General features: G+C 30.6%; 1 protein-coding gene across 1 annotated transcript; it reads left to right on the forward strand.

Moving 5' to 3' along the window:
- Positions 1 to 19,925: 19,925 nt before the first annotated feature.
- On the forward strand, positions 19,926 to 44,242 carry LOC129907735 (protein Wnt-1). The gene is made up of 5 exons (XM_055984080.1): positions 19,926 to 20,071; positions 27,383 to 27,645; positions 37,584 to 37,885; positions 41,760 to 42,226; positions 43,716 to 44,242. Exons 1-5 carry the CDS (start codon positions 19,962 to 19,964, stop codon positions 44,020 to 44,022), a joined length of 1,449 nt encoding a protein of 482 aa, XP_055840055.1. The 5' UTR covers positions 19,926 to 19,961; the 3' UTR covers positions 44,023 to 44,242.
- The last annotated feature ends 27,847 nt before the right edge of the window (positions 44,243 to 72,089 follow it).

A 72,089-nucleotide genomic window follows, 5' to 3' on the forward strand; every position in this document is an offset into this window, starting at 1 on the left:
AATCAAGCTCTCAAAAACCATCACGTGATGTTTCTTAAATGTATAATAGTATTTTGTACTAGATTAGTCAATTTTTTGACACAACTATCGATTAGTTAATCATCTGTGAAAATTCGATTATAACTACAAATTTAAGCAACGTTGCTTAAAGGCGAATTAAATATTTAAGCAAGCTTAACTAAACAACCTTTGAGAACCAATTTAAGCAAATCTAATAAATACGGCTGTTATTGTTTTTAGCATTTAGGGCCATTTGCTGCATCGAAACTTAAATATTTATGTAGAACATAAACTGTTATTTCAACTTTTTCCTCTGCGTAAACTGCCGCAAAAGGTTTTATGTAGAACATAATTCCTTAAGTTTCGTTTGAGCCAACGGCTCTTATTTATTTAAATTTAATTACAAATCATAACAAACTGCATTTAAGGTTAGTGTACTCAAAAATTTGGGGGGCAAGTGTGATTTTACTGAAAATATATTTACACTCTGTATTTGCATAAAATACATCAAAACTGCAGAGTGTGCAGAATAGATAACAAAAATGAGATAATCGAAATTGTAGCTTTGAGAAACAAAATTTGTTGTACAAAAATTAATTTAGTAGCTCCCCTCAGTCATTTTCTTTTACAATTCGTAGTTTAAAATGCTGAAAAATTTAAAAAATTCTTCTTTTTTTGCCAGTTATTTTGAAAACAAAATTTTTGATTCAAGACTCCATGCAAAGTAAAAAATTTAAAATTGTAACTTTTTGAAAATGTTGACCCTTACGTACAACAGTCGGAAAAAGTATTTTGACAAAGTGAACATTTTTCTAACTGATGAGAATAATCTGTAACGGTTAAACATAAAATAAGGAAGTTGACGGTTATTTATTGAGTATGTTATGGTGAATCTCATGATGGTCAATGTCAGTCATATAGTTGGTATTGGTATTATGCTTCGAGGCTGCATTTTTTGTATAAAAAGTACTAAATTTTGAGGGAAAAAAGTATTTTGACAAACGTTCTTTTTCAACGTTGGTAATGTAAGGTAATGCATTTTACGTGTTTCAAGCACGTATACAACTGACAGACTTGTTAAGGCCCCATTTGTAAAAAATTGGGCAAAACGGCGGAAATTAACATTGAAATTGGTGCATCTTCTGTTGCAAATCATAGTTTCTGTGTGTCTGTTAAAAAATCTGTAGAGAACTGAATTTATCGCGGGAAACTTAAAATTACCAAATATACAAACACAAAAATATAATTATGCTACTAAAAATTTACCAAAAATGGACAAAAAACGAAAAAAATGCACTTAAAAAATTGAAGCATTTTGAAGAATTCACTTTATCGCGGATTGACTCCAAAAAGTCTGAATTTGGAAATGCCATTCTTTCATCAAAAACCTTGTTAGCAAAAGTACCTTTTGCATTGAGCTCAAAGAAGACAATTTTACCATGTTTATGGGAAGATAATACAGTATTTATCTCATAAAACAAAAATTGAAAAAAACTGAATTCTCAAAGGAACATATTGGTATGCTTCTTTCATTCAAAAACAAACTTTTATGGACCACATTCTCACAAATTTCTATCTCAATGATCCGGGAAACGAAAAGGAACTGTTGAAGCTCCGTAAAAATTTGGTCAAGTTTGTTCCAGAAGCGAAAAGCACAACAAAATGTCCCTTTGAGAATTAAATTTTTTTCGATTTTTGTTTTATGAGATAAATACTGTATTATCTTCCCATAAACATGGTAAAATTGTCTTCTTCGAGCTCAATGCAAAGGGTACTTTTGCTAACAAGGTTTTTGATGAAAGAATGGCATTTCCAAATTCAGACTTTTTGGAGTCAATCCGCGATAAAGTGAATTCTTCAAAATGCTTCAATTTTTTTAAGTGCATTTTTTTCGTTTTTTGTCCATTTGTGGTAAATTTTTAGTAGCATAATTATATTTTTGTGTTTGTATATTTGGTAATTTTTAGTTTCCCGCGATAAATTCAGTTCTCTACAGATTTTTTAACAGACACACAGAAATTATGACTTGCAACAGAAGATGCACCAATTTCAATGTTAATTTCCGCCGTTTTGCCCAATTTTTTACAAATGGGGCCTTAACAAGTCTGTCAGTTGTATACGTGCTTGAAAAACGTAAAATGCATTACCTTACATTACCAACGTTGAAAAAGAACGTTTGTCAAAATACTTTTTTCCCTCAAAATTTAGTACTTTTTATACAAAAAATGCAGCCTCGAAGCATAATACCAACTATATGACTGACATTGACCATCATGAGATTCACCATAACATACTTAATAAATAACCGTCAACTTCCTTATTTTATGTTTAACCGTTACAGATTATTCTCATCAGTTAGAAAAATGTTCATTTTGTCAAAATACTTTTTCCGACCATTGTAGGTGTATGAGGTTTTTCGTCTTATTTTAGTGGAATCTTGAGTAACAAGAAAACTGATCGAGCTCCATGATCGAGGTTTTCGTGTTTCATCTGAGTCTAGATTACTTAATTTCTGAAAAAAATAAATAAATTGAATTTCGCATTTTTAAAAATTTGTTTTGAGCTAGCTTTTTAAACAAAATTGAATATTTTCAAAAGGGTTGGGGTCAAAATTCTGCCGGGGTCAAAATTCTTTTGTCAAAATTCTGCTTTCAAAATTCTGCTTTACAAAATTCTGCTTTCAAAATTCTGCTTTTCAAAATTCTGTTTTTCAAAATTCTGTTTTTCAAAATTCTGCTTTTCATAATTCTGTTTTTCAAAATTCTGCAAAAAATTAAAAAAGGGTTTGGAAAATGTTAAAAAGCGCGCGCTTTTTAACATTTTCCAAACCCTTTTTTAATTTTTTGCAAAATTCTGTAAAATCATCTCCTTGAAAAATTATCTGCTTATTTGATTACTTACCTACATAATTTGCATTCTTTGAATGCATACTAATTTTTGTTTTATAAATGAATAAATTTGAAAATATTAAGAAAAGGTTTTTAATACTAAACATTTCCGAAAATAATTCAAAATTTTTTAATTTGTCAAATAAAGATGAATATTCAAAAATTTGAAAAGAAAAGGAATATCTTGTATTAAACAACATCGGTTCCAATAAGTTATAGATTTTATTTGAAAGAAAGTCAGTGTATGCATTTTAAAAAATGTTTGCGACACTTAAACAAAAAAAAATTAGGAAAGTACCAATGTTGAATTACATTAATGAGGTGTATTTTTCTTTAGTCAGCGCATATGCTATAAAAAAAAAAACAGAATTGGCAGAATTTTTTTGTTCAATTATAATGCTGGCAGAATTTTGAAAAGCAGAATTTTAAAAAGCAGAATTTTGAAAAGCAGAATAGAAAAAAAGCAGAATTTTGAAAAACAGAATTTTCGTTAAAAAAGCAGAATTTTGAAATGCAGAATTTTGAAGCCAGAATTTTGACCCGATCCCTTTTCAAAAGTGTTGGAGCAACAAAACTGAAGTTTGCATAAAAAAAAATTGTTTTGAAAAACTACAATACCTCGTAAAAGAAAAACAGTAGGTAATTCTTTAAAAATGTCTACACTTTCCTGATTAAATCGGAAGTGAAGCTACAAAATTGATTTTTGCTCATACAATTATAGGTAATTTAATCAGCTCCAATTTTTGACCTCAAAAAAATTATAATTTTTCTTTTTCTGTCTTATTTTAGCGGAAATTTGAAAAACAAAATGAATTGATAAGCATTTAAAAAGCTACAAATTTGGAGGCCAGCCAAACCTATTGTTTTTAATCATTTCAGATTTTGTCCGCTACAATTAGGTACTGAGCTATAAAATTTTTTTTTCTGTCAGATATTTTCAATAATCTAAAATAGACATAAAAAAACTTAAAGAAAAAGAAGATGTTTTTGAGGAAGATGCGAACAAATTTTCTTTTCCAAAAATCAAAGCGCTTGAACCTGCAGTCCTTTGCAAGTTGTATGCTTATGCATTGAAGAACTTACCCAAAAAGATCTTTAATTTTAAAATTTAATCCAATTTAATAATAAAGAAATATTTTTCCACGTTATAGTAGAGTAACTAAAGCAAATTATTAGGGAACCCGGCCGAACAGCTCTGATTTTGACGATTTTTTTTTTTCAAACGTAGGTAATTAAAAATACTTTAAAGTCTATAGATTAAAAATTGCCGATGTTGCCGTATTGTTTTTTTTTAAATTAAAATTAATTTTTTTTAACTAAACCATTTTTTTTGCTTAAATTTCATAAAACAAATGATAGCAAAAGATTCTCTAGGTAATTTAAGGAAAATATATAAAAGGCAGTAAGGGACAATCTTCCATCGTTTAAGCGATAAATGCAATTTTCTAACATTCTGACCTCAAACACAAAAAAAATATTTTGAAAACAACGGCAACACCTACAATATTTTAAAATACATTTTTAAAAAACCAGAAGCTCATTCATATCTCTTAAATTTAAATCCACTAAATTTAATCAAGACTTTTTGAAAAATGGTCCTCAAACTCAGAATTAAAAAAAAAAAATGTTATTAGAAAAATTTAAAATGACTTTTTTCCAAACTTTTTCTAATAAAATATGAATTTGGGTTGGGGTCAAAATTCTGCCGGGGTCAAAATTCTTTTGTCAAAATTCTGCTTTCAAAATTCTGCTTTACAAAATTCTGCTTTCAAAATTCTGCTTTTCAAAATTCTGTTTTTCAAAATTCTGTTTTTCAAAATTCTGCTTTTCATAATTCTGTTTTTCAAAATTCTGCAAAAAATTAAAAAAGGGTTTGGAAAATGTTAAAAAGCGCGCGCTTTTTAACATTTTCCAAACCCTTTTTTAATTTTTTGCAAAATTCTGTAAAATCATCTCCTTGAAAAATTATCTGCTTATTTGATTACTTACCTACATAATTTGCATTCTTTGAATGCATACTAATTTTTGTTTTATAAATGAATAAATTTGAAAATATTAAGAAAAGGTTTTTAATACTAAACATTTCCGAAAATAATTCAAAATTTTTTAATTTGTCAAATAAAGATGAATATTCAAAAATTTGAAAAGAAAAGGAATATCTTGTATTAAACAACATCGGTTCCAATAAGTTATAGATTTTATTTGAAAGAAAGTCAGTGTATGCATTTTAAAAAATGTTTGCGACACTTAAACAAAAAAAAATTAGGAAAGTACCAATGTTGAATTACATTAATGAGGTGTATTTTTCTTTAGTCAGCGCATATGCTATAAAAAAAAAAACAGAATTGGCAGAATTTTTTTGTTCAATTATAATGCTGGCAGAATTTTGAAAAGCAGAATTTTAAAAAGCAGAATTTTGAAAAGCAGAATAGAAAAAAAGCAGAATTTTGAAAAACAGAATTTTCGTTAAAAAAGCAGAATTTTGAAATGCAGAATTTTGAAGCCAGAATTTTGACCCGATCCCTATGAATTTATTTAAAAAAAATTTTTGGCCATAAATATTATCAGTTGAATTTCGAAGCAAAAAAGGTAAAATATATCACACTTTTGAAAAAAAAAAAATGAAAAGTTACTTCAATTTCAATGGTTTTTTTTTTTTATTAAAACTGAATGTTTTCATTGAAATAATTAATTTTCTCAAAGACTGTTTTAAATAGGAACTTTAAAATTTTGCTATTTAACTTTCAACAGTAAGGGTTATTAAATGAATAAAAAATAATTTTATGTTTAGATGTTGAACTTTAAAAAAAAAATAAGTTACATTTTTTTTCAAAACTTTTATTAAAAAAAATTCTTCGAAAATGAAATACTTTTTAATTTTTTTCATAAACCGTAATACATATTGACATTTTCCTTTTATAATTTGAAATCATAATAAATCATAATAAAGCCGTTCATTCAATTAACTTAATTTTAATTTTACATATATGGCTAAGCTTCTAGCTTTTAAAAAATGTTTATTTGAATATTGTAGGTGTTGCCGTTGTGTTCAAATATTTTTTTTTGTGTTTGAAGTCAATTAATAAGAAAATTGCATCTATCGCTTGAACTATGGAAAATTGTCCCTCACTCCCATATATTTTTTTTCCTTGAATTTCCTAGACAATCTTTTGGCATCAATTAATTTATGAAATTTAGGAAAAATTTTTGAAAAAAAATTGTTTTTGTTCACAAAAATCTTCAATTAAATTTAAAAAATCAAAACGGCAACACCAGCAATTTTAAATATATAGACTTTAAAGTATTTTTAATTACCGACGTTTGAAAAAAAAGATCATCAAAATCTAAGCTGTTCGGCCGGGTTCCCTAATATTGCCAATTTTTGAGCTTTAGTTACTCCACTATTATGCGTTGCGAAAAATTACTATATACGAGTATTTGATTTTTTTTTAAATATTTTCTATTATGTGTATTTTCTATGTGCAGTGCATTATATTTGTTTTTAGTTTTTTTTATCAGTTCCATCCATTATACAATAATAAGTTCACAGCAAAAAAAAAGTAAAACAGCAGCTATTGCTTTTTAATACATTTCCACGGTTGAAGAAGAAAAATTTATTAATAGCAGTTCATTATCAGCAGAACATTGCAATAAAAATCGAAACAGGTCTCTCTATAAAAGCATTTCGTGCATATAAAATCCCATTCAATATATCTGCGCTGAATGCATTTTATAAGAAAGATTGGAAGCTTTAACTCTTTTGGTCCATTCGATATTGGATATTTATATATGAAATATCCACATCTGTCTGCGGTTTAATTTGTTTTTATATTTTATGTGTCTGAATGTTGGGTTGGCGTGTTGTGGGGGCGATATAGGTACCAGCCTATTTAGAATTGGAGCCATCTGGTTAATTAATAATCAGGCTAATTACTTGTGGGTATACGAGATAATAGGAAATAAAAATGTTTTCTAGCTTCCAAGGATGAAATGTATATTTTTTTCTGTTCTTCTTTTAGGGAAAATATTTATAAAAAAAGTGTATTTGAAATGTGTATACTAATGAGAGTCTTCTTTCATAATTTTATAGTCTTCGGGAATAAAAAGGGAAGTTCAAACCATTAAATATGCAAAACTGTGAATTTAAAATCGAGGGCAGATTATTTGAAATCAACACTCCTCGTGTCATTATCATAATAGAACTCTATTATGGCATATTCAATGAACTTTTGAGCTTGTTGGAAGAAATCAGATAAAAAATAGGTACACCGGTACAAATTTATCCAACAAAATTTTCAAAAGTTGGAAGAAATTCGATACGATTGCACACGAAGTATCAATTTCAAAGATACAGATCTTTATCCTTAAGGGTGTTGGCTCATTATGAACGATTAGAAGCAGCATCTCAACAGGATACAACTTTTGCCAGCATTTTCAATAATGAAAGAAATATGTTTTACATTTTGTCAGATGATTTACCAGAAGGTAGCCAGTACCAGAATTCAGTACCTTCTCATCAAAAAAAAAAACTATTGAATACGCAAAAAAATACAACAAAAATATTGTCCTCCTGGTACCAATTTCAAATAAAACAGGAAGCATGGACTGTCATGTACCTTTTCAAATCTAGGTAAATTTTTTTGTATCTATTTGTTCAATAAGTGGTAATTGATGATTTACAATCTCATACGCCAACACTGGGCGATATTGTCTTTTGTATCACTTCTTTTGTTTAATTGTTGTTTATTGGTGACAAAAGAAGTAGGACCTCCATGGCGGCATGTCATCGCTCCTTTGTTTAAATAACATTTTCATTTGACGAGACCAATTCGTCAAGGATCAACCGGAACAAAATTTTTCTCAACAAATCTGACTGAAAAAAAAAAAAAATAAAACAAGAGGACATCATTTTGTCTTTTGATTTTGATTTGTTTTAGAGAAGAGTATTGTTTGAAATATAAGTTAGAGAAAGTTAATGATTTTAATAATTGAAGACACGAGAGCCTTAGTTCTAGACTTCTAGTAATTAAAGTTACATGCAAGCAGAAAATTAGATAAATTGAAGATATCGGTGATTTTGGTATTAAGGTGGTATTTAGTTAATTGCTACACGGTTAAAAATTCTATAGTAATTTTTAATACTTTTTGGGTTACATATAGGTCTACACTAGAAATGTATTAAAATTTAATACAAGACAAATATTAAAATTTTTTAGTTAATAAAAAATGTATTAAAATGTAATATAGTTGTATTAAAAAATAATACAGTTTATATTAGAATTTAATACCAAATGTATTAACCCTCTGTAGGCACACCTCTTTTTGTGACGTGAAAGGCACACGGGTGCGAATTTGGTTTATACTTTTTCATGTCGCTATAGAACTTTTTTCGGTCACAATATTTTATAGAGAATCAAGTATGAAATTGATGTAGAATATTCCGAGGAATTCGAATATTGTATTCACAATTCCAAAAAACAATATTTTCACCCTTATAAAGAGACCTTTTTGTGACCACTTTTTTGAAAAATCGCAATTTTTTTATTTTTGTCCTGCCAAATTCGCACCCGTGTGCTGACAGAGGGTTAAATTTCAATTATTGCATATTAGATAGATTAATCAATGTTACATGAAATCTTACGTTTTTTGGGTAATTAAAGTGTAAATTTGAACAAATAGGCCAAAATTGTAAACAATGATAAACATTTTTTTTTTAATTCAAGCTTTTTTCATTTTTGAATTTTACTAGAACATTTTCTATAGTATACTAATGTAAAATTTTTTTTACACCATCAGAAAATAGACATTTTAACGAACGAAATGCCCACCGACTTTTTGAAAAAAGCTGATATTTTGACACGTGAATTTTCGATTGAAAATTAGGGTGTTTTTTTGGTATTAAGTCAAACTAAGGTGAACAAATTAATATTTTAAATCAAATAAATTACAGTGTATTTGGGACATAATAAGGTGAGTTTTCACCAAATTTCGTAGAAAAATGTTCTTTTTATTACCTACAACTTTGCCATACAACTTTTTTCTATAGGATTTGTAGTTTTGCCGGAAATCGAGATATACCATTTTTTACCATTAAAAACTCAACCCACCCACTTCCCGAACTCGGCTCTCCCGTAATTTACTTTTCCTTTTTCATTCTTATCATATTCCCCTCCTTTTCCAATGGGTTTCATCCTACTATGATTTTTTTTGTACTTTTTAATGTTTTTGAAGGCATCGGCACTGGTCTAAATGGTGATATTAGTGTCTCTATTTAATCTGTTTCACAAACTGTGGCATGTAAAATCTTATTGCCGATCAAAATTCATCTGCAATGTATGTATTTTGCTTCGAAAAAACACAAAGCGCCTTGAAATTAGTACAAATTTACAAATATTAATTATATTTTTTAAAAGGTACATACCTCAAACAATCGATTTTTTTTCATTTTTAAAATGGCTGCTGCTGACCACAGTAAACATAAAAAGGTAATATCTTCCAAACTGATATTGGTCGCCAAATTGTCAAAACATGACAATTTGGCGACCAATGTCAGCTACCGTAAATCTTATTTCTTATTTCAGAGATATAACGAGTTAAAGTAAGCACGCTTCCATTGAATCAACATGCTAGAGACCAAAAATTCAAATTTAAGCAGATTTTGGGAAAAAAAACCTGCTAAAATCAAATCGATATCAATCAGATATTAATCGATTTCAAGTCAGTGAAGCCAACTGATCAGCATAGCCCTCGCACGAGCAAGTAAAGTGACTCTTATCATCCTGCGTTATGGTGCAGGAAGACGGATGAAGACTCCTTTAATTGTTTCGAGTTAAAAATTCTTCAGGCGATTTTTGAGCTCGTCTGTTTTGAAAGGGATTGTAGAAAAAGGTACAACAAGGACCTTTACCTAAGGATTGTTGAAGGACATTAAGCTAGCCAAACGACAAAAGGTGTAATGAATACCAGATATATTTTGACGAAACTAGCAATCGAGATGAAAAATACCGAACTTTCCCGTGCAAATGTGGACTGAAAAAAGAGTACAAAACTAGGAAAAACAAAAAAACAGAACAATCTAATTAAAATTTAAATAAAAATCATATTTTTAACCCATTGTTCCTGAAGCAGCATCTTGTTTTCTTATTTTTTCACAAAAAATAAAAAAAAACCTTGAGACAAAGTTTGGCTTTTCTGTATATAGTATATTATAGTAAAATTTGAAGCAAATACCCGCTACAAAAGTTTCAATGCATTATTCATAAAAAAAATTAAAATTAAAAAATGCCATTAAAACCAATAAATCGATTTGGTAAAATGCTAAAGCTATTTTAGTAAACTACTAAGTTAAAAAAACAGTCTTCTTTTTGACTTAGCAACTTAGCACACGTAAATAAATAACAGTTTAAAATTTTGCGCCGAGGTGTTTTACAATAAGGTTTAACGAAATTAATAATAAAACCCTAAAAGTAAATCTTCTCACTTAAAAAAAATATTTACAACTTCTATAGATTGCAGAATCATTACAATCGTTTTTTTTTTTTTTTTGACGTGACAACGTCTTATAAATAAATGAACCATGGCAGCCACCACAAAAAAGTGACGCCATTTTCTCCCGTTCCACTCTCGCACTTTCGCAGTGCGGCAAAAAATTTCAATTAAAAATTAAAAATATACAAAAACCTTCTATAGCTTATTTGAAAGATAATAACCTAAAGCTTAATCCAAATGAAGGATTTTTAAAAATTCCGTCATTTAATAGGGTAAACAGGGGTAAAACGGAAAGATAAAGTTTGGGCTAAAATCTAAACGCGAAGTCGCAGAGAGTTGATTTTTTTGCTATAGATAGATGAGACTAATTTAAGAATAACTGCATTTAAGAAAAAATTCTAATTCTGATATCGTTTAGTGAGTTTTGACTGAATAACGGAAGAAACAAGTTTTTAAAAAACACGTTTTTTGACCGTTTTTAACCGATTTTCATCGTTTTTTTATTTTTATCTTTTTTCTTTAATAGATACAGGAATAAAGTATATGGAATAATGATAGACCATGACCACGGCGAAGTTTCAATCATTTTCGTAAACACAATTTTGGGATAACGGTAAAATAAAGTTTTAGAATTCAACAGGTTATAACTTTTGACAAAGAGCAGATAGCAGGAGATCTGTTGCCCCTCGAACCGCCACCAGTGTGGGAAGTACCGTAATTAAATCTCAGTCTGGAAATTCGACATGGTTGATTTTAAAAAATTCTTACTTCTCTTGTAGGCATCTTTGAAATGAGATTGATACGTCATATGAAAGGTGAAATAATAAGCTTTCACATGGTATAAATTTTTTTATAGGTTGTCAAACAAAAAAATTGATTCCATAGCATGAGAACATAAAAATAAATGTTTTTTTTGCTTTTTTTAATGAAATTTGATCAAGTTCAAAAAATTCTAGCTCTTTTTGTATTTTCAGTGTTAATTTTGTAGCTGCAAACCTAAAATTACACGATACATGAAGCATGAAAAAGAAGTATTAGATCTCTGGTCAGTTGGGAATTGATCCTTACAAAACGTTTGGTGAAATTCGAAATGTCATTCCATGGACCACAATGTTTAGCTTCCAAAACTGGATTGAACATTATCAGCATCGAGAATCTGTTCTTTAAACTCCAAAAGATTCTTTGTTCCTTTCACTATCATTTTGTGATTCAAAGTATCAATTCGTCAATTTTATAAAATGCGTCTTTTACGCTCGTATCTCCTTAAAAAAAAATAATTGGCACAGTCCCAATTACACCTGGGTAAAATCGCATTTTTTGTAAATATTTCAAATAGAAGGACATTCATTTGACTCAATAATACCTCATTTCCTTAATATTATATAAATCTTTGACCATCCGATCTCAAATATTTAATCGACCATACCAAATGATTTAAAGGAAATTGCAGCCGCTTTTTATACTCCTGTAATATGGATGAGTGCCCTTTTAAAAACATCAATAAGCCTCTTTAAATCTGTTGAAAAAAAAAAAAAGGTTTTCGTAATTTAGCTCGAGATGTCCATTCAAAACAAACAAAGCAAATGAAATCAATATTCATGCAAAAAAAAAAAAAAAAATAAAGTAAACATTTTAACAATACTTAATACCTTTTGAAATTCATCGTTTGAGCTGTCGTCTTAAGTTTTTGAGAAAAGGAATTTATTTTTAATTAAATTTCATATACATGTATGTTATACATACGAGTATTGTTCCTTAAATAAATTAGAAATATTGTAAGATTACAAGTTTTTAAGACATACAAACAAATTTTAACAAAAGAACATGATGTACTCAAAAAGAGAAGAATTATAATAGATTTAAGGATTATTCAAATAGTTTCCTGGCCTTTTTTTGTAGCTGGTCGAGTGTAAAATTATTGTTAACTAAACATGTGCTTGAGGATATAGGAGAAGATACGTTTGTTTTTCAAAAACCAATAGCATCCTAGGACCAGGGATGCTTCTTCATTGACCTCTAAGCTCTGAGGACTGAATCAATTGTATCTTTTTGAAGAAATACGAAGAAAAATGTCAGCAATAATGATGATGAACTGTGAAGAATTTTTTTTGACCCTATAGCGTACAAAATACGAGATCACTTTAATAATTATAGAAGCAATAAACAACACAAAAACTCAAGCAATCCGTTTGAAGATCGGGAATATTCCAAAAAATCCAGATGGGATGGGTACTTACCCATTTTCGCTTTCGATACTTAACCCTCTGTCGGCACACGGGTGCGGATTTGGCATGACAAAAATAAAAGGTGTTCACAAAAAAGTGTCTTTATAAAAGTGAAAATACCTTTTTTGAAATTGTGAATACAATATTCGAATTCCTCGGAAAATTCTACATCAATTTCATACATGATTCTCTATAAAATAGTGAGATAGAAAAAAGTTCTAGCGACATGAAAAAGTATACACCAAATTTGCAAAAAAGAAGTGTGCCTACAGAGGGTTAATGGCTTCAAAATCTTAGCATCGCATACATAGGTATGTAAAATTTTGACATTTATTGAATGGTAAAAGAAAGGTGAATAAGTGTAATTTTTTAGTCACCTATAAATTTGTTTTAATTATTTTGTTTGCGTCCTAACTGCGGGTCACTGTGGCGTATGTGTAACTTTTTTTAATATTTAACTATCTTTTTGTTTAATACAAATTGTAAATTATGGTAAGTAATTTTAGTATTAATTAATTATACTTTTTAAGAACCTTTTTTATTAAAAAAATACCAACAAATAACTTTGATTACCTTTTACTCACCGCACGAAATCGCCGGATCTAGTTCTTCACAAATGACACACTTCGAGGTCTAACACTTTTTGTAGGTTTTATTACAGATCATTAGAAGATTTAATTCTATAGAACCATTAGTTCAGCATTAAACTATAAATTGCTACCAATCATTTTTTTGTTAAATTCTTAGTAAAACATACAATAGCCCAAAAAATGAAGGGAAAAAAAAAATTGTGATTTTTTTTTAGTGATTTTCGATAAGATGTATCTCAGTAGAAAATCAGTAAAAAATGATCGCATCATGACAAAACAAAAAGCATGTGAAAGCTTCACTCCTCTAACCTTCTAAAATTTAAACGGTAAAATTTTGATTTTGCTCATAAAAAAGTGAATGTGGTGTTATATTTCATCTCAAAAGTTCAAATCCTTAGATACAACAGAAAAATTAATTTCAGGTCTATAAAGCTTCATTTATAAAGCCTCAGTTTAATTTTATCACCCATAGTTATAAAATTGCGGCACATTTTCTAAAAAAAAACGTAAAAAGACTATCAAGCTTTTCTAAATTGATCTCAAATACAAGAGAACATTTTTTTTAACAAATTTTCAAATGTATCCTTAATGTAAAGTGATCCAATGTTGACATATTGATAGTCAAAGTCAAAAGTGTGTATCTACAGATATTGCAGTCTAAGAAAAATCGTAGAAGTTTGAAGCAAGAAGAATCTTGAAGATTAATAAAAATAGCCTTTCTAAAAATAATAATCATTTTATCACGAAAAATTCATCCAAAAATTCAGTTTTCAGTTAAATATATATATATAAAATGATGGATAATTGCAATATCTTGATGTAATGGTTTTTTAATAAGAAAAAAATCGATTAATATTTGATTGGTTTAAATAGAAATATAAATATACTTGGGTAGTCTTATTATTTACAATTCCAAACAGCCTAAAAAAATATTATTGAATCAACATTTCATTTAGGTACATACTTAGACAAATTAAAAGAAAAAAGCAGGTGGCCATGGCACAGAGGAATAGATGGATGACTTCAGAGCCAGACATCGTGGGTTCAAACCCAGCGGTCGGCTCAGAAGTTTTTTCTAAATCGCCAGCTTAACTGAAGCCACCTGTGCGATAACATGAGACAATTTTCAACTATGTCTCCTCCTCTGTGCCACGTAGTTCAGTGTTGTATGTTCTTCTCTCGTTCTTTCTCTCTTTGTCTTTCTGTGTTGTATTAATGTCTTGTGTTGTATCAGCAAAATGGACCTAGATTCCGAAGCTGCAGTGTTTCTAGTCCGGAGATTTATCTTCAGACTAGTTTAATATGTAATGTAATGTAAAAGAAAAATTAATTTTAAATCTTTGATTAGTAATTATTCCTTATTTCGTGACCTTTTTGAAAGTAAAGTAAATTTTACTGTTTCGTGGGCTATAGGTCTTGCTTGTATTTTCTAATGATTAAAGTTCGTACCAGTCGACGTTTCGGGTATGGATATACCCTTCTTCAGGACTAATATTAAAAACTTTTAACCTCTTAAGGTTTCCCAAAAAGTGGTTTGTCAAAAACTGCTTAGCTTTTTTTATATCAGTGATATTTCAAAAAATTCAATAATAGAATATCTTGAAAAAGACATTTCACATTATTGAAATTTCAAAACAATCAAATTAAAAAATTTCTATTTGATAAGAAATTCAAAAATTTGATAAGAAAAACAAAAACAAATCCTAACAAAAAATTCAAGTTAAAAATGTAGATAAAATCTAATCTAACATATTTCTTTGGACAAACTGACTATAAATATTGCTAAGTCCCTCACAATCTGATCTCCTATTAACAGTATTATCTGTATCTTAAATATGTAACATTTCTAGCAACTGGTACGAACTTTAATCATTAGAAAATACAAGCAAGACCTATAGCCCACGAAACAGTAAAATAAAAAAAAAAAAAATCTTTGATTAGTTTCATGGTTTTGAACAAATTTCAATAAAATGAAACGCCTTTTTCAAGACTTCAATTATTGAATCTGAAAATATTACCAAATTAAAGAAAAGCAATAAATGCTTTAAGAAACCTTAATAGGCTAATACCGACAGAAAACATAAAAATTGTAAGTATAGCGTAAGGATATTTTAATTTTTATTTTTTTTTAAAGACATTTCTGATTATTTTTAAAGGAATCCTAAAGAAGGAACAACAACCAGAAATGACGGAAAGAATTCTGTTATCATTGTTTCTTGTTTGAGGATTTGTCACATGTATGTACACCGAAAAAAAAAAAAAACAATATCAATTTAACATTTTTTAAATATCAGCCAAAAATGCTCTATAAAATTGTGTTTTATGATATTTAAAATGTTAAAACAACATTTTTATTATCAGGATAATATTTAAATGTCACATTTTGGAAATTTTTTTTGATATTTTATTATCATTTTTTCATATCAATTTCTCATTCCAAATTATTGAAAAATATTAAATAAAAAATTCTTAATGTGTACTAATTTAAAGGCGCTTTGTGTTTTTTCGAAGTAAAATGTATGATTTACTGAGAAAATTTGATCGGCACTAAGATTTTACTTCACATAGTTTGGCAGAAAATAACAAAACAATTAGGTATATCACCTATAATAGAAAAAATAATATCACCATTATTTTGTAAATAATATTCCCGTTCAGTAATGTTTTGAAAAAAGAAAGAAAATTCTTAAATTATAAAAATAATACAAAAGAAAAGGAAAGAAATAGGTTTCATTATAATAAACTAAAACGTAAAATCTAGTCAACATTGATATTTTAATTGTCAAAGTGAAATTTTCACTATCCACTTAACCTTAAAAAAATGTCAAAATGATATTTTAATTGTTAAAGTGAAATTTCCACTATCCCACCTAAAATTAAAAAATGTCAAAATGATATGATAAAATATGAAAATTGATATTTTAATTGTTGGACGACTTTTGTCACTGAAAAATGTTAATTTGATAGCTGTTATTATCAAATTTTTTTTTTTCGGTGTAGGTAATTCGTTAATTTGGTAGGTATTTATTTATTCAAAATTAAAATATTATTCTCTCGTTCGTTATAAATTACATAAGGTCAGTATATAAAAAATCACTTCATATGTATGTACAATGTACATATAAATTATTCCAAAACTAAATCCTATTTGGTGTTTTATGTGGATATGAAGATATTTTCTTATATATATTTTATAGTTTTATTACTTTCTTTATTGTTTAATAGTTTTAGATATAAAATAGTAATATAGGTACTAAGGAAATATAACTAATAAAATATTGAAATATGTGCCTTCAAAAAACCTTCTTTACTTCATTTCATGCCCATCAATCAGTTTCTTCGGTATCTGAAAAAAAAAAAACTTCTTCTATTAAGGGGGGAAATCCCTCTGGACGACGAGTTTTTCAAGATATTTTTTTGGAAAACTGAAAGCATTAATTAAAGTTTGGAAAAATACATGATATCTATTATTGACATCATGAAGTGTTAACACAATTTTTTTGAAGTAATAAACAAACAAAATGGCGGCTCTACAGCCGTTTAAAATTGATGCCTCGCGTTTGCGCCGTGCAATGCCCAGGTCTAGTTAATTATTTATCATAAAAACAGAAATTTTTTTCCATTAAAATATATTTATACGCATTGCATGAACCTAAATTTAGCAAAAAAAAGTGTAAAATAAAAATTAGAGACCAACAAAACGAAAAAACACAATCTTTTTTTATAAACAAATTGTTAAAAAAAAATATTTATTGTGAAAATTATATCGAACTTTTAGGTTCATGCAATGACCAATGAGTTAACGAGTAATTTGCATTTTATTTCAAGTCGATAGCTTCATTAGTTTTTGAGTTACTTTGCACGTCGCGGAAAAAAACTTGTTTCGAGAAAAATTCGTTTAAAGTTTTCATTTTTGTACTGTGGCAGGCTCGGAACGCATGGGTTCAGGACTATCTGGGGACTTTTGAGGCTTCATTTAAGGCTAAGACCACTAAAATAGTTTTTTCGGTTGATAAATGATTTTTTTAGGCAAAAAATTAATAATGCAAAAATAAAAAAATTCCAGAGGGTTTTCCCCCCTTAAAATGTTGTCAAGATACTTAGCAAACTTATCCATTTATTTACCTTAATTATTGAAAAAAAATCTTTTTATATTGCATAAAATGAGATTAAAAACAATAAAGCATTGTTCATTATAACCATTTATTGTTCAACAATAATGTATAAGCACTCTTTGCTTATATTTCGCTAACAAAAAAAAAAACCACCTCCTCAAAAAACACATTCCAAACGCCATTTGTATTCATCCAATCACCCCTGGCAACTTATAAAAATACATAACCCTATACACAAACCGCCTACTAAAAAAAAAAAAAACACACAAAAATAAAAAAGAAAGATGATTCCATCAAAAAATAAGTAAAAAAGAAAAAAAAAAACCCACAACAACCAACACTCACATCGTCTAGAAAAGGAAAACCATATCAAAATCTCTCACACAAGAGAGATTCCAAAAAGATCGAAGGGGAGCTACATACGAAACAATTCAGTCCAATAAGATGATCGTTCCAAAAGTATGTAAAAAAAACGTAGGTATATATAAAAATACACTCTTCGATCAAAATTAAAAAAAAGAAGAATCTTACTCCGAAAAATTTACTCCGAAAAAGTGTAGGTATATAAATATTTCTCAGCGAAGAAACCCAACACATAGCAATTCTATTGGATTTTTGATAAACCACGCCCCCTTTTTTCTGGAGTGTGTTGGATCTTGCCTGAGACTTTTGAGTGTAGAAATTTTCTTTCTTTTCTTCAATAAAAGTCTTTAAAGAAGAAGAATGAAGATTACAATTTCAGCAGAAATTTCCTTCACAATCCTCCATAAAAATACCCGTGTATTGGCTTCTTTCAAGTAATGATGTGCAAATTCTGGAATAAACCTGCACGATTGTGTGCAAACATGCGATCACCTCTCTGGTTGGTTGCACGATCAATCTAAAAACGAGAGAGCATATAGAGAGCAATAGTAGGCACCTCCACTATCAGTAAAAAGGTGTGCTAGTATGAGTGAGTGCGAATAGAATGGGGGATTTTCATTAACAACTTTTTCTTCATTTTCTTCTTCTTTTTGTGTTGTTAAAACCATTTACCCTATGTTTCACCTTCTTAACACCAATACCCACTCAAAAAAAGATCAACCACTATCAAGTGTGACAGTGATAGCATATTCTTGAGGGAAAGAAAGAGACAGAAAGAATTATAGGCAAAAAGGTAGAGGTAATACTTTGGTAAGGTAAGAGCCAAAGTTATATCGGTGTTGAACTGACGGTAAATGTGAAGTACAACAAACAGATAAATGAATTTCAGTTAAGCACTAGCACTGAACCGGGTAACAATATTGCAAGTAATTATTACCATTAGAAGAGATATCCATTCACAATAATACGACGACGGGAAATCCAAGTCACAAAGAAGACTACCTTCGGTACCGAAATACCTGCCTACCAAAAAGAACTAGAGTACTCTCTCTTTATCTCGCTCTTTTTTTATCTGTCGGATCGAGAAGATTCATATACATACGTGTGTAGTAGAGGTACCTACTCTGGGTCCCGTCATCGCATCTTTTCTTCGTGTCGTTCCCATATACCTAACCTATCTACCTACCGTGCTACCGCCATATCCATGGTGAATGTGTTACAGTTTCGATTGGGATTTCGGGCTCGCAACCGTTGCTGAACTGAACCTCTACCTCAATCGGTGTCTCATTATCACCTATCCAAGATCAGTCAGTCAGTCAGTAGTAGAGTTGTCGTCGTGGTGCATCTATGAGATACAAAATAGTTATCCACGCAGCATCTAAAGAGTGTGTGTAGCTTACATTCTTCTTCAGATCCAGATACAAATACAACACTTAACCGTTGTTAATTAGTTACGTTATAACGTTTCGTCGTGTGTTCGTCATCGTCATATACGGTCAAGTCAACTAATACCTTTCACTTTCCGGATCATTTTTTGCGCAACCATTTCAAAAAAAAAAAAACTAATTCATTAATCAGAGCTATCGATTAATCCACGACTTCGAGTTTGAGTTCGAGTCCGTCCCCGTTTAATCAATATCCAATTAGTTTATAATGATATTGTCATCAAATTGTTAGCTTGTTCGATGTCGTCGTCGCGATGACAATGTTGTGAACAACTTTTTTGTGTCTATATCTCGAGAGATTACCATCATCATCAATCTCGACATCATCCCAAACAAACTTATGAATATGCTAATATCATTTCTCAGATAGATACTACCTTTAGATTGATTCTGAGTGTGTATTGTGCTTGTTTTCTTATTGCTATTATAACAGTTGATCACGTTTTTTTTTTGGTCTGGATCTTGGTGTCGTTTTTTTTTTTAAACAAAAAAGGTTGTTGTTTTGATATAATTTTCATACCTTCCTTTTTTTACCTGTGTCGTGCGAAATAATTAAAAGTGAAACACTATACAGACCAACCCACACTTTTTCAAATTGAGTGTTAATTGATCGTGAAATTGATTAATGTTGCATTGATCGTGTTTTGTTGTTTATTTTTTTTTTGACTTCGTTGTTTTTTGATTAAAAGTGAGAGATAGAAAAAAAACCTGTGTTAATTAAAATTAAATAGAAATCTGTTAAACATTATTTTTATTCTCACAACTCTTTTTTTTTTTAACGAGAGTGTGATTAAAAAATTTTATTGTGTTCGGTAGCGCGTAAAGGACTTTCTAATAAAAGAAAATCATGGATTTGTCAATATTATATTTTATATGCTTATTTGCATTATCATCAAGTTCATCATCGGACACAGAAAATAAATCAAAACCAGGAAGAGGTCGAGGATCAATGTGGTGGTATGTTAATGATTTGTGATTTTTTTTGGGGATATTTAATAGGGATTAGTAACTATTAAATGGGTTGAAAACATGTTTTGTTGAACAAACATGGTAAATAAAGGAACTTACATGAACATGTTTATTCGTTTAATCATAATTTAAGGAAAATTAAAGTAGCTTAGTAGATATTACTATTAAACACTTTTACTTTGGTAACGTTTTCTTTCTTGTAATACAAGATCAATTGAATTGGAAGCTGGTTTCCATTTTTCTTATTAGAGTCATGTAAAGTACCAGTTTGTATGGCTGATACCTAATAGGTAAATAGTTTCAATTTTTAGACTTAGCTTGATTTAAGCTTGAAAGGGACACTTTTTGTCATTTTTAAATAAAAGTTAAAATCGAGTTAACTCAAAAATAAGCTATTTCTAAACGAAATAAATATTTTTTCATAACGCATTTTTTCTAGCTTGTTAAGCTGTTTCGCATGTTAAGTGTTGGTGGAAATTACTATGTAACTCTTAGGTCCATTTTCTTCACTCGGAGTTGAACAAAACTTGAGAATTTTTATATTAAAAATTCTCAAGTTATGTTCAACTCCGAGTGAAGAAAATGGACCTTAGCTTACTTACTTGTAGCTTTTAATGTTAGGTGATTATATTGAAAAATGACAGTCTTGAATTTAGAAGTTGTTGAAAATATCAGGTTGCTTAAAACCTCTATATTTTCAAATGTTATTAATAAAATTGTATGCTTATTCAAAGTAGGCAGGTAATTTTTCTAAAACTTAGCTTTTTCGTTGATTTAGGAATATCTTCTTAGATTCCAATTAAAATTTAATTTAAAGAAGTTTCATAATATTTCAAACTTTGTTTATTCAATCGGCATAAGAAACTGAATTTTAAAAGGGGTTCACTTAATTCAATAAAATATAAATATTGTTATATTATTATAGTGCTCAAAAAGTATGTATTTTATAAGCTAAATATTATAAGTCTATAATAGCCGATAAATGCGTTAAAAATCGCTGCATTCCTCCCCTTAAACAATTCAACCGTGATACTCGTACTTCAAGGAATGCCCATCAGTGTACACTTGAGCCCAATTTCGGACGTACCGTCAAATACAGAGATTCTTTCTTTAGTCGCACTACGAGAATGTGGAATGCATTACCCTGCTCAGTTTTTCCCTCCCATTTTAATGTCCAGAACTTTAAAACTAATGTGCATCGGTTTCTCCTTATACATATTAAGGGCACCCAAAACCCCTTTAGTGCGCGCAGATTATAAAAAAAAAAAAAAAAAAACCAATCTTACAAAATTTTAATTAAAACTGAATGAACAGGCTCTTGAAACTTGTAAATTTTTGGTTGCAAACTAGGTATTTATCAGAACTATGTGAAATAAATAAAAATTAACTAAGAAATTAATACCTAGAGATTAGGGTGCTTCTTATATGGTCGAAAAAATTTTTTTTTCGATTTTTTAATGGGACACCCCTGCATTATGTTCTACCATATAAGCATAGTATATGGTATTTTTTTCCGATTTTAATATTAAAATGTAGGGGTCGCTACCATTCACTAAAGATTTAAGTAAAAAAAAAAAGATCAATTTCAACAATTTTTTTTGTTACAATACAAAGTACGCTAAAGACCCGATTTTTCAATCTTCTAATAAACAGTCACTTAACTGTCTGACGAATAAAGATATAAGCCCAAAAAGATCCGATAAAAACATTGAATTTTTCAATTAAAAAAAATCATTCAGTTAGCTATTCTACAGAATAACTAAAAAAAAATGTCAAATTCAAAAATATTCAAAATTAAACGTCATTTTTATTCGGCTGTATTTTTATCAAAATTTCTTTCAAAACAGCTAAAGATATAATATAAAGTACTTAATTCTGATTAAAAATTTTAAAATTTTCTGAGAAAAAAAATAAAATTTGGTGTATTTTTCAAAACTTTGAATTGTGGTAGCGACCCCTAGAACGTGTTTAAACTGGACTAAATTTTACCCAATTTATATTTAAGGCAGAAAGAACAAAATGAAAGGTTGTCCCATTAAAATTTCGAAAATTGATTTTTAAGAAGCACCCTACTAGAGATATATTTTTCACGAGTTTTTATTATAATGAGTATCTACAAGTAGAATTTATTGAAATTTCCTTTGAAATTAATATAAATTTAAGCAGTCCGAAACTTTTGGGTATACATATATGACTTCTAATATCTATTTTCTATAACAAAAGTTATCAATTTAAAAATTTTTGGAAAAAAAACTAAACTGACCAAAATTGTCTGCACCAACTCTATTTTTTGATTTTCAACGAAAAAGATGAAAACTCATTAAAAAGTCTCTTTTTTAGAATTTTTTGTTTGGATCGTTTTTAAGCATTAAATCGGGCATAATAAAATCAGTTTCGTATATTTTATGGCGGGACGTATTTTCAAATATCCCGTATTTATCCCATTTTTTTTTTTTTGCTAGGTTTAACATCGATCCTCCGCGGCTAGAAATTTTTCTTTTTAATTTGTGTTTTGTTTCAATGTTAAAATTCTATATTTATATTAGCTTTTTTTCTATTTGTTTTTTTTTTTCCACGAAACGCATACTGTTTTACGTCAAAAGATTATAGTTACCATAACGATTCACAAAAACAAATTAATTAAAAATCGACAAACCCCAAAAATCGACAGAGCCCCATTTTTTTACAAAGACTGCATTGTAATAACTGCGTTTCGTCAATATATAAAAATTCTGCTTATGGAGTTCAAATCGGACACATCGTTGAACACAATTTTTTATAAATATAAAATATCTAAATTTCGACGGACAAACTGGCTATTTAGATATAATTTTTGCACGAGGCGGATCTTAAAAATCTACCAACTATGGTTTCAAAAGTAGGTACTCCACATGACCTTTTTTCAATATTTTTCTCAAATTCTGAATTTTATAAAGTTTGTTTAATATTATACAAAAAATAAATTTATTTCATATATTTAATAAGCACACGGCACACCCTAATTCCTTCTAAAATTAGAACTATTTTTGCCTAATAAATTCATAAGTTAAAATAACATAATAAAGTCTTATCTTAGCCGACAAAAGTCAATTTTGACGGCATCACAAACAATACAAAAGTTCTCCTTTCATGAAATAACAATTAGAATATATAGATAAAATGTATTATTAACGAATATATTTCAGTAGAATAAATTATTGTTTATTATGACTTTAAAAAATATGTTTGTATATTCATCATCGTTATTCTTCAAATGAATAGAATGACATCACTAATATACGGTTTTTAAAATTAAAACCCACTTAAAAAATTGATAATATAGGTACCTTTCATTAATGCATTCTTGTTGTATTCCATTTAGTTTACAGATTCAAATAAATAAAAAGAAATTCAACCAAATACCTAATTAAAAATATGTACAATTTAACCCAAGACTATTTTATATCAATAGTTTTTGTTGGGTAAAATTCAACATCCTTAAAATATTGGCTATAACAAAGTTTAAATTTCTTTAAATAGAAAGAGATTCAATCTTAAAGCCAAAAACGTTTCTTCTCAGCAAAAAAAAAAAAAAAAACTCCAAAAATGCCTTGCTTTCTGCTCAAAAAAATCCAATAAAAGAAATCAGTGAATAAAAAAAATAACACCAACCCAAAAACCCTAACGAAACGAAAAATGACAAGCGTGTAAGTACGTGATACAATTCTTTATGATCATTTGGTGTGACAATTTCATTGCTCATCGCACTTTTTTACGCGAATTTTATATATGCGTGTATTTTTTTTTTTTCTCAAAAAAATTTATATCGAAAATGTTTACATTAAAAAAAAATCAAAAGTAACAAAAAAAATAACAACAACTAAAAATACCACAAACCAATTCAAAAAATTCCTTAAAACAAAACAAAAACAAACACCATGAAACAAAAAACAAAACAAAAAAAAAATGTCAAAGAAAAATACCTGTAAAACAAACTTAAACAACTTTAACGTTGTTCATACTCTTTTGTTGTTGTTGATTTTTGGTCATATAAAGAGATACCAAAAAAAGAAAAAAAAAACTAAAAGAAAAAAAATTAAGGACAAACAACAACAACAACAACAAAAACGAAAAGAAAAAAAATTGGTTCTCATCGCGTACTCGTAATGCATTTTGATGATCTCTCGCTTTTCTTGACGGAATTGAAGAAAACAAAAAAAAAAACTTAAAGGACATTTTTTATGTTTGTTTTTTTTTCTGTCTTTTATTTTTAAATGAAAAAAGAAACTCTCGCATCTGATGTGATAGGAGCATCCTTTTTTTGACAGGCTTGTATACTTTTGCGCGTGGTTGTATCTTTTGCACAAAATCAAACATCAACAAACAAAAAAAAAAAAAAACGAAGAAACGCTTGTCACATAGTTATGATTCGAATGCTCTCAACGTTTTACACTTTTAAAAAAGGACTCACGTATTCTCCAAGTCGCACAATCATAACCACTCTGAAGCTCTAAATCAAAGTCATTCACAGCATCTTGTTGTTTTTTTTTTTTTTTTTGGTATCATTTTTTGCAAACTCATAGAGAGTTCAGGTCATGTGCTCTTAGTAAACTATTAAATAAAAAGCCTGTAAGTCACAAGAAAAAAAAAGAGTACCAACAACAACACAAAACTAGCTACGTGTTGGAATTAGGTGTGTTCATATATTATGATATCTTGGATAGACAATCTCTTCTTTTGGTTTGGTTTTTGTTTTTTTTTTTTTTTTTCATTGAATAGACGACCAAGCGACAACCAACCGACCGACGTGCACAGATGCATCGTGTAGGTAATAATTTTGCATTCAATGAGTGGAACAGCAGAGAAGTTCACTATTACACACGATCGGCATAAACTTTTAAATCAAAGCAATCACGTAATACATATACGATACGATGTCGTTTGATAGAAGTTAACTGAAACTTCACGCAATATTAAAGATATGACAGGAGTTTCTTGTCATAAGAAGAAGCTAATTAAAGGGAAAATTGATTACATCGACTTGGTTTAAAACAGATCTAGGAATTCAATTGAGTCATAAATTAAAAGAAAATTCATTTAAGTGCAAAATCATGTACCTACCTAAGTTTTTTTTAGTTGTGTAATTTTTCATTCACGATTATAAAATTTTACTATTCAATGAAGCACATTTTTTTTTCTTGTTTAATTTTCATTAAACTGTGTTGACTCATTATAAAGTAGCAAACTTTGATTCAATCAAACAGAAGCTACAACTCGTGTAGACTAAGTGACGAGCTATATATAAATAATTACACTCTAATACGATACAACACTCACGCATCATAATATTTTTATTATTAGTTAGAGAGGTTCGTTTTCTTTATGGTTTATATATAAAACAGTATATTTTTACCCCCCATAGTCAATTATAATAAAATTGACATGAAATCAATGCAAAAATGTTTAATTTGCCACCATGAGGTGACACACATGTGTGACTGAATGGAATTACATTCTTTTTATTTCACTCTCTGTCATTAATTTAATTGGTAAAAAATGTTAATATATTCACATACAAACATGTTTATATAGTATATACTTCGACGCCATAGTTGTAAAAATGTTTACACAATTTAAACAGTTATAAGTAGAGGTATAAAGATAGGCACATAAATAAAAAAATAAAAAAATCAAACACGACGATCGATATGATTGCTTGTCGTTTTGATAATGAAAAGCAATTTAATATACAATATACAATGACACATGACTTGACTTGACGAGACGTATGTAATGACAAAAAGTGACAGTAGGTCAATTGATATTGTTTGTCTAATTTATTATATCTACTATTTATAGTGATGGAGATTTTTATTTGCTAAATAAAATATTGTTAGAAGGGAAATTTAATTTTAAAAAAACTGTCTGAACAATCAGTGTTTATTGGATGAGTTAACGGTACATAAAGCCGACGGGAATATTCGCAGACATTTATTTAAATTATAATTTCATATTGGCTTTCATTTAGCATTTCTTTCACATTTTTTCATGAAATTATTACAGAATTATAAAAGTATTTGTATGAAAACGAAAGAGCTGAGTTGCGAACTTTATTTTGACAATTTCATTTCTATTAGCACATGTGGCAGGTGTTGTTGTATAATTTAACTAAATATTACTATACATCAGCTTTTGAATGTTGTGAGGAGAAAAAGGGGGGAGGAGAGAGGGGGCATATAGTAACTGTTCTCTCTTTTGGTTTTTAAGAGCTCAAAGATTGAAAAGGACATTTATTATTTTTAACGTGGTAGATTAATGTAAATAAATAAAAAAAGTTAAAGTCTACTATTTCTATATAATTTTAGTAATATAATAATTGTGCATTTTCAACGGAATTTGGGAAGAATTTTCTTGTATTTGCCTTCAAAAAAAAAAAATGTCTAGCTATAATTTGAGCTTAGTGTGTATTTATGGATTTATAAAGACTTTTATGTACAAGAGACTTAAAAAGCTTGATTCTACCAAATGAACTTTAGTAATCGTTTCAGTGGAAATATCAAGTAAATTGTTTTCGATGTCACTAAACAGGACGCCACTTTTCTTTCCAAGATCTGGTCATTATGTGAGCATTTGATCATAATCAGTTTTTTTTTTTAAAGCAGTTTTCACTGCAAAATGAAAACTTTCTGAAGAAAAACTTTTTTTATGTTGTCATTAACTTAAAAAAAATAATAAAACAAAAGAGTTGAGGTACGAACTTTTTTTTTATTATTTGAGTGCTTTTTTCGAGAAATACAGAAGTAATACAGAAGATTGATGGAAATTTATATATTCTCTTTTCTTATTTTGTTCATCCAACTTTGTGTCAAAAAAAATTTCCTATATTAATTTCTTCAAAAACAAAGTGTCAAGTGTTTATTCCTGACCAGATGATAGAAATCCTAAGAAAAAAATAGAATTTCCACACACTTGCTTGCAGAAATCACTTCAAAACCAAAAAATAAAAAAAAAAAAATCCCACCATATGTGTGGTATGTGGAAATATTTTCTCGATCTTGTTTGTTTGTTTTCTTTTTTTTTTCCTACACTCTTCCCTGAGAATATTCTTGTCAACGTGTGTGCAAAAAAAAAGAAAAACCTTAACAGATTGCATAAACAATTCATCTTTTCATAACCATATAAGCGTGAAGATGCTAATCAAAAAACCCAATATTATATCCTCTCTGTCTATTATTATATCCTAGTTATATGTTTACAATTTTTATATACATACATTTTTTCAATACACATTGTATTTATGTTATTTTTTTTTTCTTATAGGGGTATTGCAAAAGTAGGAGAACCAAATAATATATCACCATTGAATTCTGGTATGTTATATGTGGATCCAGCATTTCATGCAAGATTACGTCGCAAACAACGACGTTTGGTACGTGAAAATCCTGGTGTATTTGCTGCATTAGTAAAAGGTGCAAATTTAGCAATATCCGAATGTCAACATCAGTTTAGAAATCGTCGATGGAATTGTTCGACAACGAATTTTTTAAGAGGCAAAAATTTATTTGGAAAAATTGTCGATCGAGGTAAGTTTATACTTTTTTTACAATTTTGTTTGTATTGCATTACATAATGATACGGAAATAGATTGTATCATTTTTTCTGTTGATGTCCTTTTTTTTATTAGAATGCATTTTTTTTTCTGAAATTTGAATGAAGAAATAAATTATTGTTGAAGTTTCAGGTGCAAATTTCGATCTTAAAATGAGATAAACCACAACTTTAACCTTTGTTTGAAATAGTTTGGTCCTTCTTGACACATACAAAATAAATAAGATCTGTTTTTAAACTTAAAAAAATTCAGTAAAATAATTAAAATTTAGTGTTAAGTTCTTTATATTTAAAAAAAAATATTAAAATATTTCGTAGGCAATCGAATAGAAAACCATTTATCACAAGTTAATTAATACATTTTTCGATAGTTTTTCATCTCGATCCTCTACAAAAGCATATTTGAACTTCAACATCTTTGTTTCCACATTTTAAACTATCCCAAAATCAAAGCAATCCAAAAAAACAAAAGAGACGTAGAAACTTTTTTATTTTTTTAATGTCAACATCACAACATCACTTAAGAACTAATTAAGGATTATAAAATTCCAACACAATTAAGGTAATTCCAAGCCATACCAACATTCTCTCTCTGGGAACTGCTTAAAACACTTGAATTTGTGGTCAATCTATCAATAAATGGACTCATCTTGGGAATATTGATTCCAAACAAAAGAGCTGAAGTACGAACTTTTGTTTGTTTTCTAGTTTTCTTTGAAATACGAATGAAAAATATCTTCAAAATGATGAATCAGAAATTCCAATGATTTACCAAAAACTAGAAAATTAAAAAAAAAAAAACAAATTGGAATCTTGTGGCTAAAAATTGTATAACTATTTACTGAAATTTTTTTTTAGGTGTTGACTTTCAGAATGGTCCAATTTATTTTTTCCCACATTCTTATCTAACTAAATCACTGCCCTCAAATGAATTCAATCCAATAATCGACTCATCATTAAAAAATCATAATTTCAAACAAAAGAGTTGACGTGCGAACTTTTTTTTTTCTTTTCACGTGAATTTTGTATTGTTTTTTAGATACAAAACTAAAATTTCATGAATGAATATATTTTATGCTCTGTCATGGATTTAAAAAGTCTATATACACAGTTTCTTAAGAAAATACCAACAAAAAATATCCATTTAATTCGATGAGTCAATAAAATTTGATTGACAGACAGAAAGGTTAAACACTTACCTTTTCGATAAATATAATTAATTAAGGTATTAAATCAATCACAAAAATTATATAAAATCCAACTAAGTGAATATCTTGATTTTGTATAACGAAGAAAAGAAGAAGAAAAAAAATTAAATTCTATTTGATGAAACTTAATTGACTGTTATCAGAAGTTATTGAAACCAATTTTAGATAAAAACGAAAAAAAATCTTAATCCCAAAGAAAAACCCTTTTTAATTCAGGAGCTATCTTTATATCCATAAAATACATTATAAAGACATAGAACACAATGCAAATGAGAAACGCACCGGTTCGTCGTCGTCGTCTTCGCTACCTAAAAATCCACTTCCATCACTTGTGTCTTCCTGGTAGTCTTTCCACTCAGAGATGAAAACCGAAAAAAAACAACAACAACATTGAAGTAAAAAAAAAAGAAAAAAAATATAGATAGTATATTGAACTGGAAAACGCCAGGGCACGCACATCACAACTTCAACAACAACAACAATAACAAAAAAAAAAAAAAACAATAATAACAACGGACATTGTGAAACATATCAAATTACTATCACGGCATTGATATACTCGCTCTTGTATACACAAACATAATTATATTGAAATAAAATAAATACACACTGCGATGCGATGGTCAAGTCAAGAGTCACCAGTCAAAGTCTCAACCCCGGCACAACACACAGAGACTGATCAATGACCTTCGAGGCATCAATATTGTGCCTCCAGATTGGCCGCATCGATGCGATAAGACGTTAAAGACCATTAAGGATGAAAGCAATATCACAGCAAATGGTTGGAAGTGATTAATGTTTCAACTAACTCACAGGGACATTTTTAGATCGTGTTATTGTGGTGTATATATATTTTTTTTCTGTGCCGTGATTGTGATTTAATCCTTCTCTATATTAAACCAAACCAACGCATTCTTGTGATTTTTAATTTGTTCATATTGCGCCATAAAAAAAAAATAATATTTGTATTTATATGTTGGCAAGAAGTGCGTTCAAGGATTTATTTATTACCAAGCCAACTTATACATATCTGTATCTAAAGTTGAGAGGGACATATGCAAACCAGGAATTCATTGAACCCTTTTTGTTTTTATTATTTTTTTTTTCGTTTTGGTTGTTATTGTTTTTGTTGTCTTCATTCATTCACATGCCGTATCTTCTGGAATAAAAAAAAGGTTTACCTAAAACAAAAATAACAACAAGAAAAAATTTTTTTATATGATGATGAAGATGGTACAATTTTGATTAACTCAAGAGCGTGTGCGCGCTTGTATATATCCGTATATAGTTTCATTTTGGTTTGGTTCTTTTTTTTTTTTTTATATTTTTTAGTTCCCAAGTTGTGCACCCCTATGGAGATCGACAACAGTATCTGTCGCCAGGTTTTGAAGATAAAAGGGCACCCCACGTGTGCGCACGTTTACAACTTATTTTCAACCTTATTCTTTTTTTTTTAAGGATTTCAATTTTTTTTTATTTTTTTGGTTTGTATAAGGTATAAAGAACGAAGAGCTGAAGTATTTTTTAATATATTTTCTGTGCCCTAAAGGATAAATCGTGGTATTTCTGAGTTGAAAATATGTCATGCTATTTAGTATAGTTAAATGAGGTTAATTATTTTAGAATTGCCATTGGTGACATATACAAAAGATATTATGTTTCTTGTAAGGATTAATTTTGTATAATAGGGATATTAATTATGCAAGATTAATTGGTTTGACTAGGATGGAAAGAATGTTTGGTATAGGTTTAAAGTGGGAATGAGTTAATATTTGGGAAGAAGACTGAATCATGAAAAAAGCTATTGAATTTCCGGTGGATATAATGGTTGAGTATTACATCTTTTAATAGTTTTTCAGTTTAAAACTCAAAATGATTCAAAATTTAAAAAGATTTGTCAAAATTAATCAAAATCTCATATTTCTTATATTAGTAAAATCAGAATGTTTTAGAGATTTGATATTAGAATGTGGGCTTAGGAAGTTATTACATAGTTTCTGCTGTGATTTACCAGTTTTTTCTGATATTTAACAATTTTTTTTTTATATTTACTTGTTTTGTCTGCGATTTCGTCTGCGATTTACTAGTTTCTGGTACGATTCACCAGTTTCGGTAGTGATTTACCAATTTTTTTTTCTACGACTTTTAACTTTCAAAAACAATTTACTAGAATGAACTGTGATTTCTCACTTTCCGCTGGGATGGAACAGCTGAATTAACTTATTTCGTCTGCGATTTCAGCTGCGATTTTGCAGGTTTTGAAACGATTGATCAGTTTTTGCAGTGGTTGACCATTTTTTCTGCTATTTAAATATTTTGGCAGCAATTTACAAAGTATTAGCTGATTTTTTTTACGATGAAATAGCTTTGTCTGCGATTTGCTAGATTCGCCTGCGATTTTGTTTGCGATTAACCAGTTTCGGCAGTGATTTACCATTATTTTTAGCGATTTAACACTTTCTGCTGCGATTAAACAGCTTTGGATGCGATTTATGCCTACGATTTTGGCTGGAACTATCAGTTTTTGGTAGATACGATTAACCAAAATCGCCAGAGATTTACCAGTTTTAGCCAGTTTACCAGATTCGGGCAGCGATTTACAACTTCAGCTGCGATTTACCAGTTTTGGTTGCGATTCACCAGTTTCGGTAGCAATTTTTCAGTTTCCGAAATAACTCCGAGAAATCGGAATTGGTATCGGCAGCTATTTACCAAGTTTACCAGATTCAGGCTGCGATTTACCAGTTTTGGTTGCGATTCACCAGTTTCGGTAGCTATTTTTCAGTTTCCGAAATAACTCCGAGAAATCGGAACAGATATTAGCAGCGATTTACCAAGTTTACCAGTTTAAGGCTACGGTTTATAATTTTGGCTGCGATTTACCAGTTTTGGTTGCGATTCACCCGTTTTGGCAGTAAAATGTAATTTTAGAGTTTCTGAAATACCCCCAGATGGGAATGCAGTAACCCGTTATTTATTTTATCGTAATCATTTACTTTCACCAAAAAAGAAATTATCTCCCATTCGGTAGAATCTGCTGAAAATCGAAAAGCAACTTATCACAAAGTTTTCCTACCTGAAAATCCACATTCAAACCGTCCTCAGCGACTAAAAAATCTTTGCGAAAAAAGATCGTTAAATCATTATCACATTCGGTGGCTAAAAGTCTCATCATTTATCCTCAAAACTCAAAAAGATGCAAATTCCATTTTTCCTGAAGTCTTATTATTCACTTTCAAACATTTTCCTTACAATTCTTTTCACTTCCATAATGAACTCCTAAGTATCTCGTAATTGTTTTGAAAAAAAAAAACAACAAAAATAAATTTCCAAAAACCGCAATCTCTATACTTATGTGTGTATTTTATCAATCTGTCAAAACCCATACAATATATCTTTCTCCTACATTCATCTTATTCAATTTCAAAAAAAAAAAAAAAAAATGAAACCTTTCGAACAAAAACATATTCATTAAGATCCTAAACGAATCACAAATTATTCACACCTCTAGGCGTGAAAAATTAACACTGCCCATACGATAATATCGCATAATGTAAACCACATGAAGACTTATTTATTATTGTAGGAGGTAGTAGAGAGGTAGTCAGTTTTTGGTACGTTCTATTATCAAGTCAACAAAAAAATTTTGACAGACAGGTTTATTATTATGTCGACTCGAAACGATGACAGATCAATTATTATTGTTCAATTCTTTTTTTTTTTTACCAAAAAAAAGGAATAACTCAATTAACCCGAAAATATCCAGTTAAGTAGGTACACAAATTGTACAACCTATACGAAAAGATAGATAATTTCAAACAATAAAACGAAACACCCTGCTGGGTCAAATTTACTGTATCTTCATGTACAATTGTTCTATATCCCAGGTTTGTGCTACTTATTGGCCGAAAAGTAGCAAACTCATAGGTCTACCTACTTTTTCTATTTATTTTTTGTTTTTCTTCAAATAAAGTAAAAACTAGTATCCTGCTGGCCCTGTTTTTCTGTTTTCTGCAAAAGGAATTTTCTTCTGTCTCTCTTTTCGATTTCCTATATTTCCATGGAAGACAATTTTGCACGCTTGGTTTATGATAATTTGTCTCAGTAGATTTTTTCACCTTAGCATGGTTATTTTTCTAATTGGTAATACCTTTTGCTTCTCTCTACTTGGCAAATTAGACATGGAATTAAAGATAGATTGCGCATGCACAGCTTGGGTAAGGTCTAAAGAGGTTCATCTTGGAATTTGTGTGTCTTTTCTTGTTGTAAAAGAAGAGAACAGATTTCCATTGGTGTCATCTGTAGGAGAATAGATGAGGAATTTTCATGCTTTAACTTGGGAACAAAGTGTTGTTCTTTTTCTTCGACTTAGACCCTCTCCTAGACCCACCAGACAGATTGGGCATGTCTTGAGTCTTATTTTTTTGTGTTGTGTTGTAAAAGTGCCATAATTGACATGTTTGCCTTTTTTTTTGCAGCACAGGGTTAGGTCATCAGTACTTTATCATTTCATACACAAACTGACAATGCTTTAAGATGATGTGCCAAAAAGGACACAAAAAAAAAGAAGAAATCCAAAAATTCCTTCTCTCTCATCTGTGTGACGAATATAATATATTACGCTGTAACGGATGATGGGTGAAATTCTTGTGCAGAGATTTATTTCGGACAATTACCTCTGATCCTTAACCAAAAATCTTTCGTCATTATTATCGTCATCATGATGGGTGAAGTTAAGATTTGAAGGATCCGTGTGTGTGACAAAAGAATGAAAGGGATAATCATAAGGACCCTATACGATCATGGGCCATTGAAATTGGATCGGTCTTTTGTCCTTTATTAAATGGTTGTTGGTTGTTTTTTTTCGCAAAAAAAATATACAAGAATATCCTTTGTTAATCCTTTTTGAGGGATCACAATGGACATTTTTTTATATCGTCGTCCTCCAAAAAGACTCACTCTCGTTTTATTGTGTTTCTCAATTAAATTCCCATGATATACTTAATAATGACGACGCGGGTGCTTTAAATATATAGATGATTATGACATTTTAAAGAAGAAGAAAATAAAAAGACTATAATTACAGACAATTGCACCCTGTTACGCCCAATTCACAATCTATAAGTTTATAATAAAGATGATTCACAATGGCAGGCGGATATCCGTTTAAAGTGAAATTGAACCAACCTTCTTCTTCGTTATATAATTATGTACTCTTTAAGTAATTTGATACGAATTTCAGAAGAACGCACACCCACTGTTATGGTATTTTGTATAGGGTTGCCAAACTGTAAAAATTCTGTGATATTATTTTAATCTAAATTAATAATGATTTTGGGAAAAACTTTAAAATTTAACATTAAAAGTTAAACATTTCGAAATTCCTTAAAAATTGCCCGAAAAAAATCAAACTAGAAATCCTTTCACTGTTATGGTATTTTTGAATAGGGTTTCCAACGAATACAAATTCTGTGATATATTTTCAATATTAATTAATAATGTTTTTTAGAAAATTTGTAAAATTTAATATTAAAAGTTAAACATTTCGAAATGCTTAGAAACTTCCCGAAAATAGTCAAATACATTTTCTGGAAATCCTTTTACTGTTATGTTATTTTGAATAGGATTGCCAACGAACAAAAATTCTGTTATATTTTTTCAATCTAAATTAATAATGCTTTTGAGAAAAATTGGTAAATTTAATGTTGAAAGTTAAACATTTCGAAATGCTAGAAAACTGCCCGAAAAAAATCAAATAAATTCTCTAGAAATAATTCTGATTGGGTAACCATTAGTATTTTGAATTTCTTTCATCATTAGCGCAGTTGTGAATTCCTCGTAATGATTAGAAATATCGGTAAGAATGATGTGGCGCAAGCGGAAGAAGTTTATAATAGCCTTTCCAGGGAGCTCGAATTCGTATAAAAAACCAAAACAGATGATTATAGAGAAACCCAAACCTGAAGGAATTTATATTACACACTTCTATTTGTTTTCATATGCGCGTTTTCTCCAAGAAATACCTATATGATTGTGCGCAACCAACAAGTTGTTAAATATTTGTAAATATCTTTTCATTTTTTTGAGGGCGTGTTATCAGTGAAAATCTCTCTATTTGTTTCTAGTTTTTTTTTTTGTATTTTGCGATGGAATTTTTCCCATGATATTTCTTTATACAAAATTTAAGTGGAGCAATAAAAATAAAAAATAAAAAAAAACAACAAATATTCAAACAATATTGGTTGGGGATTTCCATATAAAAATGCGCGCACATTGTACAAAGACATGGTGCACCTCTATTGTAAACATTAAAATTCATTTTAAATTAACAATTTGTTCTTTACTTTTTTTTTAATAGTCTCTGAGAATTTCCTAGATTTTTTTTCTTCATTTTTTGTGTATAATCTTGGCGTTTTAAAGGTTTGGCATTTTTTTTATAGCCCGGAATGGTGATGGTAATTGTGGTTTATATTTTTTTATGTTGTTGTTTGTAAATGATGATGACAGTTCATTTGTCAGCAAGTCTTCACATGAAATAAGGAAATTAAAAAAGTAAGAATTTTTGTTTGTCTTTTTGTGATTTGTGAGGTTATTTTTTTTTTAATGTTTTGTGTGTGTGTGTTTTTTTTATGTTTTAATGATTGATATCTGTCAAATTGACATTTGTAGTAAAAATATTTTAGAAATTAACACGTTTTAAGAGTTAAGAAAGAGTTTGGGGATAATTGTTGTTTTTATTTCTTCATGAGTCTTCATGAGGAAGGTACTTTTAGGTTTAACATTTAAAAACGAGAAATAATTGAGTCAAGACTTAATTTAGTGATTAAGACTCTTTGATACAAATTTCATACTTTTAAAACTTGGTTCTTAGAAATAAATACTTAAGTTATTTGTCACAAATATATAGAAGAGAATTTATTCTGAGAAATTTCATACTGAATTGATTTGAAAAAAAAAAAACAAAAAACGTATTTTTTGCCGTTTTCAACGTGGAATTATTTCAAAAACTTAATTTTTTAGAAAACTTTCAACTTTGAATTCAGATTCAGAACACCAAAAACCTTCGAAAAAGTGTAGTTTGACAAAGAATTGATGCCATTTCATTAAATATATCGTTAAAGTTGCCAAAAACGTCTTTTTTGCCGTTTCCAACGCACAATATTAAAAAAACGTGAATTGTTAGAAAAATGTCCACTTGGGATTCGGATTAGAAACACCAAAAACCTTTGAAAACGTGTACTTTATATGCTGTTTCAAGGAACTCGGTTATCAGTGGATTTTGTCTTTCTTGGTTATTGCCAAAAAAACGTACTTTCGACTTCGGGTTCAGAAGACCGAAAACCTCTTAACAAATGTAGTTTGGGACCTGGTGCAAAGAATTCGGTAATCAGTAATACTTCTCATAAAATGACCTTGTCAACATCGTAAGCATTCTAATTACAAAAACACAACAATTACTAGCTTCTATTTAAAAGTTGTTCAAAATTTTAATAGCCAACAATTTATCATTCAACTCAACACACAATCATCCCAAGTGATATAAAACAACGACGTTGGTGGCTTAAATATACACTCAAAAATCTACAATCAAATAAGAAGAAAATATTAAATAAGATTGAGTGAAAAAAAAAAAATGGTTACATCTTGTAAAGAGGGTGTCAAACTGTCTACTATATTTGGCGCATTAAAAAAAAAATTATTCCAAGATGTGTGTTGTGATCGGCTTAAGTTGTAATTCACTTTTTTTTTCGTTCATAATTTTGTATATATCTTGTGGAAAAGATCATCATATTATATTGAATTCTCTAGAGTTCCTCTTGATATAATGATCTCTGTGATGCACACAGAAAAACAAACAGAGAGAATGAATCTTATAAAATATTGTTGTAGGTTATGGATGGAAATGGAATACGATGTTCATCTATTTTTTTTTTTTTTAAACTTTTGTTTCACAATTAATTTTTTTGTTTTTCTTCTTTCTTCTGTGTTTTTTGTTTTAATCATATATTCAACATCTCATTTCAAGTGTAAACCATGCGTATGAAATTATTATATAAAGCTGCGTGTGTGGCATGTGGTCTAGTTTAAGTGTTTTCCATAGCTTTTTTCATTCCACTCTCGTTGAAGAAAAAAAAAAACAAAAATAAAAAAAAAGGTTGTATAATGTCAGATCAAGGAGATAACATCATCTTCTCGCACTTAGGAATGTTTGATTTGATTTCTTCAGCTTTTTAATAGACAAAGAAAAGTTATAGTCTAGTTTTGTAGGGTTTAGAATTATGTTTTTCTTAAATCATAATAAGTTGCAAAACAGTTTCAAAACGGTTGCGTATTAGTTTTAGATCAATTGCGAGCTAGGAAATATTGCGTTATCTAAAATTTTAGAACTGTAGCTTTAGAATCTCTGAAAAAAATTGAACTTTAGAAAAACGACTTTTTTGCCGTTTCTGACATATAATATTTCAAAAACCTGACATTTTAGAGCATTTTTAATTTCTGATTCAAATTCATTGCACAAAAACCTTTTCAAAAAGTGTTGTCTGGTCTCTCTATCTAAGAATTCGGTTATCAGTTCACTTTCTCATTTTCCCTTAGAACATTCTTTTATTAAACTTAACTTCTTGGCCTATACATTTTTAACTACATAGTGTATTTTTTTTTTCAATTTTTATAATTTTTATTTTATTTTTTTTTTCTATTTCTAGGATGTCGTGAGACAGGATTCATTTATGCTATTACAAGTGCAGCTGTAACACATGCAATTGCTAGAGCATGCAGCGAAGGATCTATTGAATCGTGCACCTGCGACTACAGTCACCAATCACGATCACCTCAAGCAAATCATCAAGCTGGTGCTGTGGCCGGTGTACGCGATTGGGAATGGGGTGGTTGTTCGGATAATATTGGTTTTGGATTTAAATTTTCACGGGAATTCGTTGATGCTGGCGAACGTGGTAGAAATTTGAGAGAAAAAATGAATTTGCATAATAATGAAGCGGGAAGAGCTGTAAGTATAGAAATCAAATTTATTACATTAATTTTTTTTTTTTTGGTTGGCAATTTTTCAAACACAAAAATAATAGAATAGTTATGGGAAAAAGGTCCATGGGATATAAGATTATTTTGATTGAATTTTTTGGAGATTTTTGCTAAGGTGACGTTGTCGATAGTATTTTTTTCTGAATTTTGGAAGAAGGGAATTAATATTAATTTTAATTGGTGAACAACAAATCATCATTTTGTTAGAAAATTTCATCAACACCTTACAAAATCAGGATGAGAGATCGGTAAAATATTTTAGAGCTTCTGGGTTTTTACTTGTAAGAACATTCTTAGTTTCTTTTTTTTGTGGTCATTATACTTATTTGAAAGAAAATTTAACTATCTTTAAAAATTTACTTAAATAAAATTTTCGAAATCGAATTAGTTTTTAAGTAAAACCAATCACAAAAAAACTAGAATTCTAAATGCTAAAAATACTTAAAAATATAACATTCCTATCCATTTTATAAACATTTTATCATGATAAAAACGCAACAACTGTCTGTGGAACTTCGAATTTAAATTTTTCAAATTCGTCGAAAAAAAATATTTCAGACCTTCTTGCCTTTTTTTTGGTAAAAACATTCTCGTTTTGACTTTATTTTCGGTGTTCCTTATATTCATTTGAAAGAGAATTTAATTTCCTATAAAAAGTTACTTAAACAAAATTTTCGAAATCGACTTAGTTTTCGAGTAAAAGCAATCTAAAAATATCAAAAGGCATTCTTCGTTAAGACTTAACTACAATTTTTGCAAAAATACAAAGTAAAAATATTTTTATCGGTTTTTGGGAAGGTTACAGACTTCGAACACCAGCAGTTAACTTCTTCTCCCCTTCCCCTTCACCCCCTTCTAGATAATCGAGTGAAAATCGATCATAATTTTTCATTTATCGCTCGACATATTTTATTAAAAAAAATCTATGTATATCAATACAAATATCTTTAAAAAAAAGACTCATACTTGGTATTGGTATGTACCAATAATTCTATACTATATATATAAAGCTGCAAGTCATTAATAACACAATTTTCATAACAACAAAACAACGTGTGTGGCTCTCTTGCAATCCATTGATCTTACCACCATTTCAATCGATATCGTTATAGCCGCAACTTTCTCGTAAACTACAATAACGAACCGCACTTACAGCAGGATACATTATCTCTCTCTCTTCTCTCCCACCAAAAAGCCAATCTTTTAATACCACATGCTGTGTTGGTATAACTAACTTACAACAAAAACAACAACTTACCACCATAGTTGCTTCTCTTCTTACTCATAACTAAAAACTTCATACATTCGATACAATTTTTTTTTTTGTACTTTTTTTTTTGTTAAGTAAAGTACTAGAGTATTTGCAATTTTATCTCCAACCAACGAAACAGCCTTAAATCTTCAATTGCACTTTTATAGAAGTTTCGTACCTAGCCTATACCTCTTCAAGATAGATAGATAAATGTGTAAGGTATAGAAAAGTGTGTATAGAAGTTCGAACTTAATGTGTGTCTTGTAAATGCAACTGAAACATTCGCCTCTTGAATGAATCTCTCTCTCTATATCTTGGTTTTTAGTTTTCAATTTTTTTTTTTTAATTTTGTTGCTGACGTTTTTTTTTGAAGTTGAGTATCTAAGATACATGTCTATGGCAATTGGTATAATACTGGGTTATAATAATACAAAGATACACACTATACACTTCAGCCGGCTGCCGCAAATGCACATTACTATAGTCTTAATGCAATGGTCAGCCAGCAGCCATCAGCAGCTTGTGAAGAAAAAAAAAGTTCGTGTTCATAGTTAAGCTCTATACTTACTACCATCAGGGAATTTATATTACAAAAACAAAACAAACAAAAAAAAAACTTGTATAGGTACCAAAGAGAACTACTGTGTGTTGAGGTCTATACGCGATGCCATAACACATTCTTTAGTTTAAATTTTTTGTTGTGTTTGAGTTTGACAATGGCTGAAACAATTAGATTGTAATGCTTATGGTTTCCACTTGAAATATTGAGGATTTTGATAGTTTTATATTTTTGAAGCGAAAAAAAAAAATGAGAAAATTTTTAGACCTTCAAGCTTTTTCTTCTGTGGACAAAGCTTGTTTTGTTTTTTCTCGTTTATCATTATATTCATTTGATAGAAAATTGAATTTCCTATAGGAAGTTGCTTAAGCAAAATTTTCAAAATCGGCTTACTTTTCGAGTAAAACCGATCTCAAGTTATTAAAATTTTAAAAGGCAGATTTTTATGATATAAAATATTTTTGAAAGCTGAATTTTTGTTAGTTTTATGAACTACTATCAGTGGAACTTTGAATTTTCAGTTTTCAATTTCAACCATAAAAATATTTTAGACCTTAGGCTTTTCTAGCTAAAGGATGTAACCCATTGTGTTTTTTCTCATTTGTGATTCTATTCATTTGATGGAAATTTTGATTTTCTAAAAAATGCATCTTAAGCAAAGTTTTCGAAATCATCTTAGTTTTTGAGTAAAATCAATCAAGAGAAATCACTTTTAAAAAATAGATATAATCTCAATAAAAAATAAATAAAAATGTTTCAGAGCTTTAGGCTTTTTTTGGTAAAAAACAACTTAGTTTTGGCTTTTTTTTCGATGGTCATTATATTCATTTGAAAGAAAACTTAATTTTCTATAAAAAGTTGCTTAAATATAATTTTCGAGATTCACTTAGTTTTCGAGTAAAACCAATCAGAAAAAAGTTTTCGAGTGAAACCAATTACAAAAAAATCTGAATTTTAAAAGATTTTGTATTCACTTTACAAAACTGTATCATAATACAAACCCAAAAACTGTAAGTGAAACATTGATTTTCAATTTTCTTATTTTTCAAAAAAAAAAAATTTCAGACCTTGCTGCCTTTTTTTGGTAAAAACATCTTCCTTTTGACTTTTTTTTCCGGTGGTCATTATATTCATTTGAAAGAAAATCTAATTTTCTATAAAAAGTTACTTGAAACATTAACCTTAATTTGTATTCACTTTATAAACCTGTATGATGATGATATTAGCCCAACAGTGTCAGTCAGTGGTACTTTGAGGTTCGATTTTCCAATTTCGGTCGAGAAAATATTTCAGACCTTTCTCCCTTTTTTGGTAAAAACATCTTCGTTTTGACTTTTTTTCCGGTGGTCATTATATTCATTTGAAAGAAAATTTAATTTCCTATAAAAAGTTACTTGTTTTAAATTTTCGAAATCGACTTAGTTTTCGAGTAAAACCAATCTCAAAAAACATAAGGAATTCTTTTTTATTTTTTTTAAATTCTTGTTAACTTGTTTTAATTAACATGGTTGATTTTTTTCTGCTCCATTTGCATAGTGAAGTTAACACATTAGGATACAACAAATTTATATTAACATATATATCGTTTGTATGTAGTTTTTAATGGACGTAGGAGATTAAATTGTATCTATGGGATAAATTAGTACCTAGTCATGTATTGCGAACATCGCGTTCGCTCATCATCGTCCTTTTTGTTGCGCTGCTGCGCATGAAATGCTTGCTTGCGTGTGCAGCTTACATTCTTATTTTGTATTCTTGTTTTGACGTTAAATTGATCGTGTTCGATGATAGACCACCGCGCACGAGTAGGCGTATAATAATAAAAAAAAAAGAGTGAGTGAGTTGGATCGGGATCCTGGCATTAAGCTATAAAAATGTTTATAACTCGTTTATTGTTTTTTTTTTTTTTGTTTGATTAAATTGTTAACCGATTTTTTTTTTAATCCTCTTAACCAATTCAATTTTCTTCTTCATCTATCTTATTGACCTTCATCATACTAACTTTTTTTTTGTTTGTTATTTTCATTGCAGCATGTTCAATCGGAAATGCGACAAGAATGCAAATGCCATGGAATGTCTGGCTCATGTACGGTTAAGACATGTTGGATGCGTTTGGCTAACTTCCGTGTAATTGGCGATATTTTAAAGGATCGTTTCGATGGTGCATCACGTGTTATGCTTAGTAATAGCTTACGCAGCAGTAATAGCAATAGCAACAATGCACCTGGTACATTAAATGGCGGCGGCATTGGCGGTATTGGTAGTTCTTCTTCGAATGGTGCCGTAAATAGTGGTAGCAGCTTAAGTAATTCTATGGTCATTGGTGGTGGTGGTGGTGTAAATGCAGTTAGTAATAGTGCGAATGCTTTGCACAGCATCAATGTGGATAATTTGGAGAATTCATTGAAACATCATCCGAATAACTTACCGCCAAGTGGTAATAGCATATCAAGGAATTCGGTTAAATCGAGAAATCGTTTGAATAAAAAAAATAATAGGTAAGTTTTAAGATTGGTTTGATTGTTTTTGTTTAATGTTTGAAGAAGTTTTTGAGCTCAAATATGAGAGGAAATCGGGGTATAATTCATGCAGTGCTGTTAGCTGAGTTTGTTCAGAGGTTTACAGAAGGTCCTTTACAATTTGTTGACTTAAGTCTGTGGATATCGTTAAGGGGTCTTTTCCTCAACGAACGAAACCAATGACTCCAAAACTTAAGGCTGATTGGGCTTTATAAAACACTGTTTCAGAACTATGTTAGTCACTATAAAATTACTTTTTCAAAACTTAGGAAGTAGTGTCCGAACTGCAAAATTGAACAGTACAATTAGTTAAAGATAAGTTGCAAAACATTTTATATTAAAGTGCAAATAAGTTCATAGAGTTATTTTAAAATCATAAGAGTTGCAAAACGGTTGGAAGCTAGTTTTTAGTCAGTTGCTGTATAACATTACATCAAATTCTTATGTTTGTTTAAGATTTCAAGGGTTTGTCACTATCAGGAGGGTAAAAACACACAAACAAGAGTTGCAACTCGATTGCAAGCTAGTTTCAGTTTGGTTGCTAGGAAATATTGCAAGATCTTCTAGTTCTAATATTTTTTTTTTTTTAATTTCAAGGCTATACGAACAGGAAAAATAAAACCGATTTGCACACTACACTATTTAGTAAATATCAGCTGCGAATAAATTTTAAACTAGTTGCAAAATAGTTTTTGTAGTATTTTCATTCAGTTCTGAGAAATTAATACTCTAAATTTTCATTCTTTTTTATGTCGATTTGATCACAAAATTCCATTAGAATAGACATACCTACAAGCAAAAGTTGCAAATCAGTCGCAAGCTAGTTCCAGATTTGTTGCTAGTAATTCAAAATCTTTCAGTCTGAGTTTTTTTTAAGCTCCCACATATAAGAAAGAACTCGTTAAAAATGAGAAAAATCGATCGCAAATATAGTTTAACATCAGTTGCGAATTAATTTCAAATCAGTTGCAAACTAGTTTTAGAATTGTCATCCAGTTCTTCTCTTGCTGTCTTTGGTATTGACTTGTTCGCAAAATCGGACCAGAAGAGGCATACAGACAAAAGTTGCAAATCGGTTGCAAGCTGGTTTCCTATCTTTATCTGGCTAATATTGCACTAACGACCAATTCATCAGCTTTGTTTACAGCTACTTGATTTCAAAGACTTAAGGTAGCTGGTTTTCAATCGATTGCAAACAAAGTTGAAATAAGATTGCTCAAAAGTTTCAAATCGGTTGCAAATCAGGTTTAATTAGATTTTCATTTAGTTCTGAAATGTTAAAAGTCGAAATTCTCTTTATATTTGAGATCGGGTCAGTTGACAGACAGACAGAAACCGATCAATGCATTCTACAATGTTTTCAATTTTCCAATTTGAGCTCAAACAACAGTTTTTTTTTCTTTTCTAAAAAAAAATAAATAGAAATAACCAACTAATTGTTATTTTTTTTTTTTTTTTCTCTCTCCAGATACCACTTCCAGCTGAAACCACACAATCCAGAACATAAGCCACCCGGCACAAAGGATTTAGTTTACTTGGAACCATCGCCAAGTTTCTGCGAACGCAATCCTCGAATGGGCATCCAAGGGACACATGGGCGCCAATGTAATGACACATCAATTGGTGTCGATGGCTGTGATTTGATGTGTTGCGGTAGAGGATATCTTAAGCATGAAGTAGTTGTCATCGAACGTTGTGCGTGCACATTCCATTGGTGTTGTGAAGTCAAGTGTAAACAGTGTATGATGAAAAAAACGATATACACGTGTTTATAGGTTTCTTTATGTGCTCTCATGGCGATATTTTTTTTCCTTTATTATTTTTGTTTTTTTTTTTTTATTGTTTCTTTATTTGCTGCTTTGTACAGCAAAAAAATGTAAGCAATCATTATATAAATGTATATGTATCTCTCTCTCGCCAGTGTTAGGATTTTTTTTGTTGTTATTTTTTTGTCATTTAAAAAATTGCACAAAATTTATTGCGCCCCAATGCCCCTCCTGCTTATTATTTTTTTTATCGAAAAAACTGAGCAAATACCATTCAAGTATTCTATTATTTTTTTTTTGTTTCTTAAAAATAATTTTGTATTACTATAAATATTAAGTATTTATTTAATTTTATTTAAAAAATATTTTTTTTTTGTGTTTTGCAATTTGAAGAGAAACAAAAAATAGATATACACCACGACACTTAATGCCCAATAATTCTGATTGACTTGCTGCTTAGCATTTAAAAAAAAAATTAAGAATTGTTGTCTTTAAAATATTTATTTATATATATAATTAGGATTAATAAATAATTAAATTTGTAAAAATTAATTTAAATAGTAGATAGATATCCTTTTTCAGTATTAAAAAAAATAAATAAATAAAAAACATAAAATTTTTTGCCCCAGTTGTTAGTATTTAAAAATGTCTAAATTGTAATTAAAAATAACAAAATATTATATAAAAAAATATTTATTGTTATATAATAATGAAAAATAAAAACAAAAAAAAAAAAAATAAAACTACTAAAATTATGATGAACGAGCTTCACAAAGACTGAAATAATTACGTTTTTTTTTTAAATATAAAGTTTATGGAAGGAGCATTTTTTTTTTTTGTTTTGGTAATGAATTATAAATTATTTTTGTTTTGTATATATTTATTGATCTTTATTTTATTTTTTGTAAACATCAACAAATTTTGCTAGTGATTAAAATGTTAAATTAAAAAAATAAAAATAGAATAGAAATTATTTAAAGAAAAAAAAAAAAAAAATTAAAAATTGTAAAGAGTTGAATAATATTTATTTGTATTAGATAAATTAAGGAAAATTATTATTAATTAATTTTTTGTTTTAATTTTATTTGTATAAAAGAAATGAGTATTTTTTTTGCAATTTTTCTGTTTGTTTTTCTATATAATAGTAGTTAAACTTGAAAGCATTATTGTAAATGTCAATGTAAAATGAGTAAAAAGTGAATTTATAAAATCTTAAAAATTTTTTTGTTGTTTTTTTATTTTCTTTGTGCGTGTTTGAATGTTTTTTGGGAAGCTTGGATTTTTTAAATTTTCAGATCAATCAAACGACATCAATTCAACTAAATTTCTAACTTCACTGTTTTGAAAAAGAAAATTCTATTCCAGTGCTTATTCTGCCCGCAATCTGAAGCCGTGATTTTGATTACAAAAAGTTCGCAGTATATTAGTACTCCCCAAACTAATATTCTTCATTGAACCAAATTTCATGATTTTTTCAGAAATGGCTGTGCAAATGATTTTTTACGTTAAAAAGCACCTCAGGCACCGCTGTACGGTTATTCACAGTCATGGTCCGATGAACATTCTAAATTTTCGGACTAAATTTTCGGTATCGAGTTTAGTACGGTCGAAAATGAATAAATGCCAAAAAACACTCCAATTTTTCACTCGTTCTTAATTTTAGATCTCAAATACTATTTTATGGCAAAAACCATAAATAATAACTTGTACAAAAATTGGATGGAAGTTGCCATTTCCTAGACAAAATACCTTATTGACTACCCTACTTGTGCTGAAATAGATTTTTTTTTAACTCGATAAAATTTGTATTTACATTTGAAAGCCAACATCATGGATAGAGAGATGATTTTGGGCACAAATTTCAAAAGTTGAAAATCAGTCGCAAGCTAGTTTCGAATGAATTTCAAAACAGTTGCAAACTAGTTTCTTTTTTTTAGAATTATTGTCCTCCACTTCTTCTCTTGGAAATTTAATAAGTTTCTATGTGTTTTTTTTTCCAAAAATTTTTCTTTGTGAGCTAAAATATAGAAGGGCTAAAACACGTAAAAGTCGACGTAAAGCAAAATTGTTCTAAATCCACTTTTTACCGAAAATGAGTTAATGATGCAGTTTTACTAATTTGAGGTACCTACTCTTTCCGAATTTGAACATGTTAAGAAATAATTAAAAATTTATGAAAAGTGAATTAATTTTTACAACCAAAAGTGACAGATCCGCAACATTTTTTATGCGGATTGCAAATGTATGGAGCAAGTTCATTCACGTGAATAGTGAAATACCGAAAAACATTACCGATATTACCGACGTGAGTTTGGTTTCCCCCCGATGAAAAGCAGAATCGGAATTGGTGAATTTTTAGAGATTATTCCCCCCGATGGATAGCAGAATAGAGCTCTTTGTTCTAAGTCCACTCTTTATTTAAGGAAAAAACGTACTTGTATAGGAATTGTTCTATGTCCAATTTTGGGTTTTTTAGTTTTAAAAAATATTTAAAAATTGTATGCACCTACTAATGAGGTAAATTTGTATATTTTATTCAAGAGAAAAGAACAAACTTTATAAAAAACATACATAACTTGGCAAACGAGCAGAAAATTGTCGCTTTAAACCAATTTGAAACTTAAAAATCGTTCCCTGTAAAATTTGCTTTTTTTTGACTTAGACCAATTCTGCTTTACGGCGACGAGATGTCCATAAAGCTATGCAATGACTAGGTTTTGAGAAAATTGAAAAATACAAAAAAAAAAAAAAATAATTTGAAAAAAGAAAAAATCTGATAAAATTATTTTTCAATTTTCTCAAAACCTAGAAGGCATAGAAACACATAGTAGAAACACATAGTTTTCACTGTTTTGATAAGGAAACAATTGAGTCAAATTCACAGTCTGGACAAAAATAGTAATTAATGATTTTTTTAAAATTTTTTTTCGTCTATTTTTAACTTTGAAATCGATTATTTCAAAAACAATTATTAAAAATTATATTGATTTAAAAATAAGAATTAAATGTACAATTCTGCCTTTCGAAATGGTATAATTTATAACTGTAAGTGTTGCCGTTTTTTTTAATATTTTTTTTTAGAAAATTACCCCTCCCTCCTAAAGGGGAGATATACCCCCTCCCATAGTAAAAAATGATTGTATTGAACTCCTCTACAAAAAACCGTCAAATCCTGGCGCCCAAGTTATCGTACTACGTACCAAAATAACATTTTTGTTCGGTGCCCAAACGTTCGAATTTCTGTGCTGGGTTGAAATCGTAAATTCTTTTTTCTAAGCCAATTTTGAAGTGATACTTTTAAAACAGCATGTTGTTTTGAAAACATATACTTTAAATTGATGTCGAAGTTGGGAAAATGACAAAAAAATGGAATTTTTGAATTAAATATGGTTTAAGTGAATCACATGTTTTGTACATTTTTGAAAAGGTATAGTTATCTTCTATCAGAAACTATACAAAAATCAAAAATGGGTAAGAATTTGACGAAGCTAGAATTTTTTCAATGGGTGAAGGTCCAAAAAACCTTTTTTTGCCCCTAATCCTCTAGATTTTGGGAGTGTTAGGGGCTTTTTAAATACCGTTTCGTAATCAGTGCGACTAGCTCTACGTGATATATCTCCGCTCGCGTATATTTTGAGTGTTAAACAGTGCTATTATTCGGAATGATTTAGAGTGACCATTTTATAATCAATAGTATAATATAATCAAAGTAATACAACCAGAGACGAAAGTTGGGCGAAAGTTTTTATGCATCACTTAGGTATTAAAAATGATTGCATACATTTTTTTGGATTCCGAAAAAAAAATCAATTTTGAAAAATTTAATTCTTTTTCCTATTTTTTTTTTTTGGAATTTTGGAAAAAATCTAAGGGTACCCCTTGCCTGAAAAAATTTCCTTCAAATCCATCGAAAGAGGCGCCAAAAGAAAGATACTTTTAAGCTCTATTCAAAGTTAAAAACCGAAAGTTTATTGAATTCTGGTTCTTGAGATATTTCCAACCAAACATTTTTGTTTCTTTCTTTTTATTACATTCCGAAACCGCTATATTTTGACCACAGTCTCGAAATTGGTATTGAATGAAAGACATTGGTTCATAACATCGGAGATGAGCTATGTAATTCGAAGTTAATTCTCCTTCATGACCACCACCAGTGGCGTATCCAGAAAAAAATTGGGGGGGGGGGGGCTGAAAAATGTTTTCAAAAATTTTTGATAAGGTAAATGTACTACAAATTTGTCTCTTTTTTTATTCATCTTTGATCGAGAAAAAAGCGCTGTGCTGCGGTACTGAAAGCTGTATAGTAGCATTTTACTGCTCCCGACAACTTCGTACCTACTACTGTCTCCTTTCACATTCAAAGTAGCTATTTTTCCAAGTTCTTGTATCCCTTGTAATCTGAAAAAAAAAAACACTTTTTCGTTCGAACTTTTTCATGTGCTGAATTCAAAACTGTTTACATATTTATTCCTATCACGTCTAGTTTTTGAGCTATACTCATCAATTTTCTGTATAAATGCCCATATTTCCGCAATTCGAATGAAAGTGAACTGGCATCACTTTTCAATTTCACGTGAAATTGATCTTCAATCGATTTCGAAAACTTCGAAAATGCTTCGAACTGTCAAAACTGAAGGATCATCCATTTTTATTTAGTTTCTAAAGTTAAATTACTGCTACTTTGAATATGGATGCAATTTTATTGGCAACTTTATTGGAAAAAAGCAGAATTTAAAAGAAAAAATAAGAAGTCACATTTTGCGAGACATATGAAATATGTAACTGAAATTCAGAACATGGGCGATATTATTGCAAATTTTCAAAGAAAAATGAATTAGATAAAGTGTAAAGCGAATGAGGTTGCAAACACAGAGGCATGATATTTCATGCCTCATATGTTTTATGTAATTTGTATTAAATTAACAACAAATAAACATTACAAAACAATAAAAATATAAGTTTTGATAATATTTTGCCCAAAAATTGGAGATTCATTGAACAAAGCGAATTGAATTCGATCAGAAAATCGAAATGAGCGAAAAAATGTAGAACACCTTATTTCACTATCGGCAACGCAAGTGAATGCTCAAAAAGTGAAATGCAGAACGTAAAAGTCTCAAAAACTAATTTTCAATGAAATTCTTTTGATGTTTAATCCGAAATATATATTTTTTAATAAATGTTCCTTTTTTAATACAAATCAGAAGCACAAACTGGAATTTGCTTAAATAAACCATTAGTTATGTTGACCACAAAGATATTGAGATATAAAAAATTTGTATTTCCAATATCTTTGAGAAAAATATTATTTTTGAAAAAAGCCCCCTGAGCCCCCCCCCCTCAATACGCCACTGACCACCACCTGGCATAACAGTAGTACTTTGATTCTTTGGACCAAAAAATGATCTTTTTGTTGGGCTAAATATAGGCAAAAGTAGGAGGGTAACTAATGATATGGCTTAATTTTGTATATATATTAAGAATATTGAAATGAGTCCAAACAAAGAGCAACCCGATATAAAAGCAATAAATTTTCTTTAATGCATTTAATAATTGCATTTCAGATATTTAATTAAATGATCCCTCTTTTTCATAAAAAAAATGATTTCCCCTAAAAAAGTAGCCATATTTTTGTGTACCATATTTTTTTTTTTATTAAAAATAATACCTATTTTTATTTCGATTGGTTTCGACCCACTGACACACATTTTCCCCCAAAATAATTCAATTATCGTTTTTATTCTTTTTGTATTCAATTATTTCATCACCCTCTTTTTTCTGTATAATTTTTATGAAAACTGTTATTCAATGTAAATAAATCACGATATATTTCCCCAAAAAATAAAAAAGGATCACCCAGCTGTTTATAAATTCGCAAAAAGTAACATTTCGCCAAAAAAAAAGACAGACCTCTCCTGAGCCCTCTTGCGTTGTTAATTGCTTCAACAAAGGATATCAAACTGACAACTAACTAAAAGTGGATTTGTAACTGACGTGTATCTTAATTAAATGCCACCCAAGTGGCGATACCACCATCATGCCAAAAATGGTAAAATTACATTATAAACATTAAATAATTACATGAAATTCAAGGGCTACTGCTGATGCATCATCCAGTTCCTTCCCCTTTGGCAGCCAACAACAACTTTTTCTCTGTTTCTGGAGATTTAGACCCACCACCGTAATGGACGACACTAATTCAACAAGATCTGTTCGCCGCTCAGCATGTCGCCTCGTTCAATGTTCACAAAATATACAAAAAAAAATAAAAAATCTTTAAAATATAAAAGACAAATCAAAAAAACTTATAAAAATACAAAACATTATAATGTTGGTTGCAGATTGTGTGTCGTGACCAATCGTGTTAAGAAACTTTAACAAAAATTTCAAAAAGCACACGCTGATCTTTCTGCAATAAATAAAATACTCAAATGTGTCGTATGTACTAGCTCGAGTGACTACGAAGTTAGATTTACACTACAAAGTACGAATTTTTGAAATTTGTGAAAAAATAATGGACACAAAGAAAAATCTGTCTTTTCTTCTTCTTTTTTCAAAATTCTGTAAGCTCGTAAAAATCTGTACTTGAACAACATTGAGATATGTTTATGCAAATATAACTTTAAATTGGGCTTGTTTATATGTTTTTTTTTTCACTTCTTATATAATTTGTATTTTGAGACTTTGGAACTCATTCAATTTTCCACAAAGTTTTTTCTTATAAATCTTATTATCTCTTATCGGAAACTGAAACTGTGATAAGGCCAATTCAAAGCTAAAACTATTACCTTTTTGTTTATACAAATTGAAAACAGACGCACGGCCAAAAAGAAAGCTTGCTTTTGGAGGGAACTTTGCAGTACCGAAACACTGGATGGTATTTAGACAGATGCAATATCTGAAATGGATAGATGTAAGGTTTTACATTCGACGAATTTTCCAATAAGGATTCTTTGTTATTGAAGATTCCGTTAAAATTGGACGAAACATCATTATGTGTAAGGATCAACATTTTCAAACAAATTTCAACGAACCGGAAGTGCACTTTTTAAATTTCAAATTTTGACCGTTACAGAAGAGATTTGATCAAACAAAGAAATCTAATCAAGCTACAATATCGGGGTTTCATCTAGGATCTAGGTTATGTCAAATTTCTGCAAAAAATACTCTGTTTTGGATTTTGACAGCTATTTTTTATATAAACAAACCTTAAATATTTTCAAAACTGTTTCAACTACAAAATTGGAGTTTGCAGCAAAAATTTTGTTTTCGAAACCTACAAGTACTGAGAAAAGTTATTTTTTAAATATTTCGCACTTCTTAAACTTAAAATTAAAATATAAAATTGAGACACAAGTAAGCAATTAATTAGCTACAACAATTTTAAACACAAACAATTTTTTTTTTAAATTTTCATCCGCTTACTTCAAGTTTATTTTAGCATAATTACAAATTATAACTATAAAAACGAAGTTAAGGAACTTAGAAATCATTTACAAAGCTAAAAACTGAGAAGCCAGCCAAACATATTGGGCCATAATAACAGACCCGAATTAAAAAGGTGCTATAAATTTAAAATCTAATTAGTTATAGATTCACTATACACTACTCCTAAGCCAATTTTAAGTTGAGGAGTTAGATGTACATGTGTTTTATTACTGTTTTTTTATTTTTATATGAAATCGAGTTTGGCTAAATTCGGGTCTATTGTCGGCTAACTTCAGGCAGATTTAGAGAAAAACAACGTATAATAGAAAAAAAAAACTTTGAATCACGTGATTTGGGCCTTAATCAATAATTGAATCAAAGGGTGCACTCACGAAACAATAATTTTTATCAAAAAACTAAACCGACTTCCATGGCTAAAACTGGGTTTTATGGTTTTTCTAATAGTTCCTATGGTCAGAACTGAACGAAATTAAAATGGGACCACATTGCAGCCACCAGCTATCCAATATCAGAATTGGTTCACTCAGCCCAAAGTTATGAGGTAACAAACACAAAAAAAAAATAAATACAAAATACAGACGAATTGAATACCTCCTCCTTTTTGGAAGTCGGTAAAAAAAAGAATGACTGGCAAGTGATTTAACTACCATCTCGGCCAATTTTCATAAAAAGTTGAATTTGTTTTTAAATGTTAATTAAAAAATAACATGTTTCAGTGCATGTATGTATTTATATTGTATATGTATGACCAAAATCGATTTTAAGGTTAAAAAAAAAACTAAACAAAAGCGGATTTTGCAAATTCTTGAGCTTAAAAAGTCTATTTTTTATCTTAGCCACATGTTTTATACATAATTTTTACCTTCTAAATATCCTCTTAATAGGTAAAAACATTGAAATCGGTTGAAATTGATTGGATGAAGGTCGAACAAATATTTTTTGCCTCAAATTTGAAAAAAAAGGGCACGTATACGCCACATTGCACGAGGACAACTTGCAAATAATATCAATTGCAACTTTGGCCTAGATGTAATGTGTAAGCATTTTATTCGATATATATACAATTAACACTTAAATAGTCATTCATAACGAATTTTTTCTTGATAAGTATTCAATTCTTCCGCACTTTAGTAACAGGATTTGTGAAGGATATTTTTAGGAGTTAATGTCGAAAGCTTGAAGTAACAGTCAGAAAAACTTCCAGATGTTGCTTTCAGACGGCTTACCTTTTCACTTAAGTCATTGATCATCATCGGAAGTAACTCACCAATACCTGACCTAAGCTGAGCCAAAAGACGCAATGACGCTGTGAGGCGGGACGTACTTCAACAATTACATTATTTATACAAATAACAACAACGTCGTTAGATTTTCGAATTCAAATTTTCTTGCGACTACAATACTTGCCCCGCAAAAACGAGACAAAAACTTTTCATCAATAAAAAAAGAAACAAAATTTTATATGTCTATAAGTTTATTTATATAAATTTATAAAAACAAAAAAAAAATAAATTAAAAGTACTATCAAGGCAGAACATCGTTACGACACGGCACAAAACAATCGATTACAAATGAGGATTACTTCGGCACAAGTGTCCGTTATGCATTCACCTCATTTTCGCATCTGTGCGATGCGAATGAAGCTTCAAGGCGAAGCTGGGTGCTGCTGCTGCCTGCATGGCTCAGCTCAAGTCAGCTCAACTCGGCTTGGTGGCTGCAAAGTATACAGATGCACTGCAGCAAAAAAAATAACTTGAAGATCTTCATATATGGTCATTGAAGGAATCAATCGAATGGACGTGTGGCGTCTGCAATTGTTTGTTTAGCTTGCCACAGAGAGCATCTCGCCAGTCAGATATGGAATTTGCAAAGCCTGCCTAATAAGTGAGCGACGCGCGCGAGTGCGAGCGTGGATTACCAAGATTGGAATTATCCGCTTCAGGTTTGGTAGCCTTCGGGCTGAGGAGTAGGCATGTACACAAGCAAGCTTTGTGTATATGAATTCTTTATGGCATACGTAACAAAGGCAATTCGCACTTTGTGTCTCGGACACACTCTGTCGCCTTGCATTTTCCCATATATGCACAATTTGACGTGAAATCCCAACACGCTGATGTTGCTACTATCGACTGCTTCTGCGCACAACCGCAGCATCTCTTGTGGGTCTGAAAGATAATTCTGGATGATGACGACGATGTTGATGATGATGATGATGATGATGATGCTTCTTATCCTAGCTTTGGGTGATCCAGCCACTCTCCTGGCAATGGCGATATGCATTTCAGACGTCCGGCCGGCGGCGGCGGCGACCATTCGACGACATCATTGCTCGAAGCGTCATTACCTATCGTTAGGCTCATGTGACCGTCAATAAATAATTTATATGAACATAATTTTAGTTGGACAGTGGACGGGGACGCTGCGCTGCGCTGGCTGGCTGGCTGGACAGACGAGACGTATGGACGCACATGTGTGTTGCTTAGAGAGTTCGAGAGGGAAAGGGGTCACATCTCGCACAACTCACAAGATGTTACAAAGGACAGGGGACTATATGGCAGAATCGGTGACAGGACGTACACTATTAAAGCTCATTTATGGACATCATGCAAGAAGACATGTCTCCCAAACCACAAGAAGACGAACGAACAATAACACTGCACTGGAATGTTGAAGGAACGGAAAAAAAAAAAAGATAAAGACTTGAGAATGGTTGATCGACCATAACGAATGAACGTTGAACGAATGAACAGACGAACGAACAATCCTTGACAATCGATGCCTCAGTAAATCTTTCATTTTGTTTCTTTTTTTTTTCTTTAGTTTGTTTTCTTTTGTTTTTGTTCGTAGTTTTCATTTTCAGATTGTTTTTCTTTTTTTTTGTTGTTGTTGTTGATTTTGTTTTTGCTCCTGTCTTCACTTTGGTCGAAATTCCATTGAGATTCAGTTAAATCACAATAAATTACTTGGAAGTGATACAGATTCGCCGAGTCGCATAGTTAAGTTGACTGACAGGGGTGAAAATAAACTCAAAGAAACAAACGGGACAAAAGAAATATACAAAAAACAAGTCCAGTAAGAAGCCCTTAATGATGGATTACCTTAAGCTTTTTGCAGACCAAAAAAAAAAATATAAAAAAGTTTAGAGTTCATTTAAGACAGGCTTAACAAAGAAATTTTTCTGGTTCACACAGTTTTTGGGCTAAGCTTTGAAAACTTCAACAAAAATTAATAAATATCTTACATATTTGGGTAATTATTACAAAAGGCAATCCGAAAGAACTCAGAAAAAATCTCACTAAGGTCAAAAATTGGTTAAAACCTTCGGAACTTTCTTGTCAGTTTTTAAAAATTTAATTTTCGGGGAATACATTCTTTTAAAAGAAATTAAAACGATCATTCATTTTTCAAGAACGAAAGAGTTTATATTTATCAAGATGAAATTCGTAGGCAAATTCCGAGATGTTAGATCAGTTTATAATACGTTCAATTTTCTCGCCATGTTCAGCTCCGATATGGATTGTAAAATAAGACCAAAGTGAGTGGTGATTAGTCATGGACTTTCGCAAAAAATTTAACGATAAAACTATTGACAATACATAACGGAAATCGTTGACAAACATATGAAGGTAAGGTATTGTATTTTAGCACCCTAGACCTTGCTTCCGGATATCACCATATGAAGGTCGGAGCCGATGATGTTCATACAAAAGCTTTTTTTGGTAGACAATGAACATTATTAGTTTTCACGAATGCCGTTTGAACTCAAAAACACGCCATCTAGTGTGAAAGAGAAGCTTCAATAAAAACAAAAACGTATAATCGTGCAACGTTTAATCACGTCCCCTTATAACATAACGTCTCCTTATATCAAAACTGCTAGAGCTGCTCACTAATGAAAGTTTACAATGTATCCCTTAACTAAATTTATTAGAAAAATGAATATTTAAGCAATCGCCATCGCCACCAACAAACACCATACCTTTGAACCCTCCCATCAATGGTTTAGCTTAAACCTAAAAACGAGCTGATTCCACAATAAATAAAACGGATTTCTGCATGTTTTCTTTTTTGCCAAAATAACTTTCGTCTTAAATTAAGCGGATAAATCCTCTTAATTTGCTGAATGCGCAAATTTAAATTTAAAATTTAAAAAAAAAATGCACTTAATTTAGGCGGAAAATCATCTTTTTTTATTTTAATAAAAAAAAAGAGGTTGCCTGTAAAGCCGGTTTACGGACGATGATTTTACGTGATAACGTCATCAGAAAACAGGTTGTGTGCTTTCGTTTAAAATGAGTCAATTGAAGAGTTTGCTTTTTTCAAACAATCATAATTTACAAGAAAGAGCTTAAAAGAAATACCTTCTCTATTTTCTCAATATATTAATTTTTTATTTCAAAAGCTTACAAAAAAAATTATGCAATTTAAAAGCCAAGTATTTCTTCTTAAGAATAAAACAATTTTTAAATTTTTACAATGCGCAAAAAGTATAAAAATAATTTATTGAAAACAATCATTTTCATCGAAAAAAGCAAAAAAACATGAATTTTTATCTTCTGAGGTCATTAATTCCATTTTTTCCCTAAAAACCTATAAAAAATTTTATACCATCTGAAAGCTAATTGTCTTAGCTCAAAATATATATATCGATTAGGTCCATGAGACATCTCCAAAAAGAGCTAGAATTTTTTGAACTCGATCAAATTTCATTAAAAAAAGCAAAAAAAAAACATTTATTTTTATGTTCTCAGGCTATGGAATCATTTTTTTTGTTTGACAACCAATAAAAAAATTTATACCATGTGAAAGCTTATCATTTAACCTTTAATATGACGTATCAATCTCATTTCAAAGATGCCTACAAGAGAAGTTAGAATTTTTTAAAGTCAACCATGTCGAATGTCCAGACTGAGATTACGGTACTTCCCACACTGGTGGCTGTTCGGGGGGCAACAGATCTCCACTGGTGTTTTGAGGTTTTTCGCAAGTTTCTTGATTTAACATTGTGTAGCTTGTAGTTAGTTTACCGTTATGTGTGATATACCAAATGAAAGGTAATTGTATCAGGATGCTCATAAAAGTTTAATAAAATTTCTATCTGCTCTTGGTCAAAAGTTATAACCTGTTGAATTCTAAAATTTTATTTTACCGTCATCTCAAAATTGTGTTCACGAAAATGATTGAAACTTCGCACACAAATAGTCGTAGTTATGGTCTATTTTTACTCCATATACTTTATTCCTGTATCTATTACAGAAAAAAGATAAAAATAAAAAACGATGAAAATCGGTTAAAAACGGTCAAAAAACGTGTTTTTTAAAAACTTGTTTCTTCTGTTATTCAGTCAAAACTCACTAAACGAGTGAGTTTTTGCACATGTATCCATAAGGCCAAAACCTACATGTCCTATAAGTTTAAGATTTTTTGAACGCTAAAAAAAAAGCTAAAAATCAAAAATTACCCAAAAATACCCCTAAAAAACAAGGTGTTTTTCAAAAATTCATATTTCGAAACGCAGAGCGTTGGAAAAAAATCCGTATCAGGCTCCTAATTTTTTTTTCTCTCATCTTTGACCTGGCATCTTTAGAATTGTCAAAAAAAATTGTCTTTATCCAAAATCATTATTTTGTCATAGCCCCAACACGTGTACAATGTTAAAAAAAAACGTTATAGCTTAGTTTCAAAATTTTTTAGAATTTTTTCTTAAATGCAGTTATTCTTAAATTAATCTCATCTATCTATAGCAAAAAAAATTAATTCTCTACGATTTCGCGTTTAGATTTTGGCCCAAATTTCATCTTTCCGTTTTACCCCTGTTTACCCTATTAAATGACGGAATTTTTAAAAATCCTCCATTTGGATTTAGCTTTAGGTTATTATCTTTCAAATAAGCTATAGAAGATTTTTGTATCTTTAATAGTTTAATTTTAATTTTGAATTGAAATTTTTTGCCGCACTGCGAAAGTGCGAGAGTGTAACGTTAGAAAATGGTGTCACTTTTTTGTGGTGGCTGCCATGGTTCATCGATTTATAAGACGTTATCACGTCAAAAAACTGGCAGTCACTGAGGATCGATCCTACAACTGTTTGGTCACTATAGGCAAGTGCTTTACCATCAAACTATCTCGCTGTTGGAAATAAGAGTATGAAAAACTGCAACTAAAGATGAAGTTTGACGATATAATTTTTAAATTGTATTTTTTGTAGGTTTTTTAAGATGAAAACTCACATTAAAATGAAATAATGTCCATCTTAGATTTAAAAGAATTTAGCCAGATTCCACTTATTTTAGAGCAGAAATTCTATTGTTTTAAGGTGGTGCCTTTCTTTCTCCGTGTACAAGCAGTAGCATTAAAACAGCTGCATAACAGAAATACAGCATAAGCAGAGATGTAGCAATATTACAACCACAGAACAGAATCAGAAACGATCACCTCTCAAAGTATTGAGACATTTCTCGTATGAGAGAATTTTCTCTCTGTAAAATTTTTCGTAACGTATGACCAGCAGTTTAACTGGCTTCGACGAAAACCCTTAAGGCATTTTCAGGTGTGTATTTCTTCGTCTTCAGACTTTTATTTCAACTTGCAGCTGCTTTTCACAACTTTATAGCTAGTTGGAATATTAGCGACAACCTGTATCACTTTGTATATATCAATATTTCCCGCAGCTCTTTGGCTCATCTGTGCCCTTTATGTCAGTTCATCAACATACAAACTGTTTCGAAGATCCACTGTTTTTCAACGTTTATCAAATTCTTTCCTTGATTGACCTTCTGGGAAGTAGTGTTATTTTTGTTTTCCTTTTTTCACTCATCATTCTAAATCAAGAAACGCCTTTCTTTTCTATTGCAGAGCAGAGTTTTTAGTTTGGTTAAAACGCCTTAAGAGTTTTTGAGAAGTTCATGTTTTTTCTCTACGAGATACATTGTTATTCATAAGTTTTCTTAATGTAAATTTCCAAGTTTTAGCTGCATTTTCATTTTGTTTATCTTTGATTTCGAGAACATAAAAAATCAGAAAACTCAACAATCGTTGCTCGGACCGCAGTTGCGCTACATTGGTTTTTGAAAAGAAAGAGCAAGATACCTGTACCACTCAGCCTTTTAAAATTGCATACAGAATATGAATGGCTCGAGTAAAAATGAAACTCCAACGAAACAACGCTGCAGAACCGCCGCCGCACGACTTTTGAAAGCCGAACCACGTCCGCACCATGATCAAACATTCCATTTTCGTACTTATACAAATGTTTAAATCGCCTTCGATGTTATTTTGACATAAACAACAATCTGCCAGACCGTGAAAACATGACAAGATGGTCGAGTGGTTAAGACTTTAGATTGCTAGTTCAAAGTACTCTGCACACCCGGGCCCGGGTTTGAATTTTCTCGTCCAGTTTATTTTTCTTTAAAAATTCAAGTTCTAGTTTTTAATCGGGAGGAACAGACATCCAGGGCGGCACAAACATGAAGATCCATCTTGTGCACACCAACTTTATTCGTGAGCCGGGAAATCTTGAGGAAATTAAAAAATTTCGATGACCGGAATTTTTTCCAAACGAGGACAAAGGCGTATGAAGATGAATAGTCAAAGCCCAACTTTTACAAGCAGCGGTATAACATCATCCTTAGGCCTGGCAAGATGGGATCCGATTTTCAGCGTGCAATTAATGACATATCGGTAGGACTTTTTTGCAAGAAGTTGAGATTATCAGAGGCTGTTTATTCCACTTTGTACAAGTAGCCTGGAGAAAAGTCCAGACTTTTGGATTAGGCATTTTGATACTCAATAATTTTATTTCTTTTAAATTTGTCTTTGTACACGGACTCCAGGGTGTCGGGGATTTTGGCATTGAATAATTAAATTGCAAACAACTGATACTGAAGCAATTATTATCTAAAAGTGAGAATGAGGTATGATGGTTCTTGTGGGAGCCAAGAACATTTTTTAAGAACCTGGTCCATTTGTTTGTTCAATTTTTTTTAGCGAAGTTATTACAAAATTGCAGTTCAGAAAATTTCAAAAACAAACCTGCCCGAGTAATTGGCTACACAGGAAGTACCTACCTAAAGGGCTATCCGATGAGTTTTGTTGGAACTTGGAAGAGTTACAAAAAGTTAAGGGGGATGTTAATCTCATAAAAATCTGCTCAATTGAAAGCTTCTTTCGCACTGCTTGTCTTTGAGCGGATAAACACGGCACGCCAACGCAACAGCATATAAAGTTAACTCAGAAAATTTTATTGCTGGATAGGTTCCACAGATATTTTCTTAACCAAAACATAATCTTGGTGTTCACAATCAAGTTTCTGCTTAAAAGTTGACTTGGTGCTCCCACGATATCTGCTTCTGTTATATATTTCATAGATCTTTCCAATTCGATATACAAAAATATAGATATCATTCCGGGTGGTCTTTCAGAACTAATTTCGCGGCAATCAATAAATTAATACATAAGAAAAAACATACCTTCACTCTCATTTATATATGATTACCCTTCAAACCCGAGACTGATGTGCCCGCAGACAAAGCCGAGTCATAACTATATCTATTGAGGGTATAATCCCATTTAATTGATGAGTTCGGGATGAAAAAAACAAGTTATATTTACACCTTGCATTAGCACATTAATTTCCTTGTATCCCCAACTCCCAAGTCCAAGTTCGAACTACCAACCACAGCTCAGAGCTCCTCAAAACAACAAAGTTCAAGGGAAACAAAGTATAAAACAAAAATCAAAGCAATTTATTGAATCAACATTTTTCTCTCGGGGATCTTCTTGGAGTCAGGAGGACAAGATTATTGTGTTCTTATTCTTTTGCCTTTTTTTTTTAAGTTCAACGTTGGCAGGTATTTTTCACCACATATGTGAATATAATCTCTTTGAAAATAACACAGTCCTTTTGAACAAAAAGGTGCAAAAATCAAGTCAACGCAGTATCTCTTTCTCTATAGAAATGGAAGTCGTGGCCAAAAAAGAAGTCCGCTCGCTTTTGATATAATAAAATGAATGCTCATTTGTTCTGACAATGAATCGACGATGCTTTTATTAGCAAATATATTAGTTAATTTGATGCTTTTAAGCCGATGCGATGACGATAAAATTCAACATGTTGTATCCTTTTTTCGTCTTTTATATAAAAAGGCTTAATATTAATGCAAAGAAGATAATTTTGAGCAAAGTTATTAATTGAGATAGTGTTGTGTATTATAATGTGTGGTGGCCCACATTATAAGGCAAAAATGGTGTATCGGTATCGGTTAGGCTATGGCGTTTAAGAATTCAGGAATTTTTGTGGTCAAGCAAAAGCGTGAGAATATTACGGCAAGGGCATGCCTTGCAGTCTTCTTACATTTTTCACTAAATAACTTTTGATAGGATGTTTGATGGTAGTAACTGATGTGAAATGCTGATATGAAACTATGTTTTCATTAAAAAAAAGTTTTATAAGAAATCAACTTTTAAATACTTTTGATAATAACACGGTGTTACAAAAATGAGGTTTTAAAATATACGCGGGCGGAGATCTATCAGGTTTTGTAGAGCTAGTCGCACTGAATACGAAACGGTATTTGAAAATCCCCTAACACCCCCAAAATCTGGAGTTACGGGCAAAAAACGGTTTTTTGGACCTTCGCCCATTGAAAAAATTCTAGCTTCGACAATTTTTTACCCATTTTCGATTTTTTTACAGTTTCTGATAGAAGATAAATATACCTTTTTAACAATGTATAAAACATGTAACTCGGTTAAACCACTTAGAATTTATAAGATGTCAAAGTTCAAAAATTCAATTTTTTTTGTCATTTGCCCAACTTCGGCATCAATTTAAAGTATATGTTTTCAAAACAACATGCTATTTAAAAAATATATTCTAAAACTATATCTATTTCCCAATTGATCGAGGTATTTTTTATGAAAATCACTTCAACATTGGCTTAGAAAAAAAAATTTTTCGATTTCAACCCAGATACAGAAATTGGAACTTTTAGGTATAGAACAAAAATGTTGTTTCGGCACGTAGTAGGATAAGTTGGGCGCCAGGATTTGATGAAGGGTTTTTGTAGAGGAGCTCAATACAAACATTTTTTTCTTTGGGAGGGGGGTCTATCTCCCCCCGTTTAGGTGGGAGGGGCATTTTTCTAAAAAAAAATTATCAAAATAAAAAAAAATTATTAAAAAACAACGGCAACACTTACAGTAATAAATGATACCATTTCCAAAAGGCAAAATTGTGCATTTGATTCTAATTTTTAAATCAATATAATATTACCAATAGTTTTTGAAATAATCGATTTCAAAGTTTAAAATAGGGGAAAAAAATTTTTTTAAAACTCATTTTATACTATTTTTGTCCAGACTGCGAATTTTAGTAAATAAATTACTTAGACAGAAAACTGCCTCAATTGATTCCTTATCGAACCGTGAAAACTATATGTTTCTATGTCTTCTAGTTTTTGGGAAAATTGAAAAATTATTTTATCAGATTTTTCTTTTTTCAAAATATTTTTTGTTTTTCTTTTTTTTTATTTTTCAATTTTCTCAAAAACTAGAAGACATAGAAACATATAGTTTTCACGGTTCGATAAGGAATCAATTGAGGCAGTTTTCTGTGTGAGTAATTTATTTACTAAAATTCACAGTCTGGACAAAAATAGTATAAAATGAGTTTTAAAAAAAATTTTTTCCCCTATTTTAAACTTTGAAATCGATTATTTCAAAAACTATTGGTAATATTATATTGATTTAAAAATTAGAATCAAATGCACAATTTTGCCTTTTGGAAATGGTATCATTTATTACTGTAAGTGTTGCCGTTGTTTTTTAATAATTTTTTTTTATTTTGATAATTTTTTTTTAGAAAAATGCCCCTCCCACCTAAACGGGGGGAGATAGACCCCCCTTCCAAAGAAAAAAATGTTTGTATTGAGCTCCTCTACAAAAACCTTTTATCAAATCCTGGCGCCCAACTTATCCTACTACGTGCCGAAACAACATTTTTGTTCTATACCTAAAAGTTCCAATTTCTGTATCTGGGTTGAAATCGAAAAATTTTTTTTTCTAAGCCAATGTTGAAGTGATTTTCATAAAAAATACCTCGATCAATTGGGAAATATATATAGTTTTAGAATATATTTTTTAAATAGCATGTTGTTTTGAAAACATATACTTTAAATTGATGCCGAAGTTGGGCAAATGACAAAAAAAAATTGAAATTTTGAACTTCGACATCTTATAAATTCTAAGTGGTTTAACCGAGTTACATGTTTTATACATTGTTAAAAAGGTATATTTATCTTCTATCAGAAACTGTAAAAAAATCGAAAATGGGTAAAAAATTGTCGAAGCTAGATTTTTTTCAATGGGCGAAGGTCCAAAAAACCGTTTTTTGCCCGTAACTCCAGATTTTGGGGGTGTTAGGGGATTTTTAAATACCGTTTCGTATTCAGTGCGACTAGCTCTACAAAACCTGATAGGTCTCCGCCCGCGTATTTTTTGAGTGTTACACCGTGTAATTAGTTACGGCAATTTTAGTTTTTTTGCTCCGTTAGTTTTCGAGATATTGAAATTTTCCGCTCGGAGCACCCTCCTAACCAGCGCTGCCACCCCAAAGATAATTGAGCGCAGTATATTTCAAGAAAAAGCTCAGTAGATTGCAATATACCGCAGTAGATTTTTAAATATAAAAACAACATTCAAATCACAGAAATATATTTTACTACAACACAAATTAAACAATTAGCTCAATACTAAAAAAAAAAAAACAAAACAGCTCTATCTTCGGTTCCACGTCATTTCACATCATTTTGTTCGCCCGAAATCTTAACAGGTATTGCGAGTTTCACTTTTCACCAGTAGCCAAAATAAAACTGAGCTAAAAGATGTCGGTAACTTCTCGAATTACCTGGAAAAGAGTTATAAATACGGCTAGTTTCCCGAGCATGAACAACTTTTCGCCCGCAACTCAGAAGTAACAAGTGAAATTCAATTTTTCGTTTGGAATTTTGTGCACGTAAAACTCACGATAGAGCTGCATTTGAATTTTTCAGTGAATACATTTAGATTCAGTTAACGTGGCTCAGTATATAAAATTTTTAAATGGACAACAATAGGAACTATTAAAATTTTTAAAAGGGGAGTAGATTCGTTTTGCTGCGGAGTAGATTTTCATTTGGGCTAAAACGCAGTAGATCTACTGCTAAAGGAGTAAAGTGGCAGCCCTGCTCCTAACTAATTAGAAACAAATTAGCAACAAAATATGGATTCGATATGAACATAGCGAAGCATCCTATAAAACAAAAACTATCGGAGCAACAAAATCAAAATTGCTTTAACCCCTTGTAGCCCCATGTGACATTTCTGTAACAAACCGAAAAAGATCGCCCAAAAGCTGTGAAAAAAACATATTTTTATTCTTTTAAAGCTTCTTACATAATCTTTAAGAATGGCTTTATCGAAGTAATGCGCCATATTTCTAATAAATAGCACCAATAGTTTTTAATTGGCAGATAATGTTGAAAGTTTGGTTTTTTTGGAAAACAAGCAAATTTATGTAAAAACTACGAAATTCAGAAAAAATATTTTTCGTGCATAAACTAACAGGGTTTTATTTTTGGATTTTAGGAATGCGCCTAAAAATAAATATTAGATAGCTTTTTGTTTGATTTTTTGCATTTATATACAAAAATAAATTATTTAAACTTTTTTTTTACTGCGTAAATTTCGAAATAACTAAGAAATAATGAATTTATTGAATTTTTAAAAAATACGTGTTTTATTATAGCTAAAGCCCTTTCGATTGACATTATTAATTTTAAAATTTACGATGTTGGGTTACAAGGGGTTAACTAATTAGCAACTAAATAATAAACTACTCTCAATTCGATACTCATGAGACATCTAGTAAAAACAATTCAGTTTGGGTCGCAAACAAATCCAGATTGTCCCAGTTCAGTTGTTCAGTCATTTTCTTGTTTTTGGCATCCGAAAAATTCATTTGTTTATGTTTAATTTAGACTCTTAAAAACTTTAATACTTAAGAGTTTTTTATGGTATGTTGCAAGTTTTAACAGCCAGAAACTTTGCATATAATGGATTTCATGGAAGAAAGCTATACCCTCATGATTCAGTGATCCAGTCAGTAATCTAATGGGTACTAGCCAATCTGTTACATCGCACCATTATTCTCCGGTACTTAGAGACCGGACTAGTGTACCCATGGTAAAAACGGCAAAATTATTATCCCCTTTTTTAATGGCGGAAAATTTATTATTTCACATGTTATCACTTATTGCGGTCAATATAAATATTATTTTTTTTTTTATATAATCTGCGCGCACTAAAGGGGTTTTGGGTACCCTTAATATGTATCAACACAGTGCGAGCGTTAAACTTAAAAGAACATCAATAAACCACCAGTAAATGGCCACCCAGCATTTTTCTGAATAAAAGAGTTGAGCAATGAGCTTATTTTTTGGGACTTTATTTCTTAATTTTTCTGATCTTGCAAAATAGTACAGGAAAGATAGACTTTTTCGTGGAACGAAATATAGGACGGCTGAATTTTTCAAATCTGAAAGAGGGGTATTAGAAAAGCTTAAGTCCTGGTTTTCGGGACGCCACCCCCCTGGTGAAATCCGCCATTTTGGAAAACGCGAATCGATCTTTTTGTAGGCAATATAAATATTTTTTCTTGTATATGCACTGTTTTTCAGCTAGGAACACACTTTTGAGGTTATGTTGTTTTATTTTTTATTTTTTCGGTTTTTTAATTTTTCTCAGTCTCTATGATATAAACATAATGTTTTAGCATCATAAAAGTTGGATGTTTGACTAAAACAAAATATGTGTACCACAATATTCTAAGTTTTACCATTACCCACCTTAAGGCTAGGCGCACACATACGATTTTGATCGCGCGTTTATTCAGTCGCAAATTAGATGACAACAATTTCAATGGCTGAAGACACAATTTTCAAATTTTTAATCGCGGGAAGCATGTGTGTGCACAGGCATTGAAATCCTTGTGATCCATTTTTGCGACTGAATAATCGCGCGACTGAAATCGCATGTGTGCGCCTAGCCTAATAACTCCCTCTCATATCGTCGGCACAACACCAAAACCGCGAATCTGCATTTTTTGGCATTTTCCTTTTATTGCGTCATTTTACTTGTTATCGATCCCTCTATTCCCTTTATTGATCCCAGTCCTCCATCTGTTGCCTAGAAGTCTAAACTATCAATTTCCTATGCACGAGATTCCATAAGATTGCTTGAGTTTCCAAAACTTTGAAGACTTTTTTCTCAAAACTACAAAAAAAGGTATAGGTATATATTACTTACAACTTTGGTTAAGTAACTTATTCGGTCAAGCCAATAGTTTAGTAGATATAGACCATTTCGCCATAGGGTTGGCGTCCCGAGAACCAGGACTTAAGCTTTTCTAATACCCTTCTTTCAGATTTGAAAAAAAATCAGCCTCCCTATATTAAATTTCGTTCCACAAAGTGCCTGTTATTTTACTAACTTTCCTGTACTAAAACTATAGTTTTCAGATCAATAACTTTCGACTCATACATCGTATGACTTTCAAAAATATGCCAAATTATTGGAAATTTGATGGTCTATAACTTTAAATGTTTAAAAAATTATGTTTCTATTACCGGGAATGATAAAATCTTAAAAAACCGAAAAAAAAAATAAATTAAAACAACATAACCTCAAAACTATTGCCCGCTCAGAAAAATAATGTATTACAAATAAAAAGATAATTAAATTTTCAAGAACTTTGGTCTGATAACCATTTCTCTAGGACAAATAGTTTTGGAGATAAAGAGCGATTCGCGTTTTCCAAAATGGCGGATTTCGCCAGGGGGGTGGCGTCCCGAAAACCACTACTTAAGCTTTTCTAATACCCCTCTTTCAGATATGAAAAATTCAGCCATCCTATATTTCATTACACAATATGCCTGTTTTTTTACTAACTTTCCTGTACTAAAACAATTCTTGAGCTTATTTTTGTTCAATTCAATTTTGTTTTATTGAACATACTATATACAATTGACTTAAGCTTAACTTATTTCTAATAAGATACATTGATTGATATTAAAATTTGTTGGCACATATGGGGCCTAACCTTATACAATGGATAAAAGATAAACTATATATATATATAGTACATGAATAGGCTTAATTTTACAAGTCTGCTGACTAGGTTATCCTCGGGGTGTTCCGTCCCGGTTGTCCAGTTGTGGTATTGATAATGGTGGGTTGGGTGGTATGGCATTTAGCCGCGGTAGTAGGCCGATTGCGTATCGGCGTAAAAGTAAACTACTTCCTCGTTGTCGGTTGGGATTATGTGCTCATCCAGAATATCCAAAGCACTAAGGTATCTGGGTTCGGGATGTCGTTGTTGGGTTCTCATGCTTCTCATCAGCTGATTGGGGTGGTTGGCGATGCTTCCGACAAGTTTCTTTGCAGATTGCAGCAGATACTTTTCCAACGTCATGATGTTTGCTTCCTCGTAAAGTCGCTCGTTGCTGTAGTATTTTTGTCGCTGTCGATCGAAGTAAAGTCCGGTGCAGATCCTCAGGATTTTCCTCTCAAAAATTTGAAGTTCCTTCATGGCTGTCTTGGAAATGGTATACCATACCGGAAAGCTATAGGCGATGACAGGTCGTAGAAGCTGCTTGTAGATCAGGAGTTTCGTTGGTTGGCTTAATCCGTTTCTTCTCTTCATCAGGGGGTGAAGGCGATGGAAGGCGTAGTTGGCTTTTTTCAGGACAGACCTAGAGTGAAGGTTGAACCTCAGGAGCTCGTTTAAGCTTATTTTTGTTTCAGTAAAAAAATTTGTTGAATGTTGATTTCAGCAATAGTTTCCAACACAGCAACAATTTCAGGTAAACGGTAAGTTTTATTGCTATGTTTGCATTTTATAGTAACTTGTAAAACAGTCTTTATTGACAATGACACCCTTGACAACAGAATGCAGAAGAGCAAATAAAAAACTTAAAGTCTAAGTATAATGCTAGGGTTAGCTTACTGCATAGTTAAAATCTTATTTGATTTTTGTAAAGGATTTGAACAACAACCAACCATTTTTATAGCTTAGGTAAGCTCTTCTGTTCTATGTTGCATAATTGGCTAAATTTTTTTTGTGCGCTTGATACAGTTTTTCCAATTTGTAGATAGTCTACCTTTGCCCGTTTCTATTAGACAATGGTTTTTGTCTCGCTTGCAAAATTTAACATCTTTATAGGTAATGGTTAATTTGGATAAAGACATCGCAGCACTTCAGCAGTCGTTCGGACGATCGTACAATAATTTGGCATGTTCTCCAAGAACCTTTTGTCCACTCGAATGTCATTGCAGAAAATTTCGCAATTGAAAACTGACAAAAGAACAGCATGGAAGACGATGAGCTAGAAACATCTCCGATCGAACGTTTTTTTCTTAAAGCGAGCAAAACCCTAATATATTCAGGACATCGTCGAAATCTTTTAACCTATGCAAACAAACATATCGTTAGCATGGCGTGATAGTTAGTACGATGGACTATTACGCCAGAGGTCTGGGTGCGATACCAAGATTCCATCTTCTAAAATATAAGATTTCTTAAGGGGTACTCTTGCGAGGAATTGACAAAGTCTGCAAAAGTATCATTGCCATGCGAAATTGCATCTCTGCTTAGCCTTTCGGACTCGGCGGTAAGTTGAAGGTCACTTCCTTCCCTTTCATTCCTCTAACCCTTCCAGAGTTGAGAGTTCTTAGTAACTAAGGTTCCTTGCTCCTTCATGGGGTGTCGCATGTATGACATTTAGTGCCACAAAATGTATTTGCAAGGAGTACAAGTAGTTTTTAGACCTGCCTTTGCTCTTATCGGAAAGTTGTATGATATTGACTTTTTGACGGGGTTCTCAAAGTCGAACGTGTTCTGTTTTTTGAAAGATGGTACATATTTTTAAAATGTAATAGATTGGCAATACCCGTTAATAAGCTGGAATTAGACGGTCAACGTGTTGTCCTTTCCCAAGAGTGTCATGTCATCTGGTTATCAACAGAAAATGATGTCATTTAAATAATGCCACTCGCACAATTTTGGTTTTGACATTGACGTTACGTTGACAAAGTGAATATAGGTAATGCTTTTGGTGACGTCAAAGTGTCGTGTTGACCTATTTCGTTAACCGTTTAGTTCTTGATAAGTTTTACTTTTTGATAAAATTCCCTACTGATTGTTCTATAATATCAAAACATGTGTGACTTAGTCCTGCATTGAGGAATGCTACTGAAAAATATTTGTTTATGGTCGTTTAAAGATCTTAAAATCTTTAAAAGGCTCTATGAAGACCGGAACACTCATGGAAATGTGAAACTCTTGAAATTGGAACAAGATGTCTACCCTTAAGTTAAAATGTTTGTGTCTAATTTGGAAAAATCTGTTCTCTAGATTATCTTTAAAAAAATTTTATAGACCTCTTAAAACTGGGTTTATATTAATTTTAAACTGAGAAACTCTCAAAATCTTGAGACACATCTATAAAGACTGCTCAACAAATTCTTTATTCTTCAAGAGCTTTCTCAATGACGACCTCGGTGATTCTGTGCACTTGATCAATCGTCGAGTGTTGCTTCTAAGACCGAACTAGTGTATAGATCTAAAATAAGGCTAGTTTCTTTTTTTATTGGTAGAAGGTTCGGAAGTTTAACCAGAAGGTTAAAAGAATTTCCCAAGGATACAAACAGATCCCAAAAGAAACCTGCAATGGCGAACAAAGAAACAAAGTAGTTGAGGCGCGAATAATGTTCAGGAGGTGGAAAAATCATTTCTGAAAACTATGAACAACGCAACTTCGCCCCAAGGCAGATTGCCCCATTCAACTAAGATGATAAAAACCAACAAAACAACCTTCACAGCCTGATCGAAGTGAATGATATCATAACTATAGTATCCTAACTTGAGGACAACAAAGCTGTTAGAGTGGAAGGCCTTGCTGCCGAACTGCTTCAAACAACAGACGATGAACTGGTTGGGAGTATACATTAACTCATTTTCCGAATCTGGTGGAAAAAAAAAGAATTTCTACCCAATCCAAGGAAGGAGACCCTCTGAACTGCACCAACTAAAGTGTAATTAGTCTCATTAACATCTACTTTAAGATCCCTCGGATGTATTATGTGAACGCCTGAAACCCTTTACAAAGATTCTTCGGATGATTTCTTTCCCCGTTTGCAATAACAACAAACTGTATGGGTTACACAAGGACACTGTTCCTGAAATGTATGATCTATATTTAATGTCGTTTATAATAATTCACATTTCTTTAATCTTTTGAGAAAATCAAAACCATTCAAATTTATCTGCCATATGGTGAGTAGCTCTATCACTCAACACTCCACATATATCAAATAGTATAAAACCTCACCTTCTTATATCAAATAAATCTACCACAAATATTCCATGAAAATAAAAGGAAACTTAACCAAAACAAAAAAAAATTAATGCAAATTTTGAACAATCTGACATCTCATTAATTTGCTTAAATTACCTTGAATACATCAATGCCACAAATGACTGATTAAGAAAATGCGGTGCCGATGTAGATTGCCTATCAACGAAAAATCCATTGTCCATTTCTATAAAGAGGTATATGGGTAACCCTCTTGGTCATTGTAATGTAATGATACAACCGCTTCGCTCTGACTGACTCATGTTTTTTGTGAACTTCAATTTATTATCATCTCACATCGTTGAGCGTGTTATTTCTGCGCTCTCACAAGTGAAGATCTGATGCGCTACTCTACCTAAAACCCGAACCCAAGCGCTCCTGTAATTTTCCAAAATGACAATCGACATATAGTTCACCATAAAGAGCGAATTATTCCTCAAGACCCAAAACAACATGTACATAGGAATCTTTTCTCTGATTTTTGTTCTGAAGCTCATATCAAAATTCAAACAATGGAACCATCAATGACGGAGGTCTGTTCTTCTTCTTTTTCGTTCGTATAAATATTCTTAGTCGTCATCGTCATCCTTTGGCATTGCATCGTGTAGAGTAGATGCTGATGATGTTACCTTTTACAGACCATCTTGGTTCATTTTTGAACTGCACTGTAAAAAATTTTTTTTAGAAGACCTAAATATGAAAAACATCCCCACTATGAGGGATAAAGTAAACCACGTTATTTGATGGTTTTTGTTGTGTATTGTGGTAGACATTTATTATTCGGGGGGCGTCTAATAAACCGACGAGAACCAATGCCACAAATCAGAACAATTTTGGACTCATCCCTCCATAAAATATTTCGCCATTTTTCCACAGAAATGGAAGCAAGTTTTCTAGCGGACTCCGGACGTTTTTTCTTATGATTTCTTTTTTACATGCTGGTAATTTTGTTTCCAATAGTCTTCTTTGAACGGTCATATAACTGACTTTTCATCAATACTATTTAAATATAAATTTTAAAGTGATTCGTCGGAATTCCTTGCTTTACTTGATGAAGAAGTTGGAAGTTCATCGTTTGGTGTTGCTTGTTGGGGAACTGAGACAGTTTTTTTTTTTTGCATAATAAAAGGAACGGAATGATTTCAAACAAATTTTACTTGAATCAGGTACAAAACAAATTAAAAAAAAAAAATAACGTACAAGAATAAATTCTTCGCAATTTTTTTTCAAATGGGGTTTAGCCAATGATTTTTGATTATTGTTCAATACTAAATTAAGTCTGGGATAATAAAAATTGCACAAAGCATTGAAAAATTTTCCAAGAGCAAACATTCCCGTTTATTTTGGAAATCTGTAGTTGCGTTGTCAAATATCTTCCAGGTTTTCAATACAGATCGCCAAAAAGCTCTAACTACAGCACGCGGATCGAACTTTTTTAGTGGCACTCACCTTCTACTGATTTTTGAAAGGTTAAGATGGTCATGAAGAATGTTGTGTATGGTACCATTCGAAAACTAAGTGATCTTTGCTTTCATTTGCGCATCCTTCAGAACAAGTTTCTCAACTTCTTTAATACTTTATCCGTACAAGTAATGAACGATGCGTCTGAGCGAGGGTGGTCTTCAATGCTTTCTCTGCCTAATTTAAACTCACTTTGTACAGAGTAAAAACAGAGTCTTGTTAAGTACTCACCATCTTCATAATATTTTTTTGACTTTTTCGTTTTTCCTTACGTCGCACTGTGGGGCAGCTCCATAGGCAAGACCGGCGAGAAGTCATTTTTTTTATATGTAACAAACTGCAAAAAAATAACTGTTCTGATAAGCTGATAATATGCTTCATATGATTCAGTAGCTTTTTTTTTTATTATTATTGATTCTATCACTTTACAGTTCGGCATCAAAGTTGAAAGTTTTGCTAAAATTGTGGTCTGTGCTAAATTCATTAATTTACGTTTCGTCCAATATTAAAGTGAAAATCAATTTATAATCAAATTTTTTGCACAGATTTTGCTAAACCAGTTTATGGTTTTTAAATAGCATTAGTTTTTAATCGATTATTAAGTAAAATAAAAAAAAAAAATAGCTCAAGGACAAAGGGTCAATTTTTTTTAAAAGAACGGTACTTTTTGAATAGGCAAACATTCCGACCGAATTTAAAGTGTTTTTCTTAGTTT

Source organism: Episyrphus balteatus, chromosome 1 (assembly GCF_945859705.1).
Source record: "Episyrphus balteatus chromosome 1, idEpiBalt1.1, whole genome shotgun sequence".
NCBI classification, from domain to species: Eukaryota; Metazoa; Arthropoda; class Insecta; order Diptera; family Syrphidae; genus Episyrphus; species Episyrphus balteatus.

Bases quoted from the DNA above. Each gene is read 5' to 3' on its own strand.
- LOC129907735 (XM_055984080.1), top strand. From the start codon at position 19,962: ATGGATTTGTCAATATTATATTTTATATGCTTATTTGCATTATCATCA. The intron at 37,886-41,759 runs GTAAGTATAGAA...TTTTCATTGCAG, and splicing joins ATAATGAAGCGGGAAGAGCT to CATGTTCAATCGGAAATGCG. The intron at 42,227-43,715 runs GTAAGTTTTAAG...TTCTCTCTCCAG, and splicing joins TTGAATAAAAAAAATAATAG to ATACCACTTCCAGCTGAAAC.